The sequence below is a fragment of the Cetorhinus maximus genome, unplaced genomic scaffold, assembly GCF_964194155.1.
Source record: "Cetorhinus maximus unplaced genomic scaffold, sCetMax3.hap1.1 HAP1_SCAFFOLD_1098, whole genome shotgun sequence".
In the NCBI taxonomy this organism is placed as follows: Eukaryota; Metazoa; Chordata; class Chondrichthyes; order Lamniformes; family Cetorhinidae; genus Cetorhinus; species Cetorhinus maximus.
Window position 1 is genome coordinate 29,707 of NW_027597040.1, and position 69,133 is coordinate 98,839.

Below are 69,133 nucleotides of genomic sequence, written 5' to 3' on the forward strand. Positions count from 1 at the left end.
GGACAGGAGTTGAATGAAGCCATTCAAACCCTCTCGAGGCTGTTACACAGGAACAGGAGGAGGCCATTCAGCCCCTCTCGATACTGTTACACAGGAACAGGAGGAGGCCATTCAGCCCCTCTCGATACTGTTACACAGGAACAGGAGGAGGCCATTCAGCCCCTCTCGAGACTGTTACACAGGAACAGGAGGAGGCCATTCAGCCCCTCTCCAGCCTGTTACACTGGGACAGGAGGAGGCCATTCAGCCCCCCTCTAGACAGTAGCACTGGAACAGGAGGAGGCCATTCAGCCCCTCTTGAGCCTCGTATACAGGTGCAGGAGGAGGGCATTCGGACCCTCTTGGGCCTGCTACACCGGAACTGAAGGAGTCCCAGTCTGCACTTTCAGGCGTGGACGACAGGTACATGAAAAGGCCATTCAGCCCCTCTCGAGCCTGAAGCACAGGAACAGGAGCAGGCCATTTAGCCCCTCTTGAGCCTGATGGACAGGAGCTGAATGAAGCTATTCAAACCCTCTCGAGGCTGTTACACAGGAACAGGAGGAGGCCATTCAGCCCCTCTCGAGCCTGATGGACAGGAGCTGAATGAAGCTTTTCAAACCCTCTCGAGGCTGTTACACAGGAACAGGAGGAGGCCATTCAGCCCCTCTCGAGCCTGTTACACAGGAACAGGAGGAGGCCATTCAGCCCCTCTCGAGCCTGTTTCACAGGAACAGGAGGAGGCCATTCAGCCCCTCTCGAGCCTGTTACACAGGAACAGGAGGAGGCCATTCAGCCCCTTTCGAGCCTGTTACACAGGAACAGGAGGAGGCCATTCAGCCCCTCTCGAGCCTGTTACACAGGAACAGGAGGAGGCCATTCAGCCCCTCTCGAGCCTGTTTCACAGGAACAGGAGGAGGCCATTCAGCCCCTCTCGAGCCTGTTTCACAGGAACAGGAGGAGGCCATTCAGCCCCTCTCGAGCCTGTTTCACAGGAACAGGAGGAGGCCATTCAGCCCCTCTCGAGCCTGTTACACAGGAACAGGAGGAGGCCATTCAGCCCCTCTTGAACCGGTTACACAGGAACAGGAGGAGGCCAATCGGACCCTCTCTATCCTGTTAAACTTGAATAAGAGGAGGCCATTCAGCCCGTCTCAAGATTGTTGATCATGAACGAGAGGAGATCATTCAGTCCCTCTCGAGCCTGTTACACAGGAACAGGAGGAGGCCATTCAGCCCCTCTTGAGCCTCTTACACAGGAACAAGAGGAGGCCATTCAGCCCCTCTTGAGCCTGTTACACAGGATCAGGAGTAGGCCATTCAGCCCCTCTCGAGCCTGACGGACAGGAGCTGAATGAAGCCATTCAGCCCCTCTCGAGCCTGTTTCACAGGAACAGGAGGAGGCCATTCAGCCCCTCTCGAGCCTGTTACACAGGAAAAGGAGGCGGCCATTCAGCCCCTCTCGAGCCTGTTACACAGGGACAGGAGGAGGCCATTCAGCCCCTCTCGAGCCTGTTACACAGAGACAGGAGGAGGCCATTCAGCCCCTCTCGAGCCTGTTACACAGGAACAGGAGGAGGCCATTCAGCCCCTCTCCAGCCTGTTACACAGGAACAGGAGGAGGCCATTCAGCCCCTGCTCGAGCCAGATGGACAGGAGCTGAATGAAGCCATTCAAACCCTCTTGAGGCTGTTACACATTAACAGGAAGCTACACGTTCAGCCCCTCTCGAGCCTGTTATGCAGGATCCAGAATTGGCCATTCAGCACCCCTTTAGCCAGGAGCACAGGAACAAGAGGAGGCCATTCAGCCCCTCTCTGGACTGTTAAACATGAACAGGAGGAGGCCATTCAGCCCCTCTCGACCCTGTTACACAGCGTACAGGAGGAGTCCATTCAGCCCCTCTCGAGCCTGTTACACAGGAACAGGAGGAGGCCATTCAGCCCCTCTCGAGCCTGTTTCACAGGAACAGGAGGAGGCCATTCAGCCCCTCTCGAGCCTGTTTCACAGGAACAGGAGGAGGCCATTCAGCCCCTCTCGAGCCTGTTACACAGGAACAGGAGGAGGCCATTCAGCCCCTCTCGAGCCTGATTCACAGGAAAAGGAGGCGGCCATTCAGCCCCTCTTGCTCATGTTACACAGGAACAGTTGGAGGCCATTGAGACCTTTCTAGACAGTTGCACAGGAACAGGAGGAGGCCATTCTGCCCCTCCCGAGCCTCTTGCACAGGAACAGGAGCAGGCCATTTATCCCCTCTCAAGCCTGTTACTTAGGAAAAGTAGGAGGCCATTTATCCCCCTTCTAGACTGTTCATCTTCAGCAGGAAGTGACCATTCAGCCCCTCTCGAGCCTGTTACACAGGAAAAGGCGGCGGCCATTCAGCCCCTTTCTGGACTGTTAAACATGAACAGGCTGAGGCCATTCAGCCCCTCTCTCGACTGTTAAACAGGAACAGGAGGAGGCCATTCAGCCCCTCCCGAGCCTCTTACACAGGAACCAGAATGAAGCCATTCAGCCCCTCTTGAGCCTGTTACACAGGAACAGGAGGAGGCCATTCAGCCCGTCTCTAGACTGTTAATCATGAACAAGAGGAGATCATTCAGCCCCTCTCGAGCCTCTTACACAGGAACATGAGGAGGCCATTCAGCCCCTCTCGAGTCTGTTACACAGGAACAGGAGGAGGCCATTCAGCCCCACTCGAGCCTCGTATACAGGTGCAGGAGGAGGCCATTCGGACCCTCTTGGGCCTGCTACATCGGAACTGAAGGAGGCCCAGTCAGCACTTTCAGGCGTAGACCACAGGAACATGAAAAGGCCATTCAGGCTCTCTTGATCATGTTGCACAGGAACAGGAGGAGGCCATTCTGCCCCTCTCGAGCCTGTTACACAGGAACAGGAGGAGGCCATTCAGCCCCTTTCGAGCCTGTTACACAGGAACAGGAGGAGGCCATTCATCCCCTCTCGAGCCTGTTACACAGGAACAGGAGGAGGCCATTCTGCCCCTTTCGAGCCTGTTACACAGGAAGTGGAGGAGGCCATTCAGTCCCTCTCCAGCCTGTTACACAGGAACAGCAGGAGGCCATTCAGCCCCTCTCGAGCCAGAAGCACAGGAAATGGAGGAGGCCATTCAGTCCCTCTCCAGCCTGTTACACAGGAACAGGAGGAGGCCATTCTGCCCCTCTCCAGCCTGTTACACAGGAACAGGAGGAGGCCATTCAGCCTCTCAAACCTGTGACGCAGGATCAGGAGGAGGTCCATTTATCCCCTCTCGAGCCTGTTGTACAGGAACAGGATGAGGCCATTCACACCCTTTCAAACCTCCTACACTGGAAACAGAGGAGGCCATTCAACCCCTCTTCAGCCTGTTACCCAGGAACAGGAGGAGGCCATTCTGCCCCTCTCGAGCCTGTTACACAGGAACAGGAGGAGGCCATTCAGCCCCTTTCGAGCCTGTTACACAGGAACAGGAGGAGGCCATTCATCCCCTCTCGAGCCTGTTACACAGGAACAGGAGGAGGCCATTCTGCCCCTTTCGAGCCTGTTACACAGGAAGTGGAGGAGGCCATTCAGTCCCTCTCCAGCCTGTTACACAGGAACAGCAGGAGGCCATTCAGCCCCTCTCGAGCCAGAAGCACAGGAAATGGAGGAGGCCATTCAGTCCCTCTCCAGCCTGTTACACAGGAACAGGAGGAGGCCATTCTGCCCCTCTCCAGCCTGTTACACAGGAACAGGAGGAGGCCATTCAGCCTCTCAAACCTGTGACGCAGGATCAGGAGGAGGTCCATTTATCCCCTCTCGAGCCTGTTGTACAGGAACAGGATGAGGCCATTCACACCCTTTCAAACCTCCTACACTGGAAACAGAGGAGGCCATTCAACCCCTCTTCAGCCTGTTACCCAGGAACAGGAGCAGGTCATTCTGCCCCTCTCGTGCCTCGTATACAGGAGAAGGGGGAGACCATTCAGCCTCTCTTGCTCATGTTACACAGGAACAGGCGGAGGCCCATTCGGCCCCTCGATCCCGTCGCTCAGGCCCAGGAGGAGGCTCGCGCCGCGGACCGGCCCCTCAGGAACGAGGGAGCCCGAACGCTGGGTCCCAGTGAGTTCCGTCTGTACACCCTCAATCCGTGATTGAGGCTGCCTCTTATCAGTCTCCCTTCGCTTCACACCCGCCCGGGCGGAACTCCAGCAAGGCGAGCGGGCACATGTGGCGCATGCCAATCCTCCTCACCAGGCATCCTCTTGGCCACCACCTCTTGAGCACCACGACCAGGGAGTAATGCACTTTACTTTATTCCCCCCACACCCCCCCCCCACCCCCCTCGAGGGTTTGTCGTCATTTTGATTTTCGGGTCCTGATTTGTGGCTTTCTGGGGCTCCTCTTAACATTCTCCCAAACTCGTTTAGCGGGAGATGCGCTCATGTCGTAGCACTGACCTCCTGTCGCTGCATTAAATTGTTTTCGGCTTTGCACACGTTCACATTTTAATAAGTCCTTGAACTCCGACTCTGTGGGTCAGTGAGTAAAAGATCATTTATTTTATTTATCCTTTCACTGGACGTGTGCATCACTGGCTGGCCAAGTATCTGCTGCCCATCCCCAATTTCCCCTTGCGAGGGTGTTGGTGAGCTGCCTTCTTGAACCACTGCAGTCCATGAGGTGTACCTACACCCACAGTGCTGGTAGGGGGCGGGTGCGTTCCAGGGTTTGGACCTGTTGTGAGAGTGGATGTAATTTTAAAAATATCTTTAGGGAAATATTGTGTTATTCTGTGAAGAAGTTGTGCGTGTGTGTGCGAATGAAGGAAAGCTCCTATATTTGGACAGGTTTGAAATTCAAAGAGGTGTGAGAACAATGGAACCTGCGACGAAAATGGGCAAAGAGGTATTTTATAGTTACAGGGTCGACAGATGGTTGCGTGAGGAAGATCGCCTGGTAACTGCCCTACACCGGGAGAAGATACACCACAGTCAAGCCAGTAGAGACTTGGGCTGCAAGGAGCATCCTTGTCCTGAAGTCTTGGATTTCCACAGCACAGTGGAAGAGAGTTTAAGAGGTCATGTGGTGTGCCTTTCGTCGAGCTACAGCAGTTTACCTTGGGTAATATTACTGGATTTTTATTGTTAAACATCTGTACGGGACTGTACGAGGCCTCGCCCAGTCTAGTTTGGATAGAGGGGGGGTCGGTCGTTCTGATACAATGGGGAGTTGACAGGGGGCATCTTCCCTTTTGAGCACTGTGAGGCACGGGGTGGAATTTTACAGTCCCCCTCCCACCCCCGCAGCCGCCGCCAGCGGGATTTCCCATTCCCGCCGATTTTGGAACGGCCCGGCACTCCCGCTGGGACAGGGCTGTAAAATCGCGCCATGGGAGGCGGGCGGTCTGGAAACTCCATTGCCTTCAAGTTGTGGTCCATCCTGATACAATGAGATGTGTGAATTCCACAGGCGGCTGTGAATTACCCACCCCCCCGCGTCCACGTTTTAATCGGGAATTCGCTGGAGGCTTGATATGGAGTGTAGCCCAAGTGCAAAACGTCACAAGACCTGTGGCAGCCATCTTAAAGGCTTGTTTGTGTCCAATTTATATACGCGTACCCTCTGAAAGTTCGGAATGCGACATGCCTGTACTTGGGAGGGTGGTGGGGGTGACTCTGACAAACAAATCGGATACGGACTTCCAAAGGTCCAACTGTGGGATCGCTTAGCTCCCTCGATTGCATTCTGCTTTCCCCCTGTTTGTAACGCAAGTAGTCCTGTGCGATACCTTCAGCAGGTTGACACCTCATTGTTAGGTATGCCTGGCGCTGCTCCTGGCATGCCCTCCCTGCACTCTTCACCGAACCAGGGTTGACCCCCTGGCTTGGTGGTAATGGTAAAGTGGGGGAGAGGTTTCTGGTTGTGTTCGAGTACAATTTGGCTGCTGCTGATGGCCCACAGTGCCTCATGGATGCCCAGTCTTGAGTCGCTAGATCTGTTCGAACTCTATCCCACTTGGCACGGTGGTAGTGCCACACAACACGATGGAGGGTATCCCCAATGTGAAGGTGGGACTTCGTCTCCACAACGACTGTGGGGTGGTCACTCCTACCGACACCGTCAGGGACAGATACATCTGTGGCAGGCAGGTTGGTGAGGACGAGGTCAAGTATGTTTACCCCTGTTGTTGGTTCCCTCACCACATGCCGCAGACCCAGCCTAGCAGCTATGTCCATTAGGACTTGGCCAGCTCGGTCAGTAGTGGTGCGACCGAGCCACTCTTGGTGATGGACATTGAAGTCACCCAACCCAGAGTACATTCTGTGCCCTTGCCACCTTCTGTACCTCCTCCCAGTTTTTGTTAATTCATTCATAAGATGTGGGCGTCTCTGGCCGGGCCCAGCATCTATTGCCCGTCCCCTAATTGCCCCCTTGAGAAGGTGGTGGGGGTGAGTCGCCTTCTTGAGCCGCTGCAGTCCCCGTGTGGTGTAGGTACACCCACGGCGCTGTTAGGGAGGGAGTTCCAGGATTTGGACCCCAGCCACAGTGAAGGAACGGCCGATATATTTCCAAGTCGGGATGGGTGAGGGGCTCGGAGGGGAACTTCCAGGTGGTTGGTGTTCCCCATGTGTCTGCTGCCCCTGTCCTTCTAGATGGTAGAGGTCGTGGGTTTGGGCGGCGCTGTCGAAGGAGCCTTGGTGAGTTGCTGCAGTGCATCTTGTAGATGGTACACACACTGCTGCTACTGTGCGTCGGTGGTGGAGGGAGTGAATGTTTGTGGATGGGGTGCCGATCAAGCGGGGCTGCTTTGTCCCGGATGGTGTCGAGCTTCTTGAGTGTTGTGGGAGCTGCACTCATCCAGGCAAGTGGTGAGTATCCCATCCCACTCCTGACTTGTGCCTTGTATCTAACGCACTGTGACACCCGGTCCCAGAGGGGGAACGGACAGCGTATCTAACGCACTGTGACACCCGGTCCCAGAGGGGGAAAGGACAGCGTATCTAACGCACTGTGACACCCGGTCCCAGAGGGGGAAAGGACAGTGTATCTAACGCAGTGTGACACCCGGTCCCAGAGGGGGAAAGGACAGTGTATCTAACGCACTGTGACACCCGGTCCCAGAGGGGGAAAGGACAGTGTATCTAACGCACTGTGACACCCGGTCCCAGAGGGGGGAAAGGACAGTGTATCCAACGCACTGTGACACCCGGTCCCAGAGGGGGGATAGGACAGTGTATCTAACGCACTGTGACACCCGGTCCCAGAGGGGGAAAGGACAGTGTATCTAACGCACTGTGACACCCGGTCCCAGAGGGGGAAAGGACAGTGTATCTAACGCACTGTGACACCCGGTCCCAGAGGGGGGATAGGACAGTGTATCTAACGCACTGTGACACCCGGTCCCAGAGGGGGAAAGGACAGTGTATCTAACGCACTGTGACACCCGGTCCCAGAGGGGGAAAGGACAGTGTATCTAACGCACTGTGACACCCGGTCCCAGAGGGGGAAAGGACAGTGTATCTAACGCACTGTGACACCCGGTCCCAGAGGGGGAAAGGACAGTGTATCTAACGCACTGTGACACCCGGTCCCAGAGGGGGAAAGGACAGCGTATCTAACGCACTGTGACACCCGGTCCCAGAGGGGGAAAGGACAGCGTATCTAACGCACTGTGACACCCGGTCCCAGAGGGGGAAAGGACAGTGTATCTAACGCACTGTGACACCCGGTCCCAGAGGGGGAAAGGACAGTGTATCTAACGCACTGTGACACCCGGTCCCAGAGGGGGAAAGGACAGTGTATCTAACGCACTGTGACACCCAGTCCCAGAGGGGGAAAGGACAGTGTATCTAACGCACTGTGACACCCAGTCCCAGAGGGGGAAAGGACAGTGTATCTAACGCACTGTGACACCCAGTCCCAGAGGGGGAAAGGACAGTGTATCTAACGCACTGTGACACCCGGTCCCAGAGGGGGAAAGGACAGTGTATCTAACGCACTGTGACACCCGGTTTGTTTAAGGGTGTGTCGAGTGGGAAAGGCGGGAAGCGACAGTTCACCTCAGGAAGCCTTTGTGTGGAGGTTGGCGGGTTTATCAGTCAGTGTCAAGCGCGGGTGTGGCCTCTGAGCTGTGGAGGAGGAAGTCCCAGTGAGGGGACCTCCCCAGTTTGTCGGTGTCCAGCTCCCGGAGCCGGAGACTGAGCTGGTGCTGCGTCCGGAGAAGGGGAGGAGGAGAGGGGGGGTGGGGGGTGGCGGGTGTCGGAACCATGTCCCGGACGGTCAGACGGTGCATCGTGGACGCGCTGGACGAGCTGGGCAGGGAGGATTTCGCCCGCTTCAAGGCCGACCTGCGGGAGGTGTCCCTCGGGCCCACCTTCCGGAGGATTCCCTGGGGGAAGCTGGAGGGCGCCGGGCAGCTGGACGCCGCCAAGCTGATGGTGGACTTTTACCGGGAGGTCTACGCCGGGGAGCTGACCGTGCGGGTGCTGAGGGCATGGACCAACAGGAGGTAGCCGAGGAACTGGAGAGCCAATTGGCGGCTGGTGAGGCTTGGAGGGGAGGGGAGGGGAGGGGAGGGGAGGGGGAGGGAGGTGAGGGGTTTGAGGGTTGCAGGGTGGGCTCTCCTCCCCTCGGACCCACAGCCGCAACACAAAAGGGGGAAAGCTTGCCCGGGCTGTGTGAAGACAAAAGCCGCATGTGTACAGTCTCCCATCCCCCCCCCCCTCTCCCCCACCCCCAACCTCGCCGGTCAGGAAAGTGCTACTGGGCTTTGGTCAAAGCGAAACTGCCGAGTGAGAGCAGAAACTTGCTCGTTCCTCCTGTCTCGGCACGCCAGGGTCAAAATCATTCACTTCCTGACTTCGGTACACAGCGCAGGGTCTGTGTGAGTCTGTGTGAGAGAGAGAGAGAGTGTGTCTGTGTGAGTCTGTGTGAGAGAGAGAGACTGTGTGAGTCTGTGCGAGAGAGCGACTGTGTGAGTCTGAGTGTGAGAGAGGGAGGCTGTGTAAGTCTGTGTGAGAGAGAGAGAGAGAGAGTGTGTGTGAGAGAGAGAGGCTGTGTGAGTCTGAGTGTGAGAGAGAGAGGCTGTGTGAGTCTGTGTGAGAGAGAGAGAGAGAGAGAGTGTGTGTGAGTCTGTGTGAGAGACAGAGAGTGTGTGAGTCTGTGTGAGAGAGAGAGAGGCTGTGTGAGTCTGTGTGTGTGAGAGAGAGAGGCTGTGTGAGTCTGTGTGTGAGAGAGAGAGGCTGTGTGAGTCTGTGTGTGAGAGAGAGAGGCTGTGTGAGTCTGTGTGAGAGAGAGAGAGAGAGAGGCTGTGTGAGTCTGTGTGAGGAGAGAGAGAGAGAGAGTGTGTGAGTCTGTGTGAGAGACAGTGTGTGAGTCTGTGTGAGAGAGAGAGATAGAGGCTGTGTGAGTCTGTGTGAGAGAGAGACTGTGTGAGTCTGTGTGTGTGAGAGAGAGAGACTGTGTGAGTCTGTGTGTGTGAGAGAGAGGCTGTGTGAGTCTGTGTGTGAGAGAGAGAGAGACTGTGTGAGTCTGTGTGTGTGAGAGAGAGGCTGTGTGAGTCTGTGTGTGAGAGAGAGAGGCTGTGTGAGTCTGTGTGAGAGAGAGAGAGAGAGGCTGTGTGAGTCTGTGTGTGAGAGAGAGAGGCTGTATGAGTCTGTGTGTGAGAGAGAGAGAGAGAGAGAGAGAGGCTGTGTGAGTTTGTGTGAGAGAGAGAGAGAGAGAGACCGTGTGAGTCTGTGTGAGAGAGAGAGACCGTGTGAGTCTGTGTGAGAGAGAGAGAGGCTGTGTGAGTCTGTGCGAGAGAGAGAGACTGTGTGAGAGAGAGAGAGAGAGAGAGGCTGTGTGAGTCTGTGTGAGAGAGAGAGAGAGAGAGGCTGTGTGAGTCTGTGTGTGAGAGAGAGAGAGAGAGACTGTGTGAGAGAGAGAGAGAGAGAGAGAGGCTGTGTGAGTCTGTGTGTGAGAGAGAGAGACTGTGTGAGTCTGTGTGAGAGAGAGAGGCTGTGTGAGTCTGTGTGAGAGAGAAAGAAAGAGAGGCTGTGTGAGTCTGTGTGTGAGAGAGAGAGAGAGAGGCTGTGTGAGTCTGTGTGAGAGAGATTGAGAGTGTGTGAGTCTGTGTGTGAGAGAGAGAGACTGTGTGAGTCTGTGTGAGAGAGAGAGAGAGGCTGTGTGAGTCTGTGTGTGAGAGAGAGAGTGTGTGAGTCTGTGTGAGAGAGAGAGAGAGGCTGTGTGAGTCTGTGTGAGAGAGAGAGAGACTGTGTGAGTCTGTGTGAGTCTGTGTGTGAGAGAGAGAGAGAGAGGCTGTGTGAGTCTGTGTGAGGGAGAGAGAGAGAGAGAGAGGCTGTGTGAGTCTGTGTGAGTCTGTGTGAGAGAGAGAGAGAGAGAGGCTGTGTGAGTCTGAGTGTGAGGGAGAGGCTGTGTGAGTCTGTGTGAGAGAGAGAGGCTGTGTGAGTCTGTGTGAGAGAGAGAGAGAGAGAGGCTGTGTGAGTCTGTGTGTGAGAGAGAGACTGTGTGAGTCTGTGTGTGAGAGAGAGAGTGTGTGAGTCTGTGTGAGAGAGAAAGAAAGAGGCTGTGTGAGTCTGTGTGAGAGAGAGAGGCTGTGTGAGTCTGTGTGAGAGAGAAAGAAAGAGGCTGTGTGAGTCTGTGTGAGAGAGAGAGGCTGTGTGAGTCTGTGTGAGAGAGAAAGAAAGAGGCTGTGTGAGTCTGTGTGTGAGAGAGAGGCTGTGTGAGTCTGTGTGAGAGAGAAAGAAAGAGGCTGTGTGAGTCTGTGTGTGAGAGAGAGAGAGAGAGGCTGTGTGAGTCTGTGTGAGAGAGAGAGGCTGTGTGAGTCTGTGTGTGAGAGAGAGAGGCTGTGTGAGTCTGTGTGTGAGAGAGAGAGAGAGAGGCTGTGTGAGTCTGTGTGAGAGAGAGAGAGAGAGAGGCTGTGTGAGTCTGTGTGAGAGAGAGAGTGTGTGAGTCTGTGTGAGAGAGAGAGAGAGAGAGGCTGTGTGAGTCTGTGTGAGAGAGAGAGAGAGAGAGAGTGTGTGAGTCTGTGTGTGAGAGAGAGAGAGAGAGGCTGTGTGAGTCTGTGTGAGAGAGAGAGAGAGAGAGGCTGTGTGAGTCTGTGTGAGAGAGAGAGAGAGAGAGGCTGTGTGAGTCTGTGTGAGAGAGAGAGAGAGGCTGTGTGAGTCTGTGTGTGAGAGAGAGAGAGGCTGTGTGAGTCTGTGTGTGAGAGAGAGAGAGAGAGGCTGTGTGAGAGAGAGAGAGAGAGAGGCTGTGTGAGTCTGTGTGTGAGAGAGAGAGAGAGAGGCTGTGTGAGTCTGTGTGTGAGAGAGAGAGACTGTGTGAGTCTGTGTGTGAGAGAGAGAGACTGTGTGAGTCTGAGTGTGAGGGAGAGGCTGTGTGAGTCTGTGTGAGGGAGAGAGAGAGAGAGAGAGGCTGTGTGAGTCTGTGTGAGAGAGAGAGAGACTGTGTGAGTCTGAGTGTGAGGGAGAGGCTGTGTGAGTCTGAGTGTGAGAGAGAGAGAGAGGCTGTGTGAGTCTGTGTGAGAGAGAGAGGCTGTGTGAGTCTGTGTGAGAGAGAGAGAGACTGTGTGAGTCTGTGTGTGAGAGAGAGAGAGAGAGGCTGTGTGAGTCTGTGTGAGAGAGAGAGGCTGTGTGAGTCTGAGTGTGAGAGAGAGAGAGAGACTGTGTGAGTCTGTGTGAGAGAGAGAGGCTGTGTGAGTCTGTGTGAGAGAGAGTGAGTGTGTGAGTCTGTGAGGGAGAGAGAGAGACTGTGTGAGTCTGTGTGAGAGAGAGAGAGAGAGAGAGAGGCTGTGTGAGTCTGTGAGAGAGAGAGAGTGTGTGAGTCTGTGAGGGAGAGAGAGAGACTGTGTGAGTCTGTGTTTCTGTGTGAGAGAGAGAGAGAGAGTGTGTGAGTCTGTGTGAGGGAGAGAGAGTGTGTGAGTCTGTGAGAGAGAGAGTGTGTGTGTCTGTGTGAGAGAGAGAGAGACTGTGTGAGTCTGAGTGTGAGGGAGAGGCTGTGTGAGTCTGTGTGTGAGAGAGAGAGAGAGGCTGTGTGTCTGTGTGAGAGAGAAAGAGGCTGTGTGTGTCTGTGTGAGAGAGAGAGAGAGAGAGGCTGTGTGTGTCTGTGTGAGAGAGAGAGAGAGTGTGTGTGTCTGTGTGAGAGAGAGAGAGAGTGTGTGTGTCTGTGTGAGAGAGAGAGAGAGTGTGTGTGTCTGTGTGAGAGAGAGAGAGAGTGTGTGTGTCTGTGTGAGAGAGAGAGAGAGTGTGTGTGTCTGTGTGAGAGAGAAAGAGGCTGTGTGTGTCTGTGTGAGAGAGAGAGAGAGGCTGTGTGTGTCTGTGTGAGAGAGAGAGAGTGTGTGAGTCTGTGTGTGAGAGAGAGAGAGAGAGGCTGTGTGAGTCTGTGTGAGGGAGAGAGAGAGAGAGAGAGGCTGTGTGAGTCTGTGTGAGAGAGAGAGAGGCTGTGTGAGTCTGTGTGAGAGAGAGAGAGAGAGGCTGTGTGAGTCTGAGTGTGAGGGAGAGGCTGTGTGAGTCTGTGTGTGAGAGAGAGAGAGAGGCTGTGTGAGTCTGAGTGTGAGGGAGAGGCTGTGTGAGTCTGTGTGTGAGAGAGAGAGAGAGGCTGTGTGAGTCTGTGTGAGAGAGAGAGAGACTGTGTGAGTCTGAGTGTGAGGGAGAGGCTGTGTGAGTCTGTGTGTGAGAGAGAGAGAGAGGCTGTGTGAGTCTGTGTGTGAGAGAGACTGTGAGTCTGTGTGAGAGAGAGAGGCTGTGTGAGTCTGTGTGAGAGAGAGTGAGTGTGTGAGTCTGTGAGGGAGAGAGAGAGACTGTGTGAGTCTGTGTGAGAGAGAGAGGCTGTGTGAGTCTGTGTGAGAGAGAGAGAGACTGTGTGAGTCTGTGTGTGAGAGAGAGAGAGAGAGGCTGTGTGAGTCTGTGTGAGAGAGAGAGGCTGTGTGAGTCTGAGTGTGAGAGAGAGAGAGAGACTGTGTGAGTCTGTGTGAGAGAGAGAGGCTGTGTGAGTCTGTGTGAGAGAGAGTGAGTGTGTGAGTCTGTGAGGGAGAGAGAGAGACTGTGTGAGTCTGTGTGAGAGAGAGAGAGAGAGAGAGAGGCTGTGTGAGTCTGTGAGAGAGAGAGAGTGTGTGAGTCTGTGAGGGAGAGAGAGAGACTGTGTGAGTCTGTGTTTCTGTGTGAGAGAGAGAGAGAGAGTGTGTGAGTCTGTGTGAGGGAGAGAGAGTGTGTGAGTCTGTGAGAGAGAGAGTGTGTGTGTCTGTGTGAGAGAGAGAGAGACTGTGTGAGTCTGAGTGTGAGGGAGAGGCTGTGTGAGTCTGTGTGTGAGAGAGAGAGAGAGGCTGTGTGTCTGTGTGAGAGAGAAAGAGGCTGTGTGTGTCTGTGTGAGAGAGAGAGAGAGAGAGGCTGTGTGTGTCTGTGTGAGAGAGAGAGAGAGTGTGTGTGTCTGTGTGAGAGAGAGAGAGAGTGTGTGTGTCTGTGTGAGAGAGAGAGAGAGTGTGTGTGTCTGTGTGAGAGAGAGAGAGAGTGTGTGTGTCTGTGTGAGAGAGAGAGAGAGTGTGTGTGTCTGTGTGAGAGAGAAAGAGGCTGTGTGTGTCTGTGTGAGAGAGAGAGAGAGAGGCTGTGTGTGTCTGTGTGAGAGAGAGAGAGTGTGTGAGTCTGTGTGTGAGAGAGAGAGAGAGAGGCTGTGTGAGTCTGTGTGAGGGAGAGAGAGAGAGAGAGAGGCTGTGTGAGTCTGTGTGAGAGAGAGAGAGGCTGTGTGAGTCTGTGTGAGAGAGAGAGAGAGAGGCTGTGTGAGTCTGAGTGTGAGGGAGAGGCTGTGTGAGTCTGTGTGTGAGAGAGAGAGAGAGGCTGTGTGAGTCTGAGTGTGAGGGAGAGGCTGTGTGAGTCTGTGTGTGAGAGAGAGAGAGAGGCTGTGTGAGTCTGTGTGAGAGAGAGAGAGACTGTGTGAGTCTGAGTGTGAGGGAGAGGCTGTGTGAGTCTGTGTGTGAGAGAGAGAGAGAGGCTGTGTGAGTCTGTGTGTGAGAGAGACTGTGAGTCTGTGTGAGAGAGAGAGGCTGTGTGAGTCTGTGTGAGAGAGAGTGAGTGTGTGAGTCTGTGAGGGAGAGAGAGAGACTGTGTGAGTCTGTGTGAGAGAGAGAGAGAGAGAGAGAGGCTGTGTGAGTCTGTGTGTGAGAGAGACTGTGAGTCTGTGTGAGAGAGAGAGGCTGTGTGAGTCTGTGAGAGAGAGAGAGAGTGTGTGAGTCTGTGAGGGAGAGAGAGAGACTGTGTGAGTCTGTGTGTCTGTGTGAGAGAGAGAGAGAGAGAGTGTGTGAGTCTGTGTGAGGGAGAGAGAGTGTGTGTGTCTGTGTGAGAGAGAGAGAGTGTGTGTGTCTGTGTGAGAGAGAGAGAGAGTGTGTGTGTCTGTGTGAGAGAGAGAGAGTGTGTGTGTCTGTGTGAGAGAGAGAGAGGCTGTGTGTGTCTGTGTGAGAGAGAGAGAGAGAGAGGCTGTGTGTGTCTGTGTGAGAGAGAGAGAGTGTGTGTGAGTCTGTGAGAGAGAGAGAGAGAGTGTGTGAGTCTGTGTGAGAGAGAGAGAGAGAGAGAGGCTGTGTGAGTCTGTGTGAGAGAGAGAGAGAGAGTGTGTGAGTCTGTGTGAGAGAGAGAGAGAGGCTGTGTGAGTCTGTGTGTGAGAGAGAGAGTGTGTGAGTCTGTGTGAGAGAGAGAGAGGCTGTGTGAGTCTGTGTGAGAGAGTGAGAGAGAGAGGCTGTGTGAGTCTGTGTGAGAGAGTGAGAGAGAGAGGCTGTGTGAGTCTGTGTGAGGGAGAGAGAGAGAGAGAGAGGCTGTGTGAGTCTGTGTGAGAGAGAGAGAGACTGTGTGAGTCTGAGTGTGAGGGAGAGGCTGTGTGAGTCTGTGTGTGTGAGAGAGAGAGAGGCTGTGTGAGTCTGTGTGAGAGAGAGAGGCTGTGTGAGTCTGTGTGAGAGAGAGAGGCTGTGTGAGTCTGTGTGAGAGAGAGAGAGACTGTGTGAGTCTGAGTGTGAGGGAGAGGCTGTGTGAGTCTGTGTGTGAGAGAGAGAGAGAGGCTGTGTGAGTCTGTGTGTGAGAGAGAGAGAGAGACTGTGTGAGTCTGTGTGAGAGAGAGAGGCTGTGTGAGTCTGTGTGAGAGAGAGAGAGTGTGTGAGTCTGTGAGGGAGAGAGAGAGACTGTGTGAGTCTGTGTGAGAGAGAGAGAGAGAGAGAGAGGCTGTGTGAGTCTGTGTGTGAGAGAGACTGTGTGAGTCTGTGTGAGAGAGAGAGGCTGTGTGAGTCTGTGAGAGAGAGAGAGAGTGTGTGAGTCTGTGAGGGAGAGAGAGAGACTGTGTGAGTCTGTGTTTCTGTGTGAGAGAGAGAGAGAGAGAGTGTGTGAGTCTGTGTGAGGGAGAGAGAGTGTGTGAGTCTGTGAGAGAGAGTGTGTGAGTCTGTGAGAGAGAGAGTGTGTGTGTCTGTGTGAGAGAGAGAGAGTGTGTGTGTCTGTGTGAGAGAGAGAGTGTGTGTCTGTGTGAGAGAGAGAGAGGCTGTGTGAGTCTGTGTGAGAGAGAGAGAGAGAGAGGCTGTGTGTGTCTGTGTGAGAGAGAGAGAGAGAGAGGCTGTGTGTGTCTGTGTGAGAGAGAGAGAGTGTGTGTGAGTCTGTGTGAGAGAGAGTGTGTGAGTCTGTGTGAGAGAGAGAGAGAGAGAGACTGTGTGTGTCTGTGTGAGAGAGAGAGAGAGAGACTGTGTGTGTCTGTGTGAGAGAGAGAGAGAGTGTGTGAGTCTGTGTGTGAGAGAGAGAGAGAGACTGTGTGTGTCTGTGTGAGAGAGAGAGAGAGTGTGTGAGTCTGTGTGAGAGAGAGTGTGTGAGTCTGTGTGAGAGAGAGAGAGAGAGTGTGTGTGTCTGTGTGAGAGAGAGAGAGAGACTGTGTGTGTCAGTGTGTGAGAGAGAGAGAGAGAGGCTGTGTGTGTCTGTGTGAGAGAGAGAGAGAGTGTGTGAGTCTGTGTGAGAGAGAGTGTGTGAATCTGTGTGAGAGAGAGAGAGAGAGAGAGACTGTGTGAGAGAGAGTGTGTGAGTCTGTGTGAGAGAGTGTGTGAGTCTGTGTGAGAGAGAGTGTGTGAGTCTGTGTGAGAGAGAGAGAGAGAGTGTGTGTGTCTGTGTGAGAGAGAGAGAGAGACTGTGTGTCAGTATGAGAGAGAGAGAGAGAGAGGCTGTGTGTGTCTGTGTGAGAGAGAGAGAGAGTGTGAGAGTCTGTGAGAAAGAGAGAGACTGTGTGTGTCTGTGTGAGAGAGAGAGTGTGTGAGTCTGTGTGTGTGCGAGGGAGAGAGACTGTGTGAGCCTGAGTGTGAGAGAGAGAGAGAGTGTGTGATTCTGAGTGTGAGAGAGAGAGTGTGTGAGTCTGTGTGTGAGAGAGAGGCTGTGTGAGTCTGTGTGAGAAAGAGAGAGAGAGAGAGAGTGTGTGATTCTGAGTGTGAGAGTGTGTGAGTCTGTGTGAGAGAGAGAGGCTGTGTGAGTCTGTGTGTGTGTGAGAAAGAGAGAGAGAGAGTGTGTGATTCTGAGTGTGAGAGAGTGTGTGAGTCTGTGTGAGAGAGAGAGGCTGTGTGAGTCTGTGTGAGAAAGAGAGAGAGAGAGAGAGTGTGTGATTCTGAGTGTGAGAGAGTGTGTGAGTCTGTGTGAGAGAGAGAGGCTGTGTGAGTCTGTGTGTGTGTGAGGGAGAGAGAGAGGCTGTGTGAGTCTGTGTGAGTCTGAGTGTGAGAGAGAGAGAGAGTGTGTGATTCTGAGTGTGAGAGAGAGGCTGTGTGATTCTGAGTGTGAGAGAGATAGTGTGTGAGTCTGTGTGTGAGGGAGAGAGAGATAGGCTGTGTGAACCTGAGTGTGAGAGAGAGGCTGTGTGAGTCTGTGTGTGAGGGAGAGAGAGAGGAAGAGAGGCTGTGTGAGTCTGTGTGAGAGAGAGAGAGAGAGGGAGAGAGGCTGTGTGTCTGTGTGAGAGAGAGAGAGAGAGACTGTGTGTGATTCTGAGTGTGAGAGAGAGTGTGTGAGTCTGTGTGTGAGAGAGAGAGAGAGAGGCTGTGTGAGTCTGTGTGAGAGAGAGTGTGTGAGTCTGTGTGCGTGCGAGGGAGAGAGGCTGTGTGAGTCTGTGTGTGTGTGAGAGAGAGAGAGACTGTGTGAGTCTGTGTGTGTGAGAGAGAGAGAGAGAGACTGTGTGAGCCTGAGTGTGAGAGAGTGTGTGAGTCTGTGTGTGCGCGAGGGAGAGAGGTTGTGTGAGTCTGTGTGTGAGGGAGAGAGAGAGAGAGAGAGGCTGTGTGAGTCTGTGTGAGAGAGAGAGAGACTGTGTGAGTCTGAGTGTGAGGGAGAGGCTGAGTGAGTCTGTGTGTGAGAGAGAGAGAGAGGCTGTGTGAGTCTGTGTGAGAGAGAGAGAGACTGTGTGAGTCTGTGTGAGAGAGAGAGGCTGTGTGAGTCTGTGTGAGAGAGAGACTGTGTGAGTCTGAGTGTGAGGGAGAGGCTGTGTGAGTCTGTGTGAGAGAGAGAGAGAGAGGCTGTGTGAGTCTGTGTGTGAGAGAGAGAGAGAGAGAGAGTGTGTGATTCTGAGTGTGAGGGAGAGACTGTGTGAGTCTGTGTGTGAGAGAGAGAGAGGCTGTGTGTGTCTGTGTGAGAGAGAGAGAGAGAGAGAGTGTGTGATTCTGAGTGTGAGGGAGAGACTGTGTGAGTCTGTGTGAGAGAGAGAGAGAGAGAGAGGCTGTGTGTGTCTGTGTGAGAGAGAGAGAGAGAGAGAGTGTGTGATTCTGAGTGTGAGGGAGAGACTGTGTGAGTCTGTGTGAGAGAGAGAGAGAGACTGTGTGAGTCTGTGTGAGAGAGAGAGAGACTGTGTGAGTCTGTGTGAGAGACAGAGACTGTGTGAGTCTGTGTGAGAGAGAGAGAGAGAGAGTGTGTGAGTCTGTGTGTGAGAGAGTGTGTGAGTCTGCGTGTGTGCGAGGGAGAGAAGTTGTGTGAGTCTGTGTGTGAGGGAGAGAGAGAGAGAGTGTGTGATTCTGAGTGTGAGAGAGAGTGTGTGTGAGTCTGTGTGTGTGTGAGAGAGAAAGTGTTTGAGAGAGAGAGTGTGGAGAGAGAGTGTGTGTGACAGACACTGTGTGAGAGTGTGTCTGTGTGTGTGTTTGTCAGTGAATCTGTGTGTGTCTCTGTGTGTGAGTGTGTGTGTCTGTGTCTGTCTCTGGGTGTCTGTGTGTGTGTGTGTCTCTGTGTGTGAGTGTGTGTGTGTGTGTGTCTCTGTGTGTGTGTGTGTGTGTGTGTGTTTGTCAGTGTGTGTGTGTCTCTGGGTGTGTGTGTGTGTGTGTGTGAGTGTTTTTGGAGTTTCACCGTTACTGAACATCCGATGCTGTTGATGATGTTGATTCAGGAAGTGGTGAAATTTAACTTGCTTCATTCTGGTCAAGATCAGGAAAAAGTTCCTTCAATTGAAAAGCCTCAGCCAGCACAAGGCCATCGACAGGAGGAGGCCATTCAGCCCCTTGGCCTGTTGTACAGGAACAGGAGGCCATTCAGCCCCTTGGCCTGTTATACAGGAACAGGAGGAGGCCATTCAGCCCCTCAATCTGCTGTACAGGAACAGGAGGAGGCCATTCAGCCCCTTGGCCTGTTGTACAGGAACAGGAGGAGGCCATTCAGCCCCTTGGACTGTTATACAGGAACAGGAGGAGGCCATTCAGCCCCTCGATCTGCTGTACAGGAACAGGAGGAGGCCATTCAGCCCCTTGAGCCTGTTGTACAGGAACAGGAGGCCATTCAGCCCCTCCTCGAGCCTGTCACACAGGGACAGGAGGAGGCCATTCAGCCCCTCTCGAGCCTGCTGTACAGGAACAGGAGGAGGCCATTCAGCCCCTCAAGCCGGTTACAAAGGAACAGGAGGAGGCCCATTCAGCCCCTCGTTGAGCCTGTTCCTCGGGAATGGGAGGAGAGCTGGGGGCGATAGTGGTGAGGAATACTCTGTGCGAGAACTGTCTGGCGAGCTGCAGCCCGGACATTGACTATCCCAGTCGCGAACCTGCGCACTGACCGTCTCCCTTCTCTCCGCAGCCTCCCAGGCGCCAGCCTCCCAGGCCCCAGCCTCCCAGCCCAACACGCCGGCCGGTGAGTATTACGTGAACGGGGGCCAAGCCGGAAGCTGATAGGTCGACCGGAACCGCGCCCAGAGAAGGGCAGAGCAGTAGGCCCGAGGCCTGAGGCCTGAGGCCTAGAGGCCGGGCTCTGGGTTCAGCCGCAGGAGCGAGGCCTGCGAACACCTGAGCCGACGCCTTCCGCCCCCCCCTCACCCGAGTCGGGTCCCCACCCACCACGCGCCCCTGGTCCCCAAAGCGCGAGGGGGCAGGTCCCAAGAGGGGCAATTGTCCGAGGCGAGGCGGGGTGGGGCGGGGTGGGGTGGGGGGGGAGAATAGATCCCCCGGTGGGTGCTCGCCCCGATCAGAGTCCACTGGCCGACCCACCAGTCCCCTTTCTCCAGCCGTACAAAGGGTTGGACCCTACCCCACCCAGGCCCCACCCACCCGCTCTGAAATTTGGTATTCTTGAATCTGTCCTGAAGAGGGGGAGACGGAGACCTTGGAGACCGAGGACGGAACCTCACGCGGCTTCTCCACCCCCCACCCCCCCCACCGCCCCCCCCCACGCCTCGCATGGCCGGTGGGCGGGCGGGTGGGCTCTGATGTGCCGAGTCGCGCATCGCCGCGGAGCCGCCGACAGTTAACCGCCAAACGCCGTTTCGCCTCCGAGCCCGGCGGGTTGGGGGGGTGGGGGACGACGCCTGATCATCCAGGGGCCGTCGTCGCCCCCCCGGGGAGGAATGAACCGGGGAATGGCTGTCACGTGCTTCGCCTGGTCGAGAAAGGGCCCCCTCCCCCCACCCACCCCCCCGGACGGGTACACGTGCTCGTTCTTCCTGCAGGGGGGGGGGCGCGCAGGGGGTGGGGGTCCTGCGTGTGAATCCGTGTAGCCTGTAGCACGTATAAGTGGGCCGCGCTGACAAACCTCGAGGCCGGGGTCACGTCCGGGATCTTCCCAGGAGGTTCGACCTGTTGACGCTGAACCTGTCCCTCGGTGAGGGGGGGGAGCAAGCGAACTTCGAGTGGGATTCGAGCCCAGGGCTTCGGGCTCGGAGGTGGGGAGGGGAGGGATGGGGTTAGGGGGTCCCTCGGTCCTCAGACAGTCCCCGATTCCGAGTTTGCTGGCCGAAGGGTCCCGACATTCCCTCCTCAGGACAGGGGCAAGAGTGCCAAATTTCGGAGTGGGGGGAGGGGGCAAGGGGTTGGGCAGCAGGTCGACTCTGATTGGCTGAGGTGTTCCCATGGAGAGTGCACACCAGGGAACTATTGTCCCCCCCCCAACCTCGATCATTCAACAGAGGCGCAACGCCCGGACTACGGTCCTTCCGTTGTCCGGGTCCCTGCATGAGAACCGTGCGTGACTTTGAGCACGTATAAATGGGCTACATTACCGGAGCCCGACCGGGGTCCCTAGAGCTCGGTCGCCGGAGTAACTCTCCGCGCCTGAGCGCGTTCAGGATTGCTCAGGCAAGTGCTGTCCCGTGGCCACATCTCCGTCTAATTGCCGGGGCGTTTAGGCGATCCGGGCTTTGCCGGCGCTGGGAGTTTGGCCGGGTACGTTCCCCTGACTCTGGCCCACGCTGCGAATAGCCGGAGGGGGTGCGTGCTGTCTGGTACAACCCGCCAGGCGTTTGTGGGGGGGGGTGGGGACAACCTACGTACCCTGTCTTTGCAGGCAACAGTGCCCCTGGTGGCACTCCGCACGGCAACACTCCGACCAATCAGAGTTGACTTACCGGCCAACGTCCCCTATCCCCAGGCAGGGGTTAAACTGGGGCTCCCTTGGAAGTTTGATGCGCTCGTCCCGGGTGGGAGATTAAAACATTTCGATAAGATCGTGGCTGATCTGACTGTGGCCTTAACTCCGCTTTCCTGTCCCCCTCCCCTCCCCCATAACCCTCGATCGGAAACCCCTCTCCCTTGAGTATATCCAACACCCCGGCCTCCACTGCTCTCTGAGGGGGGGAGAGAATCCCACAGACTGACCACCCTCTGAGAGAAGAAATTCCTCCTCATCTCCGTCTCCAACGGGAGACCCCTCGTTCTGAAACTGTGCCCCCCTCCTCGTTCTAGATTCCCCCCTACGAGGGGAAAACGTCCTCTCACATCCCCCCCTGTCGAGCTCCCCCACCTCAGAATTAATTCCCAGCTCTCACACCCACCTCCCCCCCAGCAGGACCAACCCTCACTTTAGCTACTCTCCTCCTTTTTATAAGTCTCCTCCTGTCTCGATAAGGTCGCCTCTCATTCTTCTAAACTCCAATGGGGGACAGGGCCCAACCTGCTCAACCTCTCCTCACAAGACAAACCCCCCTTCGTCCCAGGAATCGACCTTCTCTGAACGGCCTCCAGTGGGGGGTCTATCCCTCCTTAAGTAAGGAGACCAAAACTGTCCCCAGTGCTCCAGGTGCGGTCTCCCCAACGCCCTGTACAGTCGGAGCGAGACTTCCCGACCTTTATCCTCCATCCCCCCCTCGCAATAAAGGACAACATTTCACTTGCCTTCCCCCCAAATCACTTGCTGCATCTGCACACCAACTTTTCCTGAGATTCATGCACCAGGACGCCCAGATCCCTCCGCACCTCAGCGGTCTCTCTCCGCTTTAAATCCTGTTCCGCTTTTCTATCCTCCTGGCCAAAGCGGACACCCTCACGCGCTCCCACCTCCCGAATTTTTGCACCCCCTCCCCCTCTCTCACGTCCCCAATCTGTAACCCCTTTGTAACCTCCTCACAGCTTACTTTCCCGTCTCTCTGGGAGTTGTCAGCACATCTCGGCAGCGCGCACTCGATCCCCTTCATCCAAGTCATGGGTATATGGGTTGTAAAGAAAGGTTGAGGGCGCCCGGCGTTGGTCCCTGTGTGGTGCTCCGCACCCGGGAATAACCCATTTATACCTACTCACCGCTTACCCATTCGCTGCCCAATCCTCTACCCCTGCTAATAGGTTACCCCCCGACACCATGAGTTCTTATTTGGCGTGGCATGGCACCTTGTCAAATGCCCTTTGGGGGTGGAGGAGGAGGTGGGTAACCAAATGCACCAGGTTCAGACTCGACAGGTTCCCCATCACTGACCCTCGAGTGTTACTTTCCCGCCCCCCCCAAAGAAACCTCCTCACAAGTGATCAAATGGGAGGGCGCCCTCACATCGATGGATAGAGGCGGGGGGGGGAAAGCGGGCAGTCCGAGCGGGAGGTCGTTCGACTGCAGAGGCGGCGCAGGTTGAGCCAAAGGGAGGGGTGGTGTGGGAAACTCAGCCTCTGTCGGAGGGGACACGACTCAACAGACGTCTCTCACTCTCTCTCTCTCCCTCCATCCAATCCAAGACCCTCCAGCGCTCCACCCCGTGGACAAGTACTTCACCCGCATCGTGCAGGGCTTCAGCTCGGTGGACTGCGTCCTGGACAGCCTGATGGCCAAGGGGGTGGTCACCCCCGAGAACTACGACAGGATCCGGGCCTTGGCGACGAGGCAGGACAAGATGCGACAGCTCCTCAGCGTCATAAGGTGTCAGGGACCGGGCGCCAAGCAGCAGCTCTGGGAAGACATGCAGGAGTGGGACAAATACTTCACCGACAGCCTGATGAACGGGTGAGGGGGCCCCCTCAAACCCCACTCGAAGGACAGGAAGAGCGATCGAAAGGCCCCTCCAAACCCACACCAACCTCCCCAGGACTCATCGATCAGAATCATCAGCATCCCACACAGACTCCCCCGAATATATCCTGTCCCAAGCCCCTCTGCTTTCACTAATAAAACAAATTTTGTACTGGCCCCTGTCGACTTTATTATCGGAATGAAAGGGTAACGCAGATTGGGGAAGGACAGCGTATCTAACGCACTGTGACACCCGGTCCCAGAGGGGGAAAGGACAGTGTATCTAACGCACTGTGACACCCGGTCCCAGAGGGGGAAAGGACAGTGTATCTAACGCACTTTGACACCCGGTCCCAGAGGGGGAAAGGACAGTGTATCTAACGCACTGTGACACCCGGTCCCAGAGGGGGAAAGGACAGTGTATCTAACGCACTGTGACACCCGGTCCCAGAGGGGGAAAGGACAGGGTATCTAACGCACTGTGACATCCGGTCCCAGAGGGGGAAAGGACAGTGTATCTAACGCACTGTGACACCCGGTCCCAGAGGGGGAAAGGACAGTGTATCTAACGCACTGTGACACCCGGTCCCAGAGGGGGAAAGGACAGTGTATCTAACGCACTGTGACACCCGGTCCCAGAGGGGGGAAAGGACAGTGTATATAACGCACTGTGACACCCGGTCCCAAAGGGGGAAAGGACAGCGTATCTAACGCACTGTGACACCCGCTCCCAGAGGGGGAAAGGACAGTGTATCTAATGCACTGTGACACCCGGTCCCAGAGGGGGAAAGGACAGCGTATCTAACGCACTGTGACACCCGCTCCCAGAGGGGGAAAGGACAGTGTATATAACGCACTGTGACACCCGGTCCCAAAGGGGGAAAGGACAGCGTATCTAACGCACTGTGACACCCGGTCCCAGAGGGGGAAAGGACAGTGTATCTAACGCACTGTGACACCCGCTCCCAGAGGGGGAAAGGACAGTGTATCTAATGCACTGTGACACCCGGTCCCAGAGGGGGAAAGGACAGCGTATCTAACGCACCGTGACATCCGGACCCAGAGGGGGAAAGGACAGTGTATCTAACGCACTGTGACACCCGGTCCCAGAGGGGGATCGGACAGTGTATCTAACGCACTGTGACACCCGGTCCCAGAGGGGGAAAGGACAGTGTATCTAACGCACTGTGACACCCGGTCCAAGAGGGGGTAAGGACAGTGTATCTAACGCACTGTGACAGCCGGTCCCAGAGGGGGAAATTACAGTGTATCTAACGCACTGTGACACCCGGTCCCAGAGGGGGAAAGGACAGCGTATCTAACGCACTGTGACACCCGGTCCCAGAGGGGGAAAGGACAGCGTATCTAACGCACTGTGACACCCGGTCCCAGAGGGGGAAAGGACAGTGTATCTAACGCACTGTGAAACTTGGTCCCAGAGGGGGAAAGGACAGTGTATCTAACGCACTGTGACACCCCGTCCCAGAGGTGGAAAGGACAGTGTATCTAACGCACTGTGACACCCGGTCCCAGAGGGGGGAAAGGACAGTGTATTTAATGCACTGTGACACCCGGTCCCAGAGGGGGAAAGCACAGTGTATCTAACGCACTGTGACACCCGGTCCCAGAGGGGGAAAGGATAGCGTATCTAACGCACTGTGACACCCGGTCCCAGAGGGGGAAAGGACAGTGTATCTAATGCACTGTGACACCCAGTCCCAGAGGGGGAAAGGACAGTGTATCTAACGCACTGTGACACCCGGTCCCAGAGGGGGAAAGGACAGCGTATCTAACGCACTGTGACACCCGGTCCCAGAGGGGGAAAGGACAGCGTATCTAACGCACTGTGACACCCGGTCCCAGAGGGGGAAAGGACAGCGTATCTAACGCACTGTGACACCCGGTCCCAGAGGGGGAAAGGACAGCGTATCTAACGCACTGTGACACCCGGTCCCAGAGGGGGAAAGGACAGCGTATCTAACGCACTGTGACACCCGGTCCCAGAGGGGGAAAGGACAGCGTATCTAACGCACTGTGACACCCGGTCCCAGAGGGGGAAAGGACAGCGTATCTAACGCACTGTGACACCCGGTCCCAGAGGGGAATAGGACAGTGTATCTAACGCACTGTGACACCCGGTCCCAGAGGGGGAAAGGACAGTGTATCTAACGCACTGTGACAGCCGGTCCCAGAGGGGGAAAGGACAGTGTATCTAACGCACTGTGACAGCCGGTCCCAGAGGGGGAAATTTCAGTGTATCTAACGCACTGTGACACCCGGTCCCAGAGGGGGAAAGGACAGCGTATCTAACGCACTGTGACACCCGGTCCCAGAGGGGGAAAGGACAGCGTATCTAACGCACTGTGACACCCGGTCCCAGAGGGGGAAAGGACAGCGTATCTAACGCACTGTGACACCCGGTCCCAGAGGGGGAAAGGACAGGGTATCTAACGCACTGTGACATCCGGTCCCAGAGGGGGAAAGGACAGTGTATCTAACGCACTGTGACACCCGTTCCCAGAGGGGGATAGGACAGTGTATCTAACGCACTGTGACACCCGGTCCCAGAGGGGGAAAGGACAGTGTATCTAACGCACTGTGACACTCGGTCCCAGAGGGGGAAAGGACAGTGTATCTAACGCACTGTGACACCCGGTCCCAGAGGGGGAAAGGACAGTGTATCTAACGCACTGTGACACCCGGTCCCAGAGGGGGGAAAGGACAGTGTATCTAACGCACTGTGACACCCGGTCCCAGAGGGGGAAAGGACAGCGTATCTAACGCACTGTGACACCCGGTCCCAGAGGTGGAAAGGACAGTGTATCTAACGCACTGTGACACCCGGTCCCAGAGGGGGAAAGGACAGTGTATCTAACGCACTGTGACACCCGGTCCCAGAGGGGGGAAAGGACAGTGTATTTAACGCACTGTGACACCCGGTCCCAAAGGCGGAAAGGACAGTGTATCTAACGCACTGTGACACCCGGTCCCAGAGGGGGAAAGGACAGTGTATCTAACGCACTGTGACACCCGGTCCCAGAGGGGGAAAGGACAGTGTATCTAACGCACTGTGACACCCGGTCCCAGAGGGGGAAAGGACAGTGTATCTAACGCACTGTGACACCCGGTCCCAGAGGGGGAAAGGACAGCGTATCTAACGCACTGTGACACCCGGTCCCAGAGGGGGAAAGGACAGCGTATCTAACGCACTGTGACACCCGGTCCCAGAGGGGGAAAGGACAGCGTATCTAACGCACTGTGACACCCGGTCCCAGAGGGGGAAAGGACAGCGTATCTAACGCACTGTGACACCCGGTCCCAGAGGGGGAAAGGACAGCGTATCTAACGCACTGTGACACCCGGTGCCAGAGGGGGAAAGGACAGCGTATCTAACGCACTGTGACACCCGCTCCCAGAGGGGGAAAGGACAGCGTATCTAACGCACTGTGACACCCGGTCCCAGCGGGGGAAAGGACAGCGTATCTAACGCACTGTGACACCCGGTCCCAGAGGGGGAAAGGACAACGTATCTAACGCACTGTGACACCCGGTCCCAGAGGGGGAAAGGACAGCGTATCTAACGCACTGTGACACCCGGTCCCAGAGGGGGAAAGGACAGCGTATCTAACACACTGTGACACCCGGTCCCAGAGGGGGAAAGGACAGCGTATCTAACGCACTGTGACACCCGGTCCCAGAGGGGGAAAGGACAGTGTATCTAACGCACTGTGACACCCGGTCCCAGAGGGGGAAAGGACAGCGTCTCTAACGCACTGTGACACCCGGTCCCAGAGGGGGAAAGGACAGCGTATCTAACGCACTGTGACACCCGGTCCCAGAGGGGGAAAGGACAGTGTATCTAACGCACTGTGACACCCGGTCCCAGAGGGGGAAAGGACAGCGTATCTAACGCACTGTGACATCAGGCCCCGGATGAGATGTATCCCAGGATTTTAAGGGGCAGTGATTGCAGAGTCCCTGGACATAACCTTTCAGTCTTCCCTCCAATCAGGGGAGGTGCCGGAGGACAGGAGAATTGTAAACCTCACGCCCTCGTTCAGGGAAAGGTTGTAAGGTTAAGCCCAGAAATTGCAGGCCGGTCGGTTTAACCTCAGTGGCGGGGAAGCTTCTACAGACAATAACTTTGGATGAAGTTGACAGTCACATGGACCAATGTCGGATAATTAAGGAAAACTGGCCCGGTTTTCCTCTCGGATAATTGCGTTTAACTCAATGGGCTGGAGTTTTATTTATTGATGAGGTAACAGGGGAGGGTCGATGAGGGTAGCGCTGTAGATGTGGTATACCCGGACATTGACAGGGCTGGTGATGAGTGCCACCCAACAGACCTGTGAGCAGTGTTATAGCCCAGGGAATGTAAGGGGCAGCAGCAACATGGGTAGGGAAAATAGCTGAGTGACAGGGAACAGAGAGTAGTGGTTAATGGGTGTTTTTCAGGGAGGTTTGTTGTGGAGTTCTCCAGGGGTCAGGGTTGTGACCCTTGCTTATCCTGACACTACTGACCTAGTCCTCGGTGTAGAGGACACAGTTCCAGGGTTTGTGGATGATCCGGAACTTGGAAGAATTGTGAAGTTTCAAGGAGGAGAGTGCAGAAGTTCAAAAGGACAGAGACAAGTTGGTGTAATCGGCGGACAGGGGGCAGCTGAAGTTAAATGCGCGGAAATGTGAAATGATTAATTTTGGTAGGAAGAACATGGGGAGACAATATAAATTCAAGGGGACAATTCTAAACCGCGAGGGCAGGAGTAGGGGGACCTGGGGGTATATGTGAATAACTCATTTAAGACAGGCTGAGAGAGCGGGTAATAAAGCAGACAGTACCCTGGGGTTTATTAATAGGGGCACAGAGTACAAGAGCAAGGAGGTTATGTTGAACTTGTATAAGGCACTAGTTCAGCCTCAGCTGGAGTATTGTGTCCAGTTCTGGGCTCCGCACTTTAGGAAAGATGTGAGGGAATTGGAGAGAGAGAGAGAGAGAGAGAGAGTGCGGGAAAGATTCACGAGAATGGTTCCAGGGACGAGGAACTTCAGTTCCGTGGATCGATTGGAGAAGTTGGGACTGTTCTCCTCGGAGAAGAGAAGGTGGAGAGGAGATTTGATAGAGGTGTTCAAAATCACGAGGGGTCCTGGGGCAGAGTGGATCGGGAGAAACTGTTCCCATTGGGGGAAGGATGGAGAAGCAGAGGGACACGGATTGAAGGCGATGGGTAAAAGGAGCGACGGAGACACGAGGAGAAACTTTTTCACGCAGCGAGGGGTTAGGATCTGGAACGCGCTGCCTGAGAGTGTGGGGGAGGGAGGGTCAATCGAGGGGTTAGGATCTGGAACGCGCTTCCTGAGAGTGTGGGAGGGGGGGAGGGTCAATCGAGGGGTTAGGATCTGGAATGCGCTGCCTGAGAGTGTGGGGGAGGGAGGGTCAATCGAGGGGGTTAGGGTCTGGAACGCGCTGCCTGAGAGTGTGGGGGAGGGAGGGTCAATCGAGGGGTTGGAGGTGCGTGGGTCTGGGCGAGGGGGCCCATTTCGCGACAGCGGAGACAGACTGAGCCAGACAGGTCATGCTGCAACTTTATACGGTAGACACAGTATGTACAATTGCAGATATACAGGGTTCAAGACAGAGGTGGGGGCAAGAGTACATAGTTTACACACACGGATATCGCCCCGGGGATATCGCCGGTGGGGGGGTGGCTTCCTGTTCGCCGCTCCCCATCGCACCGCTGCGCCCCAACGCCGACGCCGCCCCACCACCATTCCCAACATCGCCACATCCCTCTCCCTCCTGGTCAATTGGAGCCGGAGGCGGGCGGGAGAGGGGTCGCGGGGGGAGGAGGCGGGAGGTAAGGCAGGAGGAGGACCAGGGAGGGGAGGGAGGAGGAGGAGGAGGAGGAGGAGGAGGGGGGGGGTGGGGGAGGGGGAGGGGTCGGCGGGGTTGGCGGGGCCGGCGCCGGCCCCGGACGCCTCGGCCTGGGGCTTGAGCTGGGCCTCAGGGGGCTTGGCGGGGTCGGGCACCACCAGGAAGACGGCGTCGGCCGGCGGGCCGCGACCCTCGTGCCAGGGCCGCTCGGCCGGGGCGGGCGGCGCCGGGTGGGGGCCGGACTCGGGAGCCCCTCCACCTCCCCCCTCCTCCACCTCCTCCTCCCGGCCCCCCGGCTCGGGGTGGGAGAGCTGGTGGCGCCGCAGTCCGGAGCGGCTGGCGAAGGGCTTGGCACAGAGGGGGCAGGCGAAGCGGCGGGGGGGCTGGGTGGTGACCCCCGGGGGAGCGGCGGGGGCGGGGGCGGGGGCGGGGCCTCCGGCGGTGGTGGTGGGCGGCGGCGGCGGAGGGTGCGCCCTCTGGTGGCGGCGCAGGGCCGCCCGGCCCTCCAGCACCGCCGGGCAAAGCGGGCAGCGCTCCTGGGCGTGGGCCCGCTCGTGCTTGCGCAGGCTGGAGGAGACCACGAAGGCCTTGTCGCAGTGGGCGCAGCGGTAGGGCCGCTCGCCGGTGTGGGTGCGCCGGTGCTTGGTGAGTGCCGCCCGCTCGGCGAAGGCCTTGCCGCAGTCCGGGCAGGGGTGGGGGCGGGCCCCCGAGTGGGCCAGCCGGTGGCGCTTGAGGTCCCAGGAGGCGGCGAAGGCCTTGCCGCACTCCGGGCAGGGGTGGGGCCGCTCGCCGGTGTGGGTGCGCCGGTGCAGGGCCAGGTCGGCCGGCTGGCGGAAGCGCTTGGGGCACCGGTCGCAGGGGTGGGGCCGCAGGCCGGCGTGGCAGCGCTGGTGGCGCCGGAAGGAGGAGGGGTCGGCGAAGAGGCGGCCGCAGGCGGCGCAGAGGTAGGGCCGCTCGCCGGAGTGGGTGCGCCGGTGGTTGTTCCAGCTGGAGCGCTGGGTGAAGCCCTTGCCGCAGTCCGGGCAGCGGTGGGGCTTCTCGGCGGCGTGGATGCGCTGGTGGCAGGCCAGCGAGGAGGAGCGGGCGAAGGCCTTGCCGCAGGCGGCGCACTGGAAGGGCCGCTCGCCGGTGTGGCGCCGCTGGTGGTTGCGCAGGTCCTTCAGCTCGGCGTAGGCCTTGCCGCAGTGGGCGCAGGCGTGGGGCCGGTGGCCGGCGTGGGCCCGCCGGTGCTTGCGGCACACCGAGGGGTCGGCGAAGCGCTTGCCGCACTCGGGGCAGGCGTAGGGCCGCTCGCCCGTGTGCTGGCGCTCGTGGACCCGCAGCTTGGCCGGCGTGGCGCAGGCCTTGCCGCAGTGGGGGCAGCGGCAGGGCCGGGCCTCCCCCACTCCTCCTCCGCCGCCGCCGCCGCCGCCGCCCCCCTCCCCCCCCTCCCCTTCCCCGGTGGCAGCGGCCGCCGCGTGGGCCTGGGCCGCGTGGACGCGCAGGCAGCGGGCGCGGGCAAAGCGCTTGTCGCACTCGGGGCAGCCGAAGGGCTTCTCGCCGGTGTGGGAGCGGGCATGGGCCTGCAGCTCGGAGGCCGTCCGGTAGGCCTTGGCGCACGTGGGGCAGGGGTAGCGGCGGGACCCCCCGCCGGGCCGGCGCGCCTCCCCCCCGGCGCTCTTTCCCTCGCCGTCGGCCTCTGCGCCGCGCTCGGCCTCCGCGCCGCGCTCGGCCTCCCCGCCGGCGTCGCTCCCCGTCGCAGCTTTGCCGCCGTCCTCCTCCTCCTTCTCCGCCGTCGCCGACTTGCCCTCGCCGCCGGCCGCCTCCCCGGTCTCCTTGCCCTTGGGCGCCGGTGCCGTGCCCCGGTGTTGGGTGCTGCGGGCGTGCGCCCTCACGCCAGCCAGCGAGGGGAAGCTCGCGCCGCACTCCGAGCAGATGTAGAGCTCCCGGCGCCGGCCTCCCCTCCCCGCCTGCCGCTTCCTCTTGCCGGGCTTGGCCGCCCCGGCCCCTTCTTCGGAAGCCATCGTCTGACGGGGTGTCCCTGCACAGAGAGAGGGGGAGGGAGGGAGAGGGAGGGAGAGAGGGAAGAGGGCGTTAGGAGGATAAAGCAGATATGCTCACCCGCCCGCGCTGGCCAGGAGAGGCCCAGGCTCGGTCCCGGGCCCATCGATCGGGCCGGATCTGGACCCCCTCTCCCTCCGCGCTGGGACCACATCCACCTCTCTCTTCCTCCGCGCTGGGACCACATCCCCCCCTCCCTCCGCGCTGGGACCACCGACCCCCCTCTCCCTCCGCGCTGGGACCACGGGACCCTCTCCCCCTCCGCGCTGGGACCACGGGACCCTCTCCCCCTCCGCGCTGGGACCACGGGCCCCTCTCCCCCTCCGCGCTGGGACCACGGGCCCCCACTCCCTCCGCGCTGGGACCACAGGCCCCAACTCCCTCCGAGCTGGGACCACGGGCCCCCACTCCCTCCGAGCTGGGACCACGGGCCCCCACTCCCTCCGCGCTGGGACCACGGGCCCCAACTCCCTCCGAGCTGGGACCACGGGCCCCCACTCCCTCCGAGCTGGGACCACGGGCCCCCCTCTGCCTCCGCGCTGGGACCACGGGCCCCCCTCTCCCTCCACACTGGGACCACGGCCCCCGCCCCTCTCCCTCCGCAGTGGGACCACGGCCCCCGCCCCCCACCCTCTCCCTCCGCACTGGGACCACATCCCTCTCTCCCTCCGCGCTGGGACCACGGGTCCCCCTCTCTCCCTCCGCACTGGGACCACGGGCCCCCCCTCTCTCCCTCCGCACTGGGACCACGGCCCCCCCCCCCACCCTCTCCCTCCGCACTGGGACCACATCCCTCTCTCCCTCCGCGCTGGGACCACAGCCCCCCTCTCCCTCCGCGCTGGGACCACACCCCTCTTCTTCCTCCGCGCTGGGACCACACCCCTCTTCTTCCTCCGCGCTGGGACCACACCCCTCTTCTTCCTCCGCGCTGGGACCACACCCCTCTTCTTCCTCCGCGCTGGGACCATATCCCCCCTCTCCCTCCGCGCTGGGACCACACCCCTCTTCTTCCTCCGCGCTGGGACCACACACCCCCACTCTGCCTCCGCGCTGGGACCACGGCCCCACCTCTCCCTCCGCGCTGGGACCACGGGACCCCCCCCCCTCTCCCTCCGCGCTGGGACCACGGGCACCCCCTCTCCCTCCGCGCTAGGACCACGGGCACCCCCTCTCTCGCTCCGCGATGGGACCACGGGCCCCCATCTCTGCCTCCGCGCTGGGACCACGGGCCCCCCCTGCCGCTCCCCGTGTGATCGGGCGGGCTCTAGGACCCTGATGTCTCCCTCTCCCTCACCCTCTGTCAGTGTCTCTCTCTCTCTTTCGCTCGGTGCCTCCGCCTCGGCCACACCGGAAAACGGAAGCTACGTCACATCCGCACTTTGGGAGGGGGGGGGTTAGGGGGGGAGAGACCCGGCTCCCGAGGAAAGGTTCCGGGGCAGAAAAGTTCCGGGAAAAAAAATGAACCCGGGAATCAGCCCCGCCCCCTCCCGTTCCGCTATACACCGCCCCCTCCCCAACCCCGCCCCCTCCCCAACCCCGCCCCCTCCCCAACCCCGCCCCCTCCCCAACCACGCCCCCTCCCCAACCCCGCCCCCTCCCCAACCCCGCCCACTCCGCAATTCCCCGCCCCCCCTCCCTCCCCCTCCCCAACTCCAACACCGGCCACAGTCCCACTCCCTGCCCATCCCACAATCCCTCCCCCTCCCCCTCCCCCTCGTCCCTCCCCCTCGTCCCTCACCCCTCCCCCTCGCCCCTCCCCCTCGTCCCTCCCCCTCTTCCCTCACCCCTCCCCCTCGTCCCTCGCCCCTCCCCCTCGTCCCTCGCCCCTCCCCCTCGTCCCTCGCCCCTCCCCTCGTCCCTCCCCCTCGTCCCTCGCCCCTCCCCCTCGTCCCTCCCCCTCGTCCCTCACCCCTCCCCCTCGCCCCTCCCCCTCGCCCCTCCCCCTCGCCCCTCCTCGTCCCTCACCCCTCCCCCTCGCCCCTCCCCCTCGTCCCTCACCCCTCCCCCTCGCCCCTCCCCCTCGCCCCTCCCCCTCGCCCCTCCCCCTCGCCCCTCCCCCTCGCCCCTCCCCCTCGCCCCTCCCCCTCGCCCCTCCCCCTCGTCCCTCACCCCTCCCCCTCGCCCCTCCCCCTCGTCCCTCGCCCCTCCCCCTCGTCCCTCGCCCCTCCCCCTCGTCCCTCCCCCTCGTCCCTCGCCCCTCCCCCTCGTCCCTCCCCCTCGTCCCTCACCCCTCCCCCTCGCCCCTCCCCCTCGCCCCTCCCCCTCGCCCCTCCCCCTCGTCCCTCACCCCTCCCCCTCGCCCCTCCCCCTCGTCCCTCACCCCTCCCCCTCGCCCCTCCCCCTCGCCCCTCCCCCTCGCCCCTCCCCCTCGCCCCTCCCTCCCCCTCGCCCCTCCCCCTCGCCCCCTCCCCCTCGCCCCTCCCCCTCGTCCCTCACCCTCCCCCCTGCCCCTCCCCCTCGTCCCTCCCCCTCCCCCTCGTCCCTCCCCTCATCCCTCGCCCCTCCCCCTCGCCCCTCACCTTCGACCCTCACCCCTCCCCCTCGTCCCTCACCCTCGTCCCTCACCCTCCCCTCTTCCCTCACCCTCGCCCCTCCCCCTCGCCCCTCCCCTCGCCCTCACCTTCGACCCTCACCCCTCCCCCTCGACCCTCACCCCTCCCCCTCGACCCTCACCCTCCCCCTCCTCCCCTCCCCCTCGCCCCTCCCCCTCGTCCCTCGCCCCTCACCCCTCCCCCTCGCCCCTCCCCTAGCGCCTCCCCCTCATCCTCACCCCTCACCCTCATCCTCGCCCCTCACACTCGTCCCTCCCCCTAGCCCCTCCCCCTCGCCCATCATCCTCGCCCCTCCTCCTCCCCCGCCCCACCCCCTCCCCTAAACCCTCCCCTCCCCCTCCCCCTCAAACCTCCTCCTCAACCCTCCCCCTCAGCCCTCCCCCTCGCTCCTCCCCCTCCCCACTCCCCCTCCCCGAACCCCCTCCGCAATCCCCTCCCCATTCCTCTGCCCCTCCCCCTTCCTGTAAGAGGGTCAGTACTGAGGGAGAGTCGCACTGTCGGAGGGTCAGTACTGAGGGAGCGACGCACTGTCGGAGGGTCAGTACTGAGGGAGCGCCGCACTGTCGGAGGGTCAGTACTGAGGGAGAGCCGCACTGTCGGAGGGTCAGTACTGAGGGAGCGCCGCACTGTCGGAGGGTCAGTACTGAGGGAGCGCCGCACTGTCGGAGGGTCAGTACTGAGGGAGCGCCGCACTGTCGGAGGGTCAGTACTGAGGGAGAGCCGCACTGTCGGAGGGTCAGTACTGAGGGAGCGCCGCACTGTCGGAGGGTCAGTACTGAGGGAGCGCCGCACTGTCGGAGGGTCAGTACTGAGGGAGAGCCGCACTGTCGGAGGGTCAGTGCTGAGGGAGAGCCGCACTGTCGGAGGGTCAGTACTGAGGGAGCGCCGCACTGTCGGAGGGTCAGTACTGAGGGAGAGTCGCACTGTCGGAGGGTCAGTGCTGAGGGAGAGCCGCGCTGTCGGAGGGTCAGTGCTGAGGGAACGCCGCACTGTCGGAGGGTCAGTACTGAGGGAGCGCCGCACTGTCGGAGGGTCAGTACTGAGGGAGCGCCGCACTGTCGGAGGGTCAGTACTGAGGGAGAGCCGCACTGTCGGAGGGTCAGTACTGAGGGAGCGCCGCACTGTCGGAGGGTCAGTACTGAGGGAGCGCCGCACTGTCGGAGGGTCAGTACTGAGGGAGAGCCGCACTGTCGGAGGGTCAGTGCTGAGGGAGAGCCGCACTGTCGGAGGGTCAGTACTGAGGGAGCGCCGCACTGTCGGAGAGTCAGTGCTGAGGGAGAGCCGCACTGTCGGAGGGTCAGTACTGAGGGAGCGCCGCACTGTCGGAGGGTCAGTACTGAGGGAGCGCCGCACTGTCGGAGAGTCAGTGCTGAGGGAGAGCCGCACTGTCGGAGGGTCAGTACTGAGGGAGCGCCGCACTGTCGGAGGGTCAGTACTGAGGGAGCACCGCACTGTCGGAGGGTCAGTACTGAGGGAGTGCCGCGCTGTCGGAGGGTCAGTGCTGAGGGAGCGCCGCACTGTCGGAGGGTCAGTACTGAGGGAGAGCCGCACTGTCGGAGGGTCAGTACTGAGGGAGAGCCGCACTGTCGGAGGGTCAGTACTGAGGTAGCGCCGCACTGTCGGAGGGTCAGTGCTGAGGGAGAGCCGCACTGTGGGAGGGTCAGTAATGAGGGAGCGCCTCAATGTCGGAGGGTCAGTGCTGAGGGAGAGCCGCACTGTCGGAGGGTCAGTGCTGAGGGAGAGCCGCACTGTCGGAGGGTCAGTGCTGAGGGAGAGCCGCACTGTCGGAGGCTCATTACTGAGGGAACGCCGCACTGTCGGAGGGTCAGTACTGAGGGAGAGCCGCACTGTCGGAGGGTCAGTGCTGAGGGAGCGCCGCACTGTCGGAGGGTCAGTACTGAGGGAGGGCCGCACTGTCGGAGGGTCAGTACTGAGGGAGAGCCGCACTGTCGGAGGGTGAGTGCTGAGGGAGTGCCGCACTGTCGGAGGGTCAGTGCTGAGGGAGTGCCGCACTGTCGGAGGGTCAGTGCTGAGGGAGTGCTGCACTGTCGGAGGGTCAGTACTGAGGGAGAGCCGCACTGTCGGAGGGTCGGTACTGAGGGAGTGCTGCACTGTCGGAGGGTCAGTACTGAGGGAGAGCCGCACTGTTGGAGGGTCAGTGCTGAGGGAGAGCCGCACTGTCGGAGGGTCAGTACTGAGGGAGAGCCGCACTGTCGGAGGGTCAGTACTGAGGGAGTGCTGCACTGTCGGAGGGTCAGTACTGAGGGAGAGCCGCACTGTTGGAGGGTCAGTGCTGAGGGAGAGCCGCACTGTCGGAGGGTCAGTGCTGAGGGAGAGCCGCACTGTCGGAGGGTCAGTACTGAGGAGGGCTGCACTGTCGGAGGGTCAGTGCTGAGGGAGAGCCGCACGGTCGGAGGGTCAGTGCTGAGGGAGCGCCGCACTGTCGGAGGGTCAGTGCTGAGGGAGAGCCGCACGGTCGGAGGGTCAGTACTGAGGGAGATTCGCACTGTCGGAGGGTCAGTACTGAGGAGGGGTACAGGAGCTGCTCCTCCTTGAGAACCACAGTGAAGGGCACCATCGGGCTCAGTGTCTACATGTTCGGAGCAGGAGTAGGCCATTCGGCCCCTCTAGGCTGCCCTGTCATTCTATAAGAGTGCGCCGCATCTCTTGGTGTTTTGATTTCCACATCCCCACCGAACCCCAATAACCTCCGATCCCCTCCGCCTCACAGGAATCTATCTCCCTCCGCCTCAAAACCACTCAACGCCCCCCTTCCTCCCTCAGCGCCTTCTGAGGCAGAGACTTCCAAAGTCCCTCAGCCCCCTGAGAGAAAACATTTCCCCTCATCTCCATCCCGAGAGGGGCGACCCCCCTAATTGTAAAACATCGCCCCCTCTCCCTCTCTCGTTCCGGACTCACCCGCAAGAGGAAACATCCTTTCCCACGTCCACCTTGTCCAGGCCAGTTCAGGATCTTGTAAACTTCAATCAAATCACCCCCTCCTCACTCTCCTCAACTCCAGTGGGTACAACCCAAGTCTGTCCAACCCTTTCCTCGTCGGACAACCCCCTCCATTGCGGGTATCGATCGAGTAAAACCTCCTCTGAACCGTCTCCGACGCATTGACATCCGCCCTTAAATAAGGAGACCAGAACTGCACAGAGTATTCGAGGTGTAATCTCACCAACGCCCTGTATAGCCGAAGCCTCACCTCCTCCCTTTCATGTTCAGTCCCTCTCGCAATAAAGGACAGTGTCCCATTAGCCTCCTGCATGTGCCTGCAGGCTAAGTTTTAGTGACTCTTTGCCCACTCACTCACTCAACCCATCTCTATCCCCCTTCATGTCCTCCTCCCGACACACTTTCCCACCTATCTTTGCGTCGTCTGCAAATTTAGCCACCGTGCCTTTGCTCCCCTTCACCTGAGTCCTCGATAATATGTTGTTGAAAGCTCAGGTCCCAGCAGATGGCCCCCGCGCGCCTCGGCTTCTCACACCCTGCCAATCGGAAAAAGACCCATTTATACGTGCTCTCCGCTTTCAGCCAGACTGCCAGGTCTCTGTCCGTGCGAATGTGTTACCCCCCCACCCCCACCACGCCATGAGACTTCTCTTGGCTCAAAGTGAGTTTCTGTTGCCTGGGCCAGTCTGCGGGGAAAGGGGGTGCACGGGGTGGGGAATCTCTTCAATATTCTCTCTCTCTCTCTCTTGCTTTCTCTCTCTCTTGCTCTCTCTCTCTCTTGCTCTCTCTCTCTCTTGCTCTCTCTCTCTTGCTCTGACTCTCTCGCTCTCTCACTCGCTCTCTCTCTCGCTCTCTCACGCTCGCTCTCTCTCTTACTCTCTCTCGCTCTCTCTCACTTTCTCGCTCTCTCTCACTTTCTCACTCTCGCTCTCTTGCTCTCTCTCGCTCTCTCTCTCGCTCTCTCACCCTTGCTCTCTCTCTTACTCTCTCTCGCTCTCTCTCACTTTCTCTCTCTCTCGCTCTCTCACCCTCGCTCTCTCTCTTACTCTCTCTCGCTCAATTTCACTCTCTCGCTCTCACTCACTCTCTCTCTCGCTCTATCGCTCTCTCTCTCGCACTCTCTCTCTCACACACTCTCACTCTCGCACTCCCTCACTCTCTCTCGCTCTCTCACTTTCTCACTCTCGCTCTCTTGCTCTCTCTCTCGCTCTCTTATCTTCGCTCTCTCTCTTACTCTCTCTCGCTCACTCTCACTCTCTCGCTCTCACTCACTCTCTCTCTCGCTCTATCGCTCTCTCTCTCGCACTCTCTCTCTCGCACGCTCTCACTCTCACACTCCCTCACTCTCGCTCTCTCTCACTCTCGCTCTCTCTCTCTCTCGCACTCTCTCACTCTCGCACTCTCTCACTCTCGCACTCTCTCAATCTCTCCCCCTCTCCCTCTCGTTCTCTCACTCACTCTCTCTCTCGCTCTATCGCTCTCTCTCTCGCACTCTCTCTCTCACACACTCTCACTCTCGCACTCCCTCACTCTCTCTCGCTCACTCTCACTCTCTCGCTCTCACTCACTCTCTCTCTCGCTCTATCGCTCTCTCTCTCGCACTCTCTCTCTCGCACACTCTCACTCTCGCACTCTCTCACTCTCGCACTCTCTCAATCTCTCCCACTCTCCCTCTCGTTCTCGCACTCTCTCTCTCTCTCTCGCTCTTTCTCGCTCTCTCACTTTCTCACTCTTGCTTTCTTGCTCTCTGTCTCCCGCTCGCTCTCGCTTTCACTCTGACTCTCTCTCTCTCTCACTCATTCTCTCACTCTCTCTCGCTCTCACTCTCTCTCGCTCTATTGCTCTCTCTCTCGCGCCCTCTCACTCTCTCTCGCTCTCTTGCACTCTCTCACTCTCTCTCTCGCTTTCTCTCTCTCGTTCTCTCTCGCTTTCTCTCTCTCGCTCTCTCTCTCACGCGGCCTCGCTCTCTCTCCCCCTCCCTCTCTCTTGGGGAGATCAGATGGAGGAGGAACACTCGGCTGGAGGTGTTCGAGGGCGGGTGCGACCCGGACTCTGAGGACAGGCGTAGGGCAGCCACTTTGAGCAGGCTCCTTAAGGATCCATGGAGAGTGGGCCCGGACCTTGGCGGGCCACCCTCGGTCTGGAGGTGCCCGTGAGGGAGAGGGCCTGGGCCGGAGAGTCCTGCACAGCGGCGGGGTGCACCCTCTGGGATCTCTCCGCCAGATCTCCATATATCCCCTGCCCAGCGCTGGGGCACCCGGCAGTCGGCGCTGCCTGACGGGTGACTCCAGAGCCACCCCGTGTTCAGGCGAATGAAGTATCCTTTCCACTTCCCTCCTGCCACAGGATGCACATCCGACTCTGAGGTGGGAGCTGGGTGTCGGAGGGTGGGGCGGTGGTGGGAGGGGTGCTGAACACCGCCGAGGCACCGAAGGTGGTGTGGGGCTTCGGAGCGAGGGCGCGGCAAGCTCGGAGGCTCCCGCCTCCTCTGAGGCGAGCAGTGGGACGACTGGACAATCGGATGAGGGTCTGGGCGCTGATCCAGACGATGGGTGGGAATGCGCGGTGGGCAGTCCTGAGCGGGACTGTGGCAGAGTCGGCCACCGCCACTTCATTCGGGCTATTGGTGCTACCACAACACACGCTGACACAAGACTGTAGAGGCGTAGGCAGCGACCATCTCCAACAACAGAGAATACAACCATCAGCCCCTTGACATTCAATGGCATTACCATCACTGAATCCCCCACTATCAACATCCTGGTGGTTACCATTGACCAGAAACTGAACTGGACCCAGCCTGACAAATACTGTGGCTACAAGAGCAGGTCAGAGGCTGGGAATCCTGCGGAGAGTAACTCACCTCCTGGCTCCCCAAAGCCTGTCCACCATCGACAAGACACAAGTCAGGAGTGGGATGGGATATTCCCCACTTGCCTGGATGAGTGCGGCTCCCACAAAACTCAAGAAGCTCGACACCATCCAGGACAAAGCAGCCCCGCTTGATCGGCACCCCATCCATAAACATTCACTCCCTCCACCACCAACGCACAGGGGCAGCAGTGTGTGTACCATCTACAAGATGCACTGCAGCAACTACACCAAGGCTCCTTCGACAGCGCCGCCCAAACCCACGACCTCTACCATCTAGTAGGACAAGGGCAGCAGACACATGGGGACACCACCACCTGGAAGTTCCCCTCCGAGCCACTGACCATCCGGACTTGGGAATATATCGGCCGTTCATTCACTGTCGCTGGGTCAAAACCCTGGTACTCCCTCCCTAACAGCGCCGTGGGTGTACCTACACCACAGATACTCTGTATCTACCCCCGAGCTGTACCTGTCCTGGGAGTGTTTGATGGGGACAGTGTAGAGGGAGATTTACTCTGTATCTAACCCCGTGTTGTACCTGTCCTGGGAGTGTTTGATGGGGACGGTGAAGATGGAGCTTTACTCTGTATCTAACCCCGTGCTGTACCTGTCCTGGGAGTGTTTGATAGGGACAGAAAAGAGGGAGCTTTACTCTGTATCTAACCCCGTGCTGTACCTGCCCTGGGAGTGTTTGATTGGGACAGTGTAGAGGGAGCTTTACTCTGTATCTATCCCCGTTCTGTACCTGTCCTGGGAATGTTTGATCGGGACAGTGTAGAGGGAGCTTTACCCTGTATCTAACACCGCGCTGTCCCTGCCCTGGGAGTGTTTGATGGGGACAGTGTCGAGGGGGCTGTACTCTGTATCTAACCCCGTGCTGTACCTGTCCTTGGAGTGTTTGATGGGGACGGGGTAGAGGGAGCTTTACTCTATATCTAACTCCGTGCTATACCTGTCCTGGGAGTGTTTGATGGGGACAGTGTAGAGGGACCTTTAATCTGTATCTAACCCCGTGCTATACCTGCCGTGGGAGTGTTTGATGGGGACAGTGTAGAGGGAGCTTTAATCTGTATCTAACCCCGTGCTGTACCTGTCCTGGGAGTGTTTGATGGGGACGGTGTAGAGGCAGCTTTACTCTGTATCTAACCCCGTGCTGTACCTGTCCTGGGAGTGTTTGATGGGGACGGTGTAGAGGGAGATTTGCTCTGTATCTAACCCCGGTCTGTACCTGTCCTGGGAGTGTTTGATGGGGACGGTGTAGAGGAATCTTTAGTCTGTATCTAACCCCATGCTGTACATCTCCTGGGAGTGTTTGATGGGGACAGAGTAGAGGGAGCTTTAATCTGTATCTAACCCCGTGCTGTACCTGTCCTGGGAGTGTTTGATGGGGAAAGTGTAGAGGGAGCTTTACTCTGTATTTAACCCCGTGCTGTACCTGTCCTGGGAGTGTTTGATGGGGTCTGTGTAGAGGGAGCTTTACTCTGTATCTAACCCCGCGCTGTACCTGTCCTGGGAGTGTTTGATGGGGACAGTGTAGAGGGAGATTTACTCTGTATTTAACCCCGTGCTGTACCTGTCCTGGGAGTGTTTGATGGGGTCTGTGTAGAGGGAGCTTTACTCTGTATCTAACCCCGTGCTGTACCTGTCCTGTGATTGTTTGATGGGGATAATATTGAGGAAGCTTTACTCTGTATCTAAACCCGTGCTTTACCTAAACCCGTGCTGTACCTGCCCTGGGAGTGTTTAATGGGGACATTGTAGAGGGAGATTTACACTGTATCTATCCCCATGCTGTACCTGTCCTGGGAGTGTTTGATGGGGACAGTGTAGAGGGAGATGTACTCTGTATCTAACCTCGTTTTTTCCCTGCGCTTTGAGTATTTTCTTGGGACAGTGTATAGGGAGATTTGCTCTGTATCTAACCCCGGGCTGTACCTGTCCTGGGAGTGTTTGGTGGGGACGGTGTAGAGGGAGCTTTACTCTGTATCTAACCCCGTGCTGTACCTGTCCTGGGATTGTATGATGGGGACGGTGTAGAGGGAGCTTTACTCTGTATCTAACCCTGTGCTGTACCTGTCCTGGGAGTGTTTGATGGGGACAGTCTAGAGGGAGCTTTACTCTGTATCTAACTCCGTGCTGTACCTTTCCTGGGAGTGTTTGATGGGGACAGTACAGAAGTAGATTTACTCTGTATCTAACCCTGTGCTGTCCCTGCCCTGGGAGTGTTTGATGGGGACGGTGTAGAGGGAGCTTTACTCTGTAACTAACCCCGTGCTGCACCTGTCCTGGGAGTGTTTGATGGGGACGGTGTAGAGGGAGCTTTACTCTGTATCTTTCTCCGTGCTGTACCTGGCCTGGTAGGGTTTGATGGGGACGGTGTAGAGGGAGATTTACTCTGTATCCAACCCCGGGCTGTACCTGTCCTGGGAGTGTTCGATGGGGACGGTGTAGAGGGAGCTTTACAATGTATCTAACCCCGTGCTGTACCTGTCTTGGGAGAGTTTGATGTGGACGGTATAGAGGGAGCTTTACTCTGTATCTAACCCCGTGTTGTACCTGTCCTGGGAGTGGTTGATGGGGACAATGTCGAGGGAGATTTAATCTGTATCTAACCTCGTGCTGTACCTGTCCTGGGAGTGTTTCATGGGGACAGTGTCAATTAGCTTTACTCTGTATCTAACCCCGTGCTGTACATGTCATGGGAGTGTTTGATGGTGACAGTGTAGAGGGAGCTTTATTCTGTATCTAACCCCGTGCTGTACCTGTCCTGGGAGTGTTTGATGGTGACAGTGTAGAGGGAGCTTTACTCTGTATCTAACCCCGTGCTGTACCTGTCCTGGGAGTGTTTGATGGGGACATTGTAGAGGGAGCTTTACTCTGTATCTAACCCCATGATGTACCTGTCCTGGGAGTGTTTGATGGGGACGGTGTAGAGGGAACTTTACTCTGTATCTTACCCCGTGCTGTACCTGTCCTGGGAGTGTTTGATGGGGAAAGTGTAGAGGGAGCTTTACTCTGTATCTATCCCCATGCTGTACCTGTCCTGGGAGTGTTTGATGGGGACAGTCTAGAGGGAGCTTTACTCTGTATCTAACCCCGTGCTGTATCTGTCCTGGGAGTGTTTGATGGGGACGGTGGTGAGGGAGATTTACTCTGTATCTAACCCCGTGCTGTACCTGTCTTGGGAGACTTTGATGGGGACGGTGCAGAGGGAGCTTTACTCTGTATCTGACCCCGCGCTGTACCTTCCTGGGAGTGTTTGATGGGGACAATGTCGAGGGAGATTTACTCTGTATCTAACCTCGTGCTGTACCTGTCCTGGGAGTGTTTGATGGGGACAGTGTCAATTAGCTTTACTCTGTATCTTACCCTGTGCTGTACCTGTCCTGGGAGTGTTTGATGGGGAGAGTGTAGAGGGTGATTTACTCTGTATCTTACCCCGTGCTGTACCTGTCCTGGGAGTGTTTGATGGGGACGGTGTAGAGGGAGCTTTACTCTGTATCTAACCCCGTGCTGTACCTGTCCTGGGAGTGTTTGATGGGGACAGTGTAGAGGGAGCTTTACTCTGTATCTAACCCCGTGCTGTACCTGTCCTGGGAGTGTTTGATAGGGACAGTATAGAGGGAGATATACTCTGTATCTAACCCCGTGCTGTACCTGTCCTGGGAGTGTTTGATGGGGACAGTGTAGAGGGAGCTTCACTCTGTATCTAACCACATGCTGTACGTGTCCTGGGAGTGTTTGATTTGGACAGTGTAGAGGGAGCTTTACTCTGTATCTAACCCCGTGCTGTACCTGTCCTGGGAGTGTTTGATGGGGACAGTGTAGATGGAGCTTTATTCTGTATTTAACCCCGTGCTGTACCTTTCCTGGGAGTGTTTGATGGGGACGTTGTAGATGGAGCTTTACTCTGTATCTAACGCCGTACTGTACCTGTCCTTGAAGTGTTTGACGGGGACAGAGTAGAGGGAGCTTTACTCTGTATCTAACCCAGTGCTGTACCTGTCCTGGGAGTGTTTGATGGGGACATTGTAGAGGGAGATTGACTCTGTATCTTTACCCATGCTGTCCCTGCCCTGGGAGTGTTTGATGGGGACGGTGTAGAAGGAGCTTTACAATGTATCTAACCCATGCTGTTCCTGTCCTGGGAGTGTTTGATGGGGAAAGTGTAGAGGGAGATTTACTCTGTATCTAACCCCGTGCTGTACCTGTCCTGGGAGTTTTTGATGGGGTCTGTGTAGAGGGAGCTTCACTCTGTATCTAACCCCGTGCTGTACCTGTCCTGTGATTGTTTGATGGGGATAATGTAGAGGGAGCTTTACTCTGTATCTAAACCCGTGCTGTACCTAAACCCGTGCTGAACCTGCCCTGGGAGTGTTTGATGGGGACGGTGTAGATGGAGCTTTACTCTGTATCTAAACCCAAACTTTCCCTGCCCTGGCAGTTTTTGATGGGGACGGTGTAGAGGGAGCATTACTCTGTATCTAAACCTGTGCTGTACCTTTACTGGGAGTGTTTGATGGGGACAGTGTAGATGGAGCTTTACTCTGTATCTAAACCCGTGCTCTACCTGTCCTGGGAGTGTTTGATGGGGACAGTGTACAGGAAGATTTACTCTGTATCTAATCCTGTTCTGTACCTGTCTTGGGAGTGTTTGTTAGGGACGGTGTAGAGGGAGCTTTACTCTATATCTAACCCTGTGTTGTCCCTGTCTTGGGAGTGTTTGATGAAGACAGTGTAGAGGGATTTTTACTCTGTATTTAACCCCATGCTGTACCTGTACTGGGAGTGTTTGATGGGGACGGTGTAGATGGAGCTTTACTCAGTATCTAACCCCGTACTGTATCTGTCCTGGGAGTGTTTGATGTAGACAGAGTAGAGGGAGCTTTACTCTCTATCTAAACCCGTGCTTTACCTAAACCCGTGCTGTACCTGCCCTGGGAGTGTTTGATGGGGACATTGTAGAGGGAGATTTACTCTCTATCTATCCCCATGCTGTACCTGTCCTGGGAGTGTTCGATGGGGACAGTGGAGAGGGAGCTTTACTCTGTATCTAACCCCCTGCTACACCTGTCCTGGGACCGTTTGATATTGACGGTGTAGAGGGAGCTTTGCTCTGTATCTAACCCCGTGCTGTACCTGTCCTTGGTGTGTTTGATGGGGATAATGTAGAGGGAGCCTGACTCTGTATCTAAACCCGTGCTTTAACTAAACCCGTGCAGCACCTGCCCTGGGAGTGTTTGATGGGGACAGTGTAGGGGGAGCTTTACTCTGTATCTAACCCCCTGCTACACCTATCCTGGGAATGTTTGATATTGACGGTGTAGAAGGAGCTTTACTCTGAATCTAACACGGATTGTACCTGTCCTGGGAGTGTTTGATGGGGACGGTGTAGAGGGAACTTTCCAATGTATCTAAGCCCATGCTGTACCTGTCCTGGGAGTGTTTGATGAGGACAGTGTAGAGGGAGCTTTACTCTGTATTTAACCCCGCGCTGTACCTGTCCTGGGAGTGTATGATGGGGACGGTGTAGAGAGAGCTTTACTCTGTGTCTAACCTCGTTTTTTCCCTGCGCAGGGAGTGTTTTATTGGGACAGTGTAGCGGGAGCTTTACTCTGTATCTAACCCTGTGCTGTCCCTGTCCTTGGAAGTGTTTGATGGTGACAGTGTAGAGGGAGATTTACACTGTATCTAACCCCGTGCTATACCTGCACTGGGAGTGTTTGATGGGGACAGTGCAGAGGGAGATTTACTCTGTATTTAACCACGCTCTGTACCTGTCCTGGGAGTGTTTGATGGCGACAGTGTAGAGGGAGCTTTACTCTGTATCTAACCCCGTGCCGTACATGTCCTGGGAGTTTTTGATGGGAACACAGTAGAGGGAGCTTTACAATATATCTATTTCTGTGCTACACCTGTCCTGGGAGTGTTTGATGGGGACAGTGTAGATGGAGCTTTACTCTTTATCTAACCCGTGCTGTACCTTTCCTGGGAGTGTTTGATGGGGACAGTGTCGAGGGAGCTTTACTCTGTATCTAACCCCGTGCTGTACCTTTGCTGGGAGAGTTTGATGGGGTCAGTGTAGAGGGAACTTTACTCTGTACGTAAACCCGTGCAGTACCTGTCCTGGGAGTGTTTGATGAGGAAAGTGGAGTTGGAGCATTACTCTGTACCTAACCCCGTGCTGTACCTTTCCTGGGAGTGTTTGATTTGGACGGTGTAGAGGGAGCTTTACTCTGTATCTTACCTCGTGATGTACCTGTCCTGGGAGTGTTTGATGGGGACAGTGGAGAGGGAGCTTTACTCTATACCTAACCCCGTGCTGTACCTGCCCTGGGAGTGTTTGATGGGGACAGTGTAGAGGGAGATTTACTCTGTATCTAACCCCATGCTGTAACTGTCCTTTGAGTGTTTGATGGGGACGGTGTGGGTTGAGATTTACTCTGTATCTAACCCCGTGCTGTACCTGTCCTGGGAGTGTTTGATGGGGACAGTGTCAATTAGCTTTACTCTGTATCTAACCCGTGCTGTACTTGTCCTGTGAGTGTTTGATGGGGAGTGTGAAGAGGGAGCTTTACTCTGTATCTAACCCCGTGCTGTACATGTCCTGGGAGTGTTTGATGGGGACAATGTAGAGGGAGCATTACTCTATACCTAACCCCGTGCTATACCTGCCCTGGGAGTGTTTGATGGGGACAGTGTAGGGGGAGCTTTACTCTGTATCTAACCCCCTGCTACACCTATCCTGGGAATGTTTGATATTGACGGTGTAGAAGGAGCTTTACTCTGAATCTAACACGGATTGTACCTGTCCTGGGAGTGTTTGATGGGGACGGTGTAGAGGGAACTTTCCAATGTATCTAAGCCCATGCTGTACCTGTCCTGGGAGTGTTTGATGAGGACAGTGTAGATGGAGCTTTACTCTGTATTTAACCCCGCGCTGTACCTGTCCTGGGAGTGTATGATGGGGACGGTGTAGAGAGAGCTTTACTCTGTGTCTAACCTCGTTTTTTCCCTGCGCAGGGAGTGTTTTATTGGGACAGTGTAGCGGGAGCTTTACTCTGTATCTTACTCCGTGCTGTACCAGTCCTGGGAGTGTTTGATGGGGACAGTGCAGAGGGAGATTTACTCTGTATCTAACCCTGTGCTGTCCCTGTCCTTGGAAGTGTTTGATGGTGACAGTGTAGAGGGAGATTTACACTGTATCTAACCCCTTGCTATACCTGCACTGGGAGTGTTTGATGGGGACAGTGCAGAGGGAGATTTACTCTGTATTTAACCACGCTCTGTACCTGTCCTGGGAGTGTTTGATGGCGACAGTGTAGAGGGAGCTTTACTCTGTATCTAACCCCATGCCGTACATGTCCTGGGAGTTTTTGATGGGAACACAGTAGAGGGAGCTTTACAATATATCTATTTCTGTGCTACACCTGTCCTGGGAGTGTTTGATGGGGACAGTGTAGATGGAGCTTTACTCTTTATCTAACCCGTGCTGTACCTTTCCTGGGAGTGTTTGATGGGGACAGTGTCGAGGGAGCTTTACTCTGTATCTAACCCCGTGCTGTACCTTTGCTGGGAGAGTTTGATGGGGTCAGTGTAGAGGGAACTTTACTCTGTACGTAAACCCGTGCAGTACCTGTCCTGGGAGTGTTTGATGAGGAAAGTGGAGATGGAGCATTACTCTGTACCTAACCCCGTGCTGTACCTTTCCTGGGAGTGTTTGATTTGGACGGTGTAGAGGGAGCTTTACTCTGTATCTTACCTCGTGATGTACCTGTCCTGGGAGTGTTTGATGGGGACAGTGGAGAGGGAGCTTTACTCTATACCTAACCCCGTGCTGTACCTGCCCTGGGAGTGTTTGATGGGGACAGTGTAGAGGGAGATTTACTCTGTATCTAACCCCATGCTGTAACTGTCCTTTGAGTGTTTGATGGGGACGGTGTGGGTTGAGATTTACTCTGTATCTAACCCCGTGCTGTACCTGTCCTGGGAGTGTTTGATGGGGACAGTGTCAATTAGCTTTACTCTGTATCTAACCCGTGCTGTACTTGTCCTGTGAGTGTTTGATGGGGAGTGTGAAGAGGGAGCTTTACTCTGTATCTAACCCCGTGCTGTACATGTCCTGGGAGTGTTTGATGGGGACAATGTAGAGGGAGCATTACTCTATACCTAACCCCGTGCTATACCTGCCCTGGGAGTGTTTGGTGGGGACGGTGTAGAGGGAGCTTTACTCTGTATCTAACCCCGTGCTGTACCTGTCCTGGGAGTGTTTGATGGGGATAATGTAGAGGGCACTTTACTCTGTATCTAAATCCGTCCTTTACCTAAACCGTGCTGTACCTGTCCTGGCAGTGTTTGATGTGGATAGTGTAAAGGGAGCTTTACTCTGTATCTAACCCCGTGCTTTACCAAATCCTGTGCGGCACCTACCCTGGGAGTGTTTGATGTGGACATTGTAGAGGGAAATTTATTCTGTATCTAAACCCATGCTGTACCTTTCCTGCGGGTGTTTGATGGGGACAGAGTAGAGGGAGCTTTACTCTGTTTCTAACCCCATGCTGTCCCTGCCCTGGGAGTGTTTGATGGGGACACTTTAGAGGGAGCTTTACTCTCTATCTATGCCTGTGCTGTACCTCTCCTTGGAGTGTTTGATGAGGACGGTGTAGATGGAGCTTTACTCTGTATCTAACCCCGTGTTCTACCTGTCCTGGGAGTGTTTGATGGGGACAGTGTAGAGGGAGCTTTACTCTGTATCTAACCCCATGCTGTACCTGTCCTGGGAGTGTTTGATGGGGACAGTGTAGAGGGAGCTTCATTCTGTATCTAACCACGTGCTGTACTTGTCCTTTGTGTGTTTGATGGGGTCTGTGTAGAGGGAGCTTCACTCTGTATCTAACCCAGTGCTGTACCTGTCCTGGGAGTGTTTGATGGGGCCATTGTAAAGGGAGATTTACTCTGTTTCTTTCCCCATGCTGTACCATTCCTGGGAGTGTTTGATGGGGTCGGTGTAGAGGGAGCTTTACTCTGTATCTAACCCGGAGCTGTACCTGTCCCGGGAGTGTTTGATGGGGACGGTGTGGAGGTAGGTTTACAATGTATCTAACCCCGTGCTGTACTTGTCTTGGGGGTGTTTGTTGGGGACGGTGTAGAGGGAACTTTACTCTGTATCTAACCCCCCGCTGTACCTTTCCTGGGAGTGTTTGATGGGGTCAGTGTAGCTGGAGCTTTACTCTGTATCCAACTCCGTGCTGTACCTGTCCTGGGAGTGTTTGATGAGGACAGTGTAGAGGGAGCTTTACTCTGTATCTAACCCCACGCTGTACATGTCCTGGGAGTATTTGATGGGCACGGTGTAGCGGGAGCTTTACTCTGTATCTAACACTGTGCTGTACCTGTCCTGGGAGTGTTTGTTGGAGACAGTGTAGAGGGAGCTTTACTCTGTGTTTAACCCCGTGCTGCACCTGTCCTGGGAGTGCTTGATGGGGACGTTGGAGATGGAGCTTTACTCTGTATCTAACGCCGTACTGTACCTGTCCTGGGAATGTTTGATGGGGATGGTGTAGAGGGAGCTTTACTCTGTATCTAACCCCGTGCTGTACCTGTCCTGGGAGTGTTTGAAGGGGACGGTGTAGAGGGAGCTTTACTCTGTATCTAACCCCGTGCTGTACCTGTCCTGGGAGTGTTTGAAGGGGACGGTGTAGAGGGAGCTTTACTCTGTATCTAACCCCGTGCTGTACCTGTCCTGGGAGTGTTTGATTGGAACGGTGTAGAGGGAGCTTTACTCTGTATCTAACCCCGAGCTGTACCTGTCCTGGGAGTGTTTGATGGGTACAGTGTCGAGGGAGATTTACTCTGTATCTATCTCCGTGCTGTACCTGTCCTGGGAGTGTTTGATGGGGACAGTGTAGAGGGAGATTTACTCTGTATCTAACCCCGTGCTGTACCTGTCCTGGGAGTGTTTGATGGCGACAGTGTAGAGGGAGCTTTACTCTGTATCTTACCCCACGCTGTACCTGTCCTGGGAGTGTTTGATGTGGACAGTGTAGAGGGGGCTTTACTCTGTATCTCACCCCGAGGTGTCTCTGTCCTGGGAGTGTTTGATGGAGGATAGTGTCGAGGGAGCTTTACTCTGTATCTAACTCCGTGCTGTACCTGTTCTGGGAGTGTTTTTTGGCGACAGTGTAGAGGGAACTTTACTCTGTATCTAACCCCATGCTGTACCTTTCCTGGGAGTGTTTGGTGGGGACAGTGTAAATGGAGCTTTACTCTGTATCTAAATCAGTGCTGTACCTGTCCTGGGATTGTTTAACGGGGACAGTGTAGAGGGATCTTTACTCTGTATCTAATCCCGTGGTGTCTCTGTCCTGCGTGTGTTTGATGGGGGACGGTGTTGAGGGAGCTTTACTCTGTATCTAACCCCGCGCTGTACCTGCCCTGGGAGTGTTTGATGGGGACTGTGTAGAGGGAGCTTTACTCTGTATCTAACCCCGTGCTGTACCTGTCCTGGGAGTGTTTGCTGGGGACAGTGTAGAGGGAGCTTTACTCTGTATCTAACCCCGTGCTGTACCTGTCCTGGGAGTGTTTGATGGGGACAGTGTAGATGTTGTTTTTCTCAGTATAGGTGCCCCGCTGTCAGAGTTTCTGTAGTGAAGTACAGGAGGATGATTGGCTGTTCAGGATGTGGATGTTTCACACCCGCTCTGATATCTCCTTCCTCCCCCTCTCAACATCCTGTTTATCTCCCCGTCTATCAGGTTCATGGTCTGTAATCTTTTCCATTGACCCCCACTGAGATATCACCCTGCTCTCATCACCCCGGCAACACAGCTACCCGGCAACCGGGATTTCCCAACCCCCTTCCATCATTCCCCACCCCCCTTCCCGATTCCCCACCCCCCTCCCATCATTCCCCACCCCCTCCCATCATTCCCCACCCCACTTCCCCATTCCCCACTCCCCTTCCATCATTCCCCACCCCCCTTCCCCATTCCCCACCCCCTTCCATCGTTCCCCACCCCCCTTCCATCGTTCCCCACCCCCTTCCATCATTCCCCACCCCCTAATTCCCCACCCCCCTTCCATCGTTCCCCACCCCCCTTCCATCGTTCCCCAACCCCCTTCCATCATTCCCTCACCCCCTAATTCCCCACCCCCCTTCCATCATTCCCCACTCCCCTTCCCCATTCCCCACCCCCCTTCCATCATTCCCCACCCCCCTTCCATCATTCCCCACCCCCCTTCCCCATTCCCCACTCCCCTTCCCCATTCCCCATTCCCCTTCCCCATTCCCCACCCCGCTTCCATCGTTCCCCACCCCCTTCCATCATTCCCCACTCCCCTTCCCCATTCCCCACCCCCCTTCCATCATTCCCCACCCCCCTTCCATCATTCCCCACCCCCCTTCCCCATTCCCCACTCCCCTTCCCCATTCCCCATTCCCCTTCCCCATTCCCCACCCCGCTTCCATCGTTCCCCACCCCCTTCCATCATTCCCCACTCCCCTTCCCCATTCCCCACCCCCCTTCCATCATTCCCCACCCCCCTTCCATCGTTCCCCACCCCCCATCCCCCATTCCCCACCCCCCTTCCCCATCCCCCACCCCCTTCCCCATTCCCCAACCCCATCCCCCATTCCCCACCCCCCACCCTCCTTCCCCATCCCCCACCCCCTTCCCCATCCCCCACCCCCTTCCCCATTCCCCAACCCCACCCCCCATTCCCCACCCCCCACCCTCCTTCCCCATCCCCCACCCCCTTCCCCATTCCCCACCCCCTTCCCCATTCCCCACCCCTTCCCCATTCCCCACCCCCCTTCCCCATCCCCCACCCCCTTCCCCATTCCCCAACCCCAACCCCCATTCCCCACCCCCCACCCTCCTTCCCCATCCCCCACCCCCTTCCCCATCCCCCATCCCCTTCCCCATTCCCCAACCCCATCCCCCATTCCCCACCCCCCACCCTCCTTCCCCATCCCCACCCCCTTCCCCATTCCCCACCCCCTTCCCCATTCCCCTTCCCCATTCCCCACCCTCCTTCCCCATTCCCCTTCCCCATTCCCCACCCCCTTCCCCATTCCCCACCCCCCTTCCCCATTCCCCACCCCCTTCCCCATTCCCCACCCTCCTTCCCCATTCCCCTTCCCCATTCCCCACCCCCTTCCCCATTCCCCACCCCCTTCCCCATTCCCCACCCCCCTTCCCCACCCCCCTTCCCCATTCCCCACCCCCCTCCCCATTCCCCACCCCCCTTCCCCATTCCCCACTCCCCTTCCCCACCCCCCTTCCCCATTCCCCACCCCCCCTTCCCCATTCCCCACCCCCCTTCCCCACCCCCCTTCCCCATTCCCCACCCCCCTTCCCCATTCCCACCCCCCTTCCCCATTCCCCACCCCCATTCCCCACCCCCGTTCCCCACCCCCCTTCCCCATCCCCCACCCTCCATTCCCCTTCCCCACCCTCCTTCCCCATTCCCCACCCCCTTCCCCATTCCCCACCCCACTTCCCCACCCCCCTTCCCCATCCCCCACCACTCTTCCCCATCGACCACCCCCCTTCCCCATTCCCCACCCTCCTTCACCAACCCCACCCCCCCTTCCCCATTCCCCACCCCCTTCCCTATTCCCCACCCCCCACCACCCTACCCCATTTCCCCCCTTCCATCGCTCCCCACCCCCTTCCCCATTCCCCACCCCACTTCCCCATTCCCCACCCCCCACCCCCATTCCCCACCCCCTTCCCCATTCCCCACCCCCCTTCCACATTCCCCACCCCCTTCCCCATTCCACATCCCCCTTCCAGTGTTCCCCACCCCCTTCCCCATTCCCCGCCCCCCTTCCACATTCCCCACCCCCTTCCCCATTCCCCCATCCCCCTTCCATCGTTCCCCACCCCCTTCCCCATTCCCCACCCCACTTCCCCACCCCCCTTCCCCATTCCCCACCCCCCACCCCCATTCCTCTCCCCCTTCCCCATTCCCCTCCCCCTTCCCCATTCCCCACTCCCCTTCCCCATTCCCCACCCCCCACCCCCATTCCCCACCCCCTTCCCCATTCACCACCCCCCACCCCCATTCCCCACCCCCTTCCCCATTCACCACCCCCCACCCCCATTCCCCACCCCCCTTCCCCATTCCCCACCCCCCTTCTCCACCCCCCTTCCCCATTCCCCACCCCCTGTGCTCTGAACCACACCGACTCCCGGTCTGGCAATTATTTCCATGGCCCTCACCCCCTCCCGATCTCTGTAACCCCCTCCATGGCCCTCACCCCCTCCCGATCTCTGTAACCCCCTCCAGCCCCTACACCCCTCCCTATCTCTTTAATCTCCTCCAGCCCCAACACCCTTCCCTATGTCTGTAACCTCTTCCAGCCCCTACAACCCTCCCTATCTCTGTAACCTCCTCCAGCCCCTACAACCTTCCCTATCTCTGTAACCTCCTCCAGCCCTACAACCCTCCCTATCTCTGTAACCTCCTCCAGCCCCTACAACCCTCCCTATCTATTTAACTTCCTCCAGCCCCTACAACCCTCTCTATCTCTGTAACCTCCTGCACCCCTACACCCCTCCCTATCTCTGTAACCTCCTCCAGCCCCTACAACCCTCCCTATCTCTGTAACCTCCTCTACCTCCTTCACCCCTCCCTAACTCTGTAACTTCCTCCAGCCCGTACAGCTCTCCCTATGTCTGTAACCTCCCCCAGCCCCTACAACCCTCCCTATCTCTGTAACCTCCTCCAGACCCTACAATCCTCCCTATCTCTATAACCTCCTCCAGCCCCTACAACCCTCCCTACCTCGTTATCCTTCTCCAACCCCTACAACCCTCCCTATCTCTGTAACCTGCTCCAGCCCCTACAACCCTCCCTATCTCTGTAACCTCCTCCAGCCCCTACAACCCTCCCTATCTCTGTAACCTCCTCCAGCCCCTACACCCCTCCCTATCTCTGTAACCTCCTCCAGCCCCTACACCCCTCCCTATTTATGTAACCTCTTCCAGAAATTACAAAACTCCCTATCATTGAAGTCTCCTCCAGACCCTATACCCCTCCCTATCTCTGTAACCTCCTCCTTCCCCTATAACCCTCCCTATCTCTATTAGCTCCACCTGCCCCTACCACACTCCCTATCTCTGTAACCTTCTCCAGCCCCTAAAACACTCCATGGCACTCACCCACTCCCTATCTCTGTAACCACCTCCAGCCCCTACACCCCTCCTATCTCTGTAACCTCCTCCAGCCCCTACAACCCTCCCTATCTCTGTAACCTCCTCCAGCCCCTACAAGCCTCGCAGCCTCTGGAACCTCCTAGAACCCTCCGAGATCTCTGCGCTCCTCCAATTTCGGGCTATTGATAATCCCCCGATTCCCATCGCTCAGCTGTTGGTGGGCGTGGCTTCAACTGACTGGAACACTGAGATGCTTTATTCCCTCCCTAAGTGTCTCTGCCCCTTCCTCTCTTTCCCCCTTCCCCTTTAATACCGTCCCCTTTGACAGAGCTCTTGATCATGTATCCCGTATATCTCTCTACGTAGCTCAGTAACAACCGTTTCCTTAAAGTGCACCAACAAGTTGCTTTGTGTGAGTTTAAGGTGTGAAGGGTGCGTTGTTAATGTGTTTGTTGAGCGTTAGTGGGCGGAAGGGATGGTCTTCGGTGGGAGAGTTAGGGGATTAGAGGGAGGGTCTTCGATGGGTGAGTTAGGGGATTAGAGGGATGGTCTTCGGTGGGAGAGTTAGGGGATTAGAGGGATGGTCTTCGATGGGGGAGTTAGGGGATTAGAGGGAGAGTCTTCGATGGGGGAGTTAGGGGATTAGAGGGAGAGTCTTCGATGGGGGAGTTAGGGGATTAGAGGGAGAGTCTTCGATGGGAGAGTTAGGGGATTAGAGGGATGGTCTTCGATGGGAGAGTTAGGGGATTAGAGGGATGGTCTTCGATGGGAGAGTTAGGGTATTAGAGGGATGGTCTTCCATGGGAGAGTTAGGGGATTAGAGGGATGGACTTCGATGGGAGAGTTAGGGGATTAGAGGGAGGGTCTTCGATGGGAGAGTTAGGGGATTAGAGGGATGGTCTTCGATGGGAGAGTTAGGGGATTAGAGGGATGGTCTTCAATGGGAGAGTTAGGGGATTTGAGGGATGGTCTTCGGTGGGAGAGTTAGGGGATTAGAGGGAGAGTCTTCGATGGGAGAGTTAGAGGATTAGAGGGAGGGTCTTTGATGGGAGAGTTAGGGGATTAGAGGGAGAGTCTTCGATGGGAGAGTTAGGGGATTAGAGGGAGGGTCTTCGATGGGAGAGTTAGGGAATTAGAGGGAGAGTCTTCAATGGGAGAGTTAGGGGATTAGAGGGATGGCCTTCGATGGGAGAGTTAGGGAATTAGAGGGAGAGTCTTCAATGGGAGAGTTAGGGGATTAGAGGGATGGCCTTCGATGGGAGAGTTAGGGGATTAGAGGGAGGGTCTCGATGGGGGAGTTAGGGGATTAGAGGAATGGTCTTCGATGGGAGAGTTAGGGGAATTAGAGGGAGGGTCTTCGATGGGAGAGTTTGGGGATTACAGGGAGGGTCTTCGATGGGAGAGTTAGGGGATTAGAGGGAGGGTCTTCGATGGGAGAGTTTGGGGATTACAGGGAGGGTCTTCGATGGGAGAGTTAGGGGATTAGAGGGATGGTCTTCGATGGGAGAGTTAGGGGATTAGAGGGAGGGTCTTCGATGGGAGAGTTTAGGGATTACAGGGAGGGTCTTCGATGGGGGAGTTAGGGGATTAGAGGGATGGTCTTCGATGGGAGAGTTTGGGGATTACAGGGAGGGTCTTCGATGGGAGAGTTAGGGGATTAGAGGGATCGTCTTCGATGGGAGAGTTTGGGGATTACAGGGAGGGTCTTCGATGGGGGAGTTAAGGGATTAGAGGGAGGGTCTTCGATGGGAGAGTTAGGGGATTAGAGGGAGGGTCTTCGATGGGAGAGTTAGGGGATTAGAGGGATGGTCTTCGATGGGAGAGTTTGGGGATGAGAGGGAGGGTCTTCGACGGGAGAGTTAGGGGATTAGAGGAATGATCTCTTATTGAGTTCGGGTATTGGAGGGATGGTATTTGATTGGAAACTGAATAGAGCAGCTCTGCCCTCAAACGCAGCCGATTTTGTGGCCGCTCTCTGGAGTGATACGATCATGGAAACCACATCTAGAAGAAGTCATAACTGATTCACCTCTTGTGGCATGGACTGGATTACTCAGCACTTCAACTGTAGCGGAACATTCTGCCTACAGTGGCCAGAGGATGATCGAAATCCGCCTCTGACTTTGGAAGTGCGAAGAGTGACTCATGAAACAAAGCCATCCGATGTGCCTCTCAGTGGCCTTTGTCACGATGAGACAGAAATCCGTTTGTAGAGACTAGAGGAACACAGCATCCCAAGACCAAAACCACAATAGAAGCGAGGGTATTTGTTAAAGAAAGATAAACTCCAAGGGCCACCGATTCACCCTGTGCACAACATTCACCTTGTCTAAGAAAGCCCTCATTAACTGACCAATAAAATAAGGGGGGGCATGTTCCCAGTGTCAGTCGGGGAAAATTTAGGCAACAGTGATCATAATATCATAAGGTTTATGGTTGGTTATGGAAAAGGACGAGGGTGTACGCCAACACATTATTCAACCTTTTCAACGTGCAATCCCTTTTCCACTATGCCACTAGTTTCTTTATTTCTTTCACGAGAATTAACGTAGAGTGGTTGTGGTGTAACCGCGCGGCAATGGAGTCAGTCTCACGGTGATAAGCGGGATACCGAGGTAGAAGGAGAGCCCAGGCTGGAGATACGAGAAGGGTTGCACTGAGATGCTCAGTGGGTTCAAAGCACAAAGCATGATGGTTAACTCGGTCAAGTCCAAGTCCTGCGAGAGGCAACGGGTCCTTTTCAAGGAGGGGACCTGGAGGAGGGCTGGGACCAGGGACGGTGAGCAGGCTGAGGGTCACCAAGGGGCAATGAATGCTGTGTCGCCTCCTCCCCATCGCTGGAGATGGATGACGGTGTGGGAGACATCCACACAGAGTCCAGCCGGCTACAGTAAGTCAACTGTGTGACCGACAAAGAGGGGCACGAGCCAGAGACCATCTGCAGGATGCTTGGCGATGTACAGGAATGTCATTGCAAACGCACCCAATGGGTTAAACACTGAGTTAACCTCATCTGGCCCAGGGGCCACTGCAAAGACTTGTAAGGAAGGAAGAGCCTACAGAACCATTAGAGCTGCTAACGTCAGATAGGTCATCGGATTGACCACCGAGACAGACTCCGGCACCCAGGGAAGATCAGAGTTCGGTGTTACTGGGAGTGGGTAATGTTGCTCAATGGTTTAATAAAGGAGCATCAACTGTGGGGAAACTATATCCAAACTGGAGTCCTGTAATCTCCTACAACGCTCCCTATCTCTGTAACCTCCTCCAGCACCTACACCCCTCCCTATCTCTCTAACCTCCTCCAGCCCCTACACCCCTCCCTATCTCTGTAACCTGCTCCAGTCACTACAACCCTCCCTATCTCTGGAACCTCCTCCAGTCCCTACGCCCCTCCCTATCTCTGTCACCTCCTGCAGCCCCTACAACCCTCACTATCTCTGTAACCTCCTCCAGTCCCTATGCCCTCCCTATCTCTGTAACCCCCTACAACCCTCCCTATCTCTGTAACCTCCTCCAGCCCCCTACAACCCTACCTATCTCTGTAACCTCCTCCAGCCCCTACAACCCTCCCTATCTCTGTAACCTCCTCCAGTCCCTATGCCCCTCCCTATCTCTGTAACCTCCTCCAGCCCCAACACCCATCCCCATCTCTGTAACCTCCTCCAGCCCCTACAACCCTCCCTATCTCTGTAACCTCCTCCATCCCCTACAACCCTCCCTATCTCTGTAAACTCCTCCAGCCCCTACAACCCTCCCCAGCTCTGTAACCTCCTCCAGACCCTACAACCCTCTCTATCCCTGGAACCTCCTCCAGCAACTACAACCCTCCCTATCTCTGTAACCTCCTCCAGCGCCTACAAACCTCCCTATCTCTGTAACCCCCTCCAGGTCCTACAATCCCCCCTATCTCTGTAACCTCCTCCAGCCCCTACAACACTCCATATATCTGCAACACCCTCCAGACCCTACACCCCTCCCTATCTCTGAAATCCTCTCCAGCCCCTACACCCCTCCCTATCTCTGAAATCCTCTCCAGCCCCTACACCCCTCCCTATCTCTGTAACCTCCTCCAGCTCCTACAACCCTTACTAACTCTGAAACCACCTCCAGCCCCTACAACCCTCCCTATCTCTGTAAACTCCTCCAGACCCTACAACCCTCCCTATCTCTGTAACCTCCTCCAGCCCCTACAACCCTCCCTATCTCTGTAACCTCCTCCAGCACTGACAACCCACCCTATCTCTGTAACCTCCTCCAGCCCCCTACAACCCTCCCTATCGCTGTAACCTCCTACACCCCTCCCTATCTGTGTAACCTCCTCCAGCCCCTACACACCTCCCTATCTCTGTAACCTCCTCCAGCCCCTACAACCCTCCCTATCTCTGTAACCTTCTCCAGCCCCTAAAACCCTCCCTATCTCTGTAACCTCCTCCAGCCCCTACAACCCTTCCTATCTCTGTAACCTCCTCCACCCCAACAACCCTCCCCATCTCTGTAAAATCCTCCAGCCCCTACAACTCTCCCTATCTCTGTAAAATCCTCCAGCCCCTAATACCCTCCCTATCTCTGTAACCTCCTCCAGTCCCTACACCCCTCCCTATCTCTGTAAAATCCTCCAGCCCCTACAGCCCTCCCTATCGCTGTAACCTCCTCCAGCCCCTACACCCCTCCCTATCTCTGTAACCTCCTCCAGCCCCTACAACCGTCCCTATCTCTGTAACCTCCACCAGCCCCTACACCCCTCCCTATCTCTGTAACCTCCTCCAGCCCCCTACAACCCTCTCTATCTCTGTAACCCCCTCCAGACCCTACATCCCTCCCTATCTCTGTAACCTCCTCCAGCCCCTACAACCCTCCATATCTCTGTAACCTCCTCCAGCCCCTAAAACCCTCCATATCTCTGTAACCTCCTCTTGCCCCTACACCCCTCCCTGACTCTGTAACATCCTCCAGCTCCTACAACCCTCCCTATCTCTGGGATAGAGTTATAGGTACCCGGGAGTGTGTTACAGACTGGAATCTAATCGAGGGGTTCGGGGGGTTTATATATAGAATAACAGATACCCGGGAGTGAGTTACAGACTGGAATCTAATCGAGGGTTTCGGGGGGGCTTATATATAGAATAACAGATACCCGGGAGTGAGTTACAGACTGGAATCTAATCGAGGGGTTCGGGGTGGTTTATATATAGAATAACAGATACCCGGGGAGTGAGGTACAGATTGGAATCTAATCGAGGGGATTGACTATCCTCTGGGAGAGGAAATCCCTGTCTGGAATGGGCGAACGCCTCACTCTAGTGCGGGTGCCCAGGGAGTGGGTGCAATGCTGCAGATGGGGCCTAGTTGGCGTCTTACACCAGCCCGACATGGGCTTCCCTTTAGCCCCTTGTGTTCAGAGACCCCCTTTGCTCATGAAGTACGAGACACTCTGGGCTGGTTGAAGCTCTCTCTCTCTCTCAGCACGCCCTGCATGTCTTCCTCTCCGACCCAGAGCCTCTAACCACAACGCGCTCTTTGGAGGCCTGAAGGGAAATGGGGACCGGTGGCGGTTGCCATGGAGACCGACCACAGCCCTGCTCTTTTGAGGTTTGCCCTCTCTGACGCCCTGCCTCATTATCGGCCTCCACACCCCCAACACTCCACCAGCTCACGTGACGATCGGGACAGAGACTTATCTCGCTCTCCAGCTCTCCCTCCCGAACGTGGACTCCTTCCAGGCCCGATATCGATCAACTCTCGCCCGCTTCACCCCCCCACCCTCGCCAGGTGAGTCTGGCCGCCCGCGCCGGGATTCCCGGGCAGTGGGGGGTTTATCGGCAGGGACTTGGGATGGGGGGGAGAGGGGAAGGGGAGAGCCTCATCACTCCGAGGCATTGGCGGTGGCTGTCGGCTGGGGAGGAAGCGATCGGCATCTCGAGCTCAGGCTGAGCCTCCGGAACCTGACCCGCACCAGCTCACGTTCGGAGAGCATTCGCAAGCGCGGGGGACAAGGCCACTCGGCCCCTCTCCCCTGTGCTGCCGTCCCTCCTGTGTCAATCCTGCTTCCCCCCCACCCCCAGCTCCCCACCACCCCCCACCCAACCTTAAATCTCTCCACACGATTCCCGTCTCCCCGTGGGAGCAAGTCCCACACTCTCCCCGCTCTCCCCCGGGGTAAAGACGTTTCTCCCCAATTCCCCGTTGGGATTTATCAGTGACTCTCTTATATTGACAGACCCCCCACCACCCCCTCCCCCTCCAGCCCGAGTTCTGGTCTCTCTCGCAAGGGGAAACATCTCCTCTACGTCTACCCCTATCGAAACCCCTTTCGTTATCTCAAAGATCTCGATCAGGTCACCCCCTCGGCCTTCTCTGTTCCAGAGAGAGGAGCCCCAGCCTGTTCAATCCTTCCTGATATTTATAACCTCTCCGTTCTGGTATCAGGCTGGTAAATCCATCATACACCTTCTCCTGTGCCTCGACCCAGATTTTGCAATAAGATCCCCACAGCCAACGGACACTTAGTCCACTTTCACACACCAGGAGAGGCAGAGGCAGGATGTAGGTAAACCGCGGGGATAAAAAACTGAAGGAAGGATGACTGATAACGTGGAGGGGAAGCCAGGCACAAATGCAAGGAGGGAGGCAGAGAGGGAGGGAGAGGGTGTTCAGTAATCTGAAGGCAGAAAGCTGTTTCGCACAGATAGTCTCTCACATGGTGAAAGCAATCTCGGACAAAGTCAGCAGGAACAGATACAATAACAGATAAACGGGACTGAGTAACAGACTGATTCCTAAACGAGGTTTACTCTGTAGATAACCCCGTGCTGTAACTGCCCTGGGACTGTTTGTTGGGGACAGTGTAGAGGGAGATTTACTCTGTATCTAAACCCGTGCTGTACTTGTCCTTGGGAGTGTTTGATGGGGACGGGGTAGAGGGAGCTTTACTCTGTATCTAACCCCGTGCTGTACCTGTCCTGGGAGTGTTTAATGGCGACAGTGTAGAGGGAGATTTACTCTGTATCTAACCCTGTGCTGTACCTATCCTGGGAGTGTTTAATGGCGACAGTGTAGAGGGAGCTTTACTCTGTATCTAACCCCGTGCTGTAACTGTCCTTGGGAGTGTTTGATGGGGACGGGGTAGAGGGAGCTTTACTCTGTATCTAACCCCATGCTGTACCTGCCCTGGGAATGTTTGATGGGGAAAGTGTAGAGGGAGCTTTACACTGTATCTAACACCGTGCTGTACCTGTCCTGGGAGTGTTTGATAGGGACGGTGTAGAGGGAGCTTTAATCTCAATCTAAACACGTGAGATACCTGTTCTGGGAGTGTTTGATGCGGACGGTGGAACGGGAGCTTTACTCTGTATCTAACACCGTGCTGTACCTGTCCTGGGAGTGTTTGATCCGGTTAGTGTAGATGGAGCTTTACTCTGTATTTAACCTGGTGCTGTACCTGTCCTGGGAGTGTTTGATGGGGACGGTGTAGAGGGAGCTTTACTCTGTATCTAACCCCGTGCTGTACCTGTCCTGGGAGTGTTTGATGGGGACAGTGTAGAGGGAGCTTTAATCTGTATTTAACCCCGTGCAGTACCTGCCCTGGGATTGTTTTATGGGGACAGTGCAGGGGGAGCTTTAGTCTGTAACTTACCCCGTGCTGTAACGGTCCTGGGAGTGTATAATGGGGAAAGTGTAGAGGGAGCATTACTCTGTATCTAACTCCGTGCTGTACCTGTCCTGGCAGTGTTTGATGGAGACAGTGTAGAGGGAGCTTTACACTGTATCTAACCCCGTGCTGTACCTGTCCTGGGAGTGTTTGATGGGGACGGTGTAGAGGGAGCTTTAATCTCAATCTAAACCCGTGAGATACCTGTCCTGGGAGGGTTTGATGCGGATGGTGTAGAGGGAGCTTTACTCTGTATCTAACTCCGTGCTGTACCTGTCCTGGGAGTGTGTGATGGGGCGGTGTAGAGGGAGATTTACTCTGTATCTAACCCCGTGCAATACCTGCCCTGGGAGTGTTTTATGGGGACAGTGTAGGGGGAGATTTACTCTGTATCTAACCCCGTGCTGTACCTGTCCTGGGAGTGTTTGATGGGGACAGTGTAGAAGGAGCTTTACAATGTATCCAACCCCGTGATGTACCTGTCCTGGGAGTGTTTGATGGGGACGGTGTAGAGGGAGCTCTACTCTGTATCTAATCCCGTTCTGTAACTGTGCTGGGAGTGTTTGATGGGGACAGTGTAGAGAGAGCTTTACTCTGTATCTAACCCCGTGCTTTCCCTGTCCTGGGAGTGTTTGATGGGGACAGTGTAGAGAGAGCTTTACTCTGTATCTGACCCCGTGCTGTACCTGTCCTGGCAGTTTTTGATTGTGACTGAGTAGAGGGAGGTTTTTTCTGAATTTAACCCTGTGCTATCCCTGTCCTGGGAGTGTTTGATGGGGACAGTGTAGAAGGAGCTTTACTCTGTATCTTACCCCGTGCTGTACCTGTACTGGGAGTGTTTGATGAGGACAGTGTAGAGGGAGCATTGCTCTTTATCTAACCCCTTGCTGAACCTTTCCTGGGAGTGTTTGATGGGGACAGTGTGGAGGGAGCTTTACTCTGTATCTTACCCCGTGCTGTACCTGTCCTGGCAGTGTTTGATGGAGACAGTGTAGAGGGAGCTTTACACTGTATCTAACCCCGTGCTGTACCTGTCCTGGGAGTGTTTGATGCGGACTGTGGAGAGGGAGCTTTAATCTGTATCTAATCCCGTTCAGTAACTGTCCTGGGTGTGTTTGATGGGGACGGTGTAGATGGAGGTTTACTCTGTATCTAACCCCGTGCAATACCTGCACTGGAAGTGTTTTATGGGGACAGTGTAGGGGGAGATTTATTCTGTATCTAACCCCGTGCTGTACCTGTTTTGGGAGTATTTTATGGAGACGGTGTAGAGGGAGCTTTACTCTGTATCTAATCCCGTTCTGTAACTGTGCTGGGAGTGTTTGATGGGGACAGTGTAGGGAGAGATTTACACTGTATCTAACCCCGTGCTGTACCTGTCCTGGGAGTGTTTGATGCGGACAGTGTAGAGGGAGCTTTACTCTGTATCTATTCCCGTGCTGTATCTGTCCTGGGGGTGTTTGATGGGGACAGCGTAGAGGGAGCTTCACTCTGGATTAAACCCCGTGCTGTATCTGTCCGGGGAGTGCTGGATGAGGACAGTGTAGAGGGAGATTTAATCTCTATCTAAACCCGTGCAATCTCTGTCCTGGGAGTGTTTGATGGGGACAGTGTAGGGGGAGCTTTACTCTGTAACTAACCACGTGCTGTTCCTGTCCTGGGAGTGTTTGATGGGGACAGTGTAGAGGGAGCTTAAATCTGCATTTAACCCCATGCAGTACCTGCCCTGGGATTGTTTTATGGGGACAGTGTAGGGGGAGCTTTATTCTTTATCTTAGCCCGTGCTGTACCTGTCCTGGGAGTGTTTGATGGGGACGGTGTAGATGGAGGTTTACTCTGTATCTAACCCCGTGCAATACCTGCACTGGAAGTGTTTTATGGCGACAGTGTAGGGAGAGATTTACTCTGTATCTAACCCAGTGCTGTACCTGTCCTGGGAGTGTTTGATGCGGACAGTGTAGAGGGAGCTTTACTCTGTATGTAACCCCGTGCTGTATCTGTCCTGGGAGTGTTTGATGCGGACAGTGTAGAGGGTGCTTTACTCTGTATCTATCCCCGTGCTGTATCTGTCCTGGGAGAGTTTGATGGGGACAGTGTAGAGGGAGCTTTACTCTGGATCTAACCCCGTGCTGCATCTGTCCGGGGAGTGTTTGATGAGGACAGTGTAGAGGGAGCTTTACTCTGTATCTAACCCCGTGCTGTATCTGTCCTGGGAATGTTTGATGCGGACAGTGTAGAGGGTGCTTTACACGGTATCTATCCCCATGCTGTATCTGTCCTGGGAGTGTTTGATGGGGACAGTGTAGAGGGAGCTTTACTCTGTATCTAACCCCGTGCTGTACCTGTCCTGGGAGTGTTTGATGGGGACAGTGTAGAGGGAGCTTTACTCTGTATCTAACCCCGTGCTGTACCTGTCCTGGGAGTGTTTGATGGGGACAGTGTAGAGGGTGCTTAAATCTGCATTTAACCCCATGCAGTACCTGCCCTGGGATTGTTTTATGGGGACAGTGTAGAGGGAGCTTTACTCTGTAACTAACCACGTGCTGTTCCTGTCCTGGGAGTGTTTGATGGGGACAGTGTAGAGGGAGCTTTACTCTGTATCTAACCCCGTGCTGTACCTGTCCTGGGAGTGTTTGATGCGGACAGTGTAGAGGGTGCTTTACTCTGTATCTATCCCCGTGCTGTATCTGTCCTGGGAGAGTTTGATGGGGACAGTGTAGAGGGAGCTTTACTCTGGATCTAACCCCGTGCTGCATCTGTCCGGGGAGTGTTTGATGAGGACAGTGTAGAGGGAGCTTTACTCTGTATCTAACCCCGTGCTGTATCTGTCCTGGGAGTGTTTGATGCGGACAGTGTAGAGGGTGCTTTACACGGTATCTATCCCCATGCTGTATCTGTCCTGGGAGTGTTTGATGGGGACGGTGTAGAGGGAGATTTACTCTGTATCTAACCCCGTGCTGTACCTGTCCTGGGAGTGTTTGATGGGGACAGTGTAGAGGGAGCTTTACTCTGTATCTAACCCCGTGCTGTACCTGTCCTGGGAGTGTTTGATGGGGACAGTGTAGAGGGTGCTTAAATCTGCATTTAACCCCATGCAGTACCTGCCCTGGGATTGTTTTATGGGGACAGTGTAGAGGGAGCTTTACTCTGTAACTAACCAGGTGCTGTTCCTGTCCTGGGAGTGTTTGATGGGGACAGTGTAGAGGGAGCTTTACTCTGTATCTAACCCCGTGCTGTACCTGTCCTGGGAGTGTTTGATGCGGACAGTGTAGAGGGTGCTTTAATCTGTATCTATCCCCGTGCTGTATCTGTCCTGGGCGGGTTTGATGGGGACAGTGTAGAGGGAGCTTTACTCTGGATCTAACCCCGTGCTCTATCTGTCCGGGGAATGTTTGATGAGGACAGTGTAGAGGGTGCTTTCCTCTGTATCTATCCCCGTGCTGTATCTGTCCTGGGAGTGTTTGATGGGGACGGTGTAGAGGGAGTTTTACTCTGTATCTAACCCCGTGCAATACATGCCCTGGGAGTGTTTGATGGGGACAGTGTAGAAGGAGCTTTAAACTGTATCCAACTCCGTGCTGTACCTGTCCTGGGAGTGTTTAATGGCGACAGTGTAGAGGGAGCTTTACTCTGTATCTAACCCCGTGCTGTAACTGTCCTTGGGAGTGTTTGATGGGGACGGGGTAGAGGGAGCTTTACTCTGTATCTAACCCCATGCTGTACCTGCCCTGGGAATGTTTGATGGGGAAAGTGTAGAGGGAGCTTTACTCTGTATGTAACCCCGTGCTGTACCTGCCCTGGGAGTGTTTGATGGGGACAGTGTAGAGGGAGCTTTACACTGTATCTAACACCGTGCTGTACCTGTCCTGGGAGTGTTTGATAGGGACGGTGTAGAGGGAGCTTTAATCTCAATCTAAACCCGTGAGATACCTGTTCTGGGAGTGTTTGATGCGGACGGTGGAACGGGAGCTTTACTCTGTATCTAACCCCGTGCTGTACCTGTCCTGGGAGTGTTTGATCCGGATAGTGTAGATGGAGCTTTACTCTGTATTTAACCCGGTGCTGTACCTGTCCTGGGAGTGTTTGATGGGGACGGTGTAGAGGGAGCTTTACTCTGTATCTAACCCCGTGCTGTACCTGTCCTGGGAGTGTTTGATGGGGACAGTGTAGAGGGAGCTTTAATCTGTATTTAACCCCGTGCAGTACCTGCCCTGGGATTGTTTTATGGGGACAGTGCAGGGGGAGTTTTAGTCTGTAACTTACCCCGTGCTGTAACGGTCCTGGGAGTGTATAATGGGGAAAGTGTAGAGGGAGCATTACTCTGTATCTAACTCCGTGCTGTACCTGTCCTGGCAGTGTTTGATGGAGACAGTGTAGAGGGAGCTTTACTCTGTATCTAACCCCGTGCTGTAACTGTCCTTGGGAGTGTTTGATGGGGACGGTGTAGAGGGAGCTTTAATCTCAATCTAAACCCGTGAGATACCTGTCCTGGGAGGGTTTGATGCGGATGGTGTAGAGGGAGCTTTACTCTGTATCTAACTCCGTGCTGTACCTGTCCTGGGAGTGTGTGATGGGGCGGTGTAGAGGGAGATTTACTCTGTATCTAACCCCGTGCAATACCTGCCCTGGGAGTGTTTTATGGGGACAGTGTAGGGGGAGATTTACTCTGTATCTAACCCCGTGCTGTACCTGTCCTGGGAGTGTTTGATGGGGACAGTGTAGAAGGAGCTTTACAATGTATCCAACCCCGTGATGTACCTGTCCTGGGAGTGTTTGATGGGGACGGTGTAGAGGGAGCTCTACTCTGTATCTAATCCCGTTCTGTAACTGTGCTGGGAGTGTTTGATGGGGACAGTGTAGAGAGAGCTTTACTCTGTATCTAACCCCGTGCTTTCCCTGTCCTGGGAGTGTTTGATGGGGACAGTGTAGAGAGAGCTTTACTCTGTATCTGACCCCGTGCTGTACCTGTCCTGGCAGTTTTTGATTGTGACTGAGTAGAGGGAGGTTTTTTCTGAATTTAACCCTGTGCTATCCCTGTCCTGGGAGTGTTTGATGGGGACAGTGTAGAAGGAGCTTTACTCTGTATCTTACCCCGTGCTGTACCTGTACTGGGAGTGTTTGATGAGGACAGTTTAGAGGGAGCATTGCTCTTTATCTAACCCCTTGCTGAACCTTTCCTGGGAGTGTTTGATGGGGACAGTGTGGAGGGAGCTTTACTCTGTATCTTACCCCGTGCTGTACCTGTCCTGGCAGTGTTTGATGGAGACAGTGTAGAGGGAGCTTTACACTGTATCTAACCCCGTGCTGTACCTGTCCTGGGAGTGTTTGATGCGGACTGTGGAGAGGGAGCTTTAATCTGTATCTAATCCCGTTCAGTAACTGTCCTGGGTGTGTTTGATGGGGACGGTGTAGATGGAGGTTTACTCTGTATCTAACCCCGTGCAATACCTGCACTGGAAGTGTTTTATGGGGACAGTGTAGGGGGAGATTTATTCTGTATCTAACCCCGTGCTGTACCTGTTTTGGGAGTATTTTATGGAGACGGTGTAGAGGGAGCTTTACTCTGTATCTAATCCCGTTCTGTAACTGTGCTGGGAGTGTTTGATGGGGACAGTGTAGGGAGAGATTTACACTGTATCTAACCCCGTGCTGTACCTGTCCTGGGAGTGTTTGATGCGGACAGTGTAGAGGGAGCTTTACTCTGTATCTATTCCCGTGCTGTATCTGTCCTGGGGGTGTTTGATGGGGACAGCGTAGAGGGAGCTTCACTCTGGATTAAACCCCGTGCTGTATCTGTCCGGGGAGTGCTGGATGAGGACAGTGTAGAGGGAGATTTAATCTCTATCTAAACCCGTGCAATCTCTGTCCTGGGAGTGTTTGATGGGGACAGTGTAGGGGGAGCTTTACTCTGTAACTAACCACGTGCTGTTCCTGTCCTGGGAGTGTTTGATGGGGACAGTGTAGAGGGAGCTTAAATCTGCATTTAACCCCATGCAGTACCTGCCCTGGGATTGTTTTATGGGGACAGTGTAGGGGGAGCTTTATTCTTTATCTTAGCCCGTGCTGTACCTGTCCTGGGAGTGTTTGATGGGGACGGTGTAGATGGAGGTTTACTCTGTATCTAACCCCGTGCAATACCTGCACTGGAAGTGTTTTATGGCGACAGTGTAGGGAGAGATTTACTCTGTATCTAACCCAGTGCTGTACCTGTCCTGGGAGTGTTTGATGCGGACAGTGTAGAGGGAGCTTTACTCTGTATGTAACCCCGTGCTGTATCTGTCCTGGGAGTGTTTGATGCGGACAGTGTAGAGGGTGCTTTACTCTGTATCTATCCCCGTGCTGTATCTGTCCTGGGAGAGTTTGATGGGGACAGTGTAGAGGGAGCTTTACTCTGGATCTAACCCCGTGCTGCATCTGTCCGGGGAGTGTTTGATGAGGACAGTGTAGAGGGAGCTTTACTCTGTATCTAACCCCGTGCTGTATCTGTCCTGGGAGTGTTTGATGCGGACAGTGTAGAGGGTGCTTTACACGGTATCTATCCCCATGCTGTATCTGTCCTGGGAGTGTTTGATGGGGACAGTGTAGAGGGAGCTTTACTCTGTATCTAACCCCGTGCTGTACCTGTCCTGGGAGTGTTTGATGGGGACAGTGTAGAGGGAGCTTTACTCTGTATCTAACCCCGTGCTGTACCTGTCCTGGGAGTGTTTGATGGGGACAGTGTAGAGGGTGCTTAAATCTGCATTTAACCCCATGCAGTACCTGCCCTGGGATTGTTTTATGGGGACAGTGTAGAGGGAGCTTTACTCTGTAACTAACCACGTGCTGTTCCTGTCCTGGGAGTGTTTGATGGGGACAGTGTAGAGGGAGCTTTACTCTGTATCTAACCCCGTGCTGTACCTGTCCTGGGAGTGTTTGATGCGGACAGTGTAGAGGGTGCTTTACTCTGTATCTATCCCCGTGCTGTATCTGTCCTGGGAGAGTTTGATGGGGACAGTGTAGAGGGAGCTTTACTCTGGATCTAACCCCGTGCTGCATCTGTCCGGGGAGTGTTTGATGAGGACAGTGTAGAGGGAGCTTTACTCTGTATCTAACCCCGTGCTGTATCTGTCCTGGGAGTGTTTGATGCGGACAGTGTAGAGGGTGCTTTACACGGTATCTATCCCCATGCTGTATCTGTCCTGGGAGTGTTTGATGGGGACGGTGTAGAGGGAGATTTACTCTGTATCTAACCCCGTGCTGTACCTGTCCTGGGAGTGTTTGATGGGGACAGTGTAGAGGGAGCTTTACTCTGTATCTAACCCCGTGCTGTACCTGTCCTGGGAGTGTTTGATGGGGACAGTGTAGAGGGTGCTTAAATCTGCATTTAACCCCATGCAGTACCTGCCCTGGGATTGTTTTATGGGGACAGTGTAGAGGGAGCTTTACTCTGTAACTAACCACGTGCTGTTCCTGTCCTGGGAGTGTTTGATGGGGACAGTGTAGAGGGAGCTTTACTCTGTATCTAACCCCGTGCTGTACCTGTCCTGGGAGTGTTTGATGCGGACAGTGTAGAGGGTGCTTTAATCTGTATCTATCCCCGTGCTGTATCTGTCCTGGGCGGGTTTGATGGGGACAGTGTAGAGGGAGCTTTACTCTGGATCTAACCCCGTGCTCTATCTGTCCGGGGAATGTTTGATGAGGACAGTGTAGAGGGTGCTTTCCTCTGTATCTATCCCCGTGCTGTATCTGTCCTGGGAGTGTTTGATGGGGACGGTGTAGAGGGAGTTTTACTCTGTATCTAACCCCGTGCAATACATGCCCTGGGAGTGTTTGATGGGGACAGTGTAGAAGGAGCTTTAAACTGTATCCAACTCCGTGCTGTACCTGTCCTGGGAGTGTTTAATGGCGACAGTGTAGAGGGAGCTTTACTCTGTATCTAACCCCGTGCTGTAACTGTCCTTGGGAGTGTTTGATGGGGACGGGGTAGAGGGAGCTTTACTCTGTATCTAACCCCATGCTGTACCTGCCCTGGGAATGTTTGATGGGGAAAGTGTAGAGGGAGCTTTACTCTGTATGTAACCCCGTGCTGTACCTGCCCTGGGAGTGTTTGATGGGGACAGTGTAGAGGGAGCTTTACACTGTATCTAACACCGTGCTGTACCTGTCCTGGGAGTGTTTGATAGGGACGGTGTAGAGGGAGCTTTAATCTCAATCTAAACCCGTGAGATACCTGTTCTGGGAGTGTTTGATGCGGACGGTGGAACGGGAGCTTTACTCTGTATCTAACCCCGTGCTGTACCTGTCCTGGGAGTGTTTGATCCGGATAGTGTAGATGGAGCTTTACTCTGTATTTAACCCGGTGCTGTACCTGTCCTGGGAGTGTTTGATGGGGACGGTGTAGAGGGAGCTTTACTCTGTATCTAACCCCG

General features: G+C 56.0%; 3 protein-coding genes across 3 annotated transcripts in view; 2 read left to right on the plus strand and 1 right to left on the minus strand.

Annotated features, from left to right (window-relative positions):
* Nucleotides 1-8,215: 8,215 nt before the first annotated feature.
* LOC144675673 (apoptosis-associated speck-like protein containing a CARD) lies at nucleotides 8,216-22,787 on the plus strand. The gene is given in 4 exon segments (XM_078536322.1): nucleotides 8,216-8,445; nucleotides 8,448-8,501; nucleotides 18,990-19,043; nucleotides 22,340-22,787. Coding segments are annotated over 4 exon segments (597 nt in total). The 5' UTR covers nucleotides 8,216-8,225; the 3' UTR covers nucleotides 22,609-22,787.
* A 4,347-nt stretch (nucleotides 22,788-27,134) lies between these two features.
* Nucleotides 27,135-30,490, minus strand: LOC144675672 (uncharacterized). Its single transcript, XM_078536321.1, has 3 exons — nucleotides 29,937-30,490; nucleotides 28,581-29,861; nucleotides 27,135-27,185 (listed from the first exon to the last, which is right to left on the minus strand). Exons 1-3 carry the CDS (start codon nucleotides 30,486-30,488, stop codon nucleotides 27,135-27,137), a joined length of 1,884 nt encoding a protein of 627 aa, XP_078392447.1. The 5' UTR covers nucleotides 30,489-30,490.
* Nucleotides 30,491-58,612: 28,122 nt separating this feature from the next.
* Nucleotides 58,613-69,133, plus strand: part of LOC144675674 (perforin-1-like) — a gene marked incomplete at its 3' end in the record, with an annotated part of 19,704 nt that continues 9,183 nt past the window's right edge. Inside the window, exon 1 of the mRNA XM_078536323.1 lies at nucleotides 58,613-58,666. Within this exon, the coding sequence (XP_078392449.1) occupies nucleotides 58,613-58,666 (54 nt within the window). The remainder of the gene's footprint in view (nucleotides 58,667-69,133) is intronic.

Bases quoted from the DNA above. Each gene is read 5' to 3' on its own strand.
- LOC144675672 (XM_078536321.1), bottom strand. From the start codon at position 30,488: ATGGCTTCCGAAGAAGGGGCCGGGGCGGCCAAGCCCGGCAAGAGGAAG. The intron at 29,862-29,936 runs GCCGCTGCCACC...GGAGTGGGGGAG, and splicing joins CGGCCCAGGCCCACGCGGCG to GCCCGGCCCTGCCGCTGCCC. The intron at 27,186-28,580 runs GCCGGCGCCGGC...AATTCTTCCAAG, and splicing joins CCCAGGCCGAGGCGTCCGGG to TTCCGGATCATCCACAAACC.